Raw genomic sequence first — 72,089 nt, forward strand, 5'->3', positions numbered from 1 at the left:
AATATATACTCCCTCCTTTTTTTAGTCAAAACTTTTACCAATATTTTAAAATGTGTATCTTTATCAAATTGAAAAAAAGAAAAATTGTACTCCCTCCATTCACTCTTAATTGTAACTATTTTTTTTATTTGATTTTCATTTTTCACGTCATTTTGACAAATCAATTTTTTTTTTATATTTTACCCTTAACATTAATTACTTATTTTCTAAATCAATTTCTAATACCTATTACAAAACATCAACTAATAGGGGTAATATGATAAAGTCACTGCACCAATTATTATTTTCTTAATAAGTGTGTCATGTCGAAAAGTGACAAGTAAAAAAAATGAGGGGAGTCATTTATAGTACTTTTTATGCAGTTTTTGATTATATAAATTTTAATTTTAAAAAAATTAATCTAATATAATATAATTTTGAAATTTAGTCAAATTAACTCTTGAAAACGAAGAAAAAATATAAAAAGAAATTAAGAGAACGATAAAATACTTTTAATTTCATAAATTGAATAATTAAATTAAAATAGTTTTTAAAAATATTGTCAAATAAACGAACAGGTGGAGCGATATCAAAGTGGGTATTCCAAAATTACTATAATTTAAAAAACAAAAGATATTTCTTCCGTTTAAAAAAGAATGATCTAATTTGACTTGACACGAATTTTAAGAAAATAAAAAAAAAATTTGAATCTTGTGATCTTAAATTTAAGATATGTCAAATATACCAAAATGTCCTTCAATTTTATCGTCTTAAATATATCATGCAAAAATTTTAAATTAAAAAATTACTAAAAAAAAAAATGGATCATTATTTGTTTTTAAACGTAACTTTACTGTTCAGCGTGGCACCACCATACGTGTAATATAATTAAGGGATCCCCTCGAACAACTAGGCAAGTGCTTAATCTGATTTCTACGCCAAAAGAGAATTCTGCCTGACAAATTATATGAAGAATATTTTTTTATTCTTACCAAAATTATATTGTATGCCCTATGAATCCATATACAGATCAAAAAATACATAAAGACCACTTCTTTATATGGAAATTACCGGTCGAGTCTTGTGACTGAGAGTGAAATGAATGAGAACAGCAGCAAACATAGAACGGAAAATACCACGCCCCATCTTTCTAAAAGCTGAAACAATTATAAATCAGAAAATACTTAGGACAAGTCAAGAAGACGAAAGCATATATATTAGTGATAAAATAAAAGAAAAAAAATGTGAGCTCTACATTCATTTAGGAGAGAAAAGAAGGAAAAACCTTGGTACGTTTCTGAAGGGTAAATTATTCCATCATTATTGATATCAAAGAACATGACATGCTTTTCCAAAGGAGTGAGCTCATGATTATTTCCAATTTTTTCTGCATGTATGGGACGCAGATATATTATATATATAGTAGTTGTTCTAAATAGGACAAACAGATTCAGAAACTATATGATCATAATTCATAAAGGAGAGAAAATTTGATACGTACCCGCAGCTTGACTACAGCTGGTTGAGCTAGCCATGGCATCTATATCCAACGAAAAGAATATGAGAATTTGTAGAGAAGAATGTGCTATAAATAGAAAATGAAGGAAGAACATAAATTAAGATTACGTAAAATACTTTGTTTCTTATTCGCTGTCATACGTAAACTACTTTGTTTCTTATCCAATGTCAAATATATATTTCGGAGTTCTGATTAATTCAAATTTATCTCATATTAATTTTAATCACTTCTTGAAAAGGAATTCTGATTAATTTAAATTTATCCCATATTAATTTTAAAAGGGAAATCACTCCTTAAAAAAAATATTTTTGTTCTTGAAATTCAAATTCCAAATATTTTATCCATCTCATCACAATTCTCAATAATTATATAAGTATATTAACAAGCTTGTTGATTGAAATCGAGGATGAGATGTCCACTTGTTATGCACTTAATGATATATACTATAATAAGGTCAAAAAAGATAATTCCATTTTGGATCTTCGTTTACAAGTCATTAACTAACTTACGTGTTTAAGTTCTTTGTATCTACCTCTTGCTTCGGTGTCTAATGATAGCCAATAACTTTAATTTTAATTTGGGAAAATTAACTATATAAACTTATTAGATTAGTTATTACAAGTTATAGCAAAAATTTTAAGTTTTCAAATTATAACAACTTTCATTTAAAAAAAATACATAAAACGTTTTTTTTGTTTTGTTGAAAATACAAAAAAGTAATTAATGAAAAAGAAAAATTAAGATTTAATACAATTAATATACAATTTACCATCCTTAAATATAGTTAACCTTAATTACTGATATTTAACCATCTCAAATCCCTCTAATCGTTGTTTTTCCTTCTATTTTAATGCTTACATTAAGAGTTTCTATCTTCATACACTACCTTCCTCTTTGTACACGATGAATTTGTGGCGGTAAACAAAAAATCTTAATTTCAGCGTCTGCAAACAAATTGCTGAGCATTATAATTTCAAAGAAAAGAAAAAACAAGTATTTCATTTGATATCAAATATGAATTTTTGTTAATTTGCATTCAATCATGATAGCTCATGGAGGGACATGAGAGTCATCAGGTTTGTTAAATTTTCGTATGAAAATGGATATTATCCACTCGAAACAAATGTAAAGATTTTTTTTTTTGTGTTTTTCAATTCTCTATTGAAGAGGTTCCATCATCATACACTTTCTTCTTTTACCTACAAGATTATATTATTCCAGTAAATCAATTTCATAATTTCTTTTTATTTTATACAACTTCTAAGAATTTTTTTTGAAAGAAAAACAAACATAAGTTATTGTCGTGTTATAAAAATATGATTTTTGATAATTTGGATTCAATCATGGTACGTCATGAAAGGAGATGTGATTTGTAGGTATGTTAAATTATTTAGCAAATTCATATTTTGCAATCAAACGTATTTAAAGAATTAAATAATTTTTTTACGTGTTTCTTTAATTCTTATTGTTAAAATATTGAATTTTGTATAATATGGTGATGAAATACTCTTGAAAGATTAACTGTATTTGAAGTTGTGTATGTTTATGTGTTGCATGATAAAAGTAAGGATTAGTTGTTAAAATTTCTATAATATGATGAAAGTCCCTTGAAACAGTAACTTTAGATTCAATTGTGCATATCAAAAGTTTGTGTATTAAAGTTCTTGCATACTATATGTTTATATTCAATTACTGAAAGTTCTTGCATATAGTATGTTTAGATTCAATTGATTAAAATTCTTGCATACTGTATGTGTTGCATGTATGTTTATGGGTTGCATGATATGATTAAAATTTAATGTTTTGTGTTTTGTGTATTAAAGTTGATTGTGAATGTAGGTAAAAGCGTCAAAAAAATTGAATACAATTGTGAAGAATTTCAATTGGATGAAATACGATGCTCTCATGCTATGGCTTCTATTACGTATAGAAACCAACATGGCAAGAACTATTGCTCACCTTACTATAGCAATAAAAATTTCAGAGATGCTTATGCCATATCAATTAAACCTCTTCCTTATGAAAGTACATGAAAAATATCACGTAAAGTATCGGATGAAATTGTATTACCTCCGAATTCAAAAAGACCTCCCAAAAGATCATATTATGAAAGATGAAAAGCACCAAATGAAGAAAAGTGTAAATGATCAAAGGTTACGTGTAGTAACTGTCATCAAGAGGAACACAGTAAAAAGACATGCCACAAACATGCATCCTCTGCTTAAGATGGAATCTGTATTTCTTAATTTATTTTGATGTTAGAATATTTCTTGTTTTAAATTATTTATGTTTAATAAATTCTGGTGTTGAAATTTGTCCTATTTTTAATATTTTATGTCCATGAATATTGATTTATTATAATTTTTAATGATCAAATTCTGAAGAGTTAATGTTATTTTTGTTCACTGATAATGACTGTATATTTTGATTGAAATTGTTATATTATTTATTATGTTGGTTGACTTGTAATAAAAGTGTTTCACAATGATTTATGTACATGTTGATGTTGCTTGCTTAATAGCAAATAATAGCAAATGATATATATGAGTAGAAACAGTAAAATATATATGCAAAGACAACTAAAAGTATTTTCTCAGTTACTATATGCAATCCTAGATTATCCATTTGGAATATAACCACACTACCAATTTTTTTCAGAGAACATAAAATCATTTTTTTCATTATTCTTTTTTCAAACCAACAACATATATGAAATCATGTCACAATCTTTTCTTTTCAGGAGTGAGGATGACAAATATAAACAACACCATTTGTTTTCAACTCCAATCAAACATGCCACAACAACAACAACAAACCCAGTGTTTCTCGCAAAGTGAGGTTTGGGGAGGGTAAGATGTACGCAGTCCATATCGCTTGATCTACAACATTTTTTGTCCTTGCATATGCTTCTCCCATAACTCAGTCGAAAAGCAGAACAAACATGAAAGCTACAAACTAATGCCCACATATGGAAGCTTCAACAATTTTATCTTTCTTATTCAAAATAATAACATATAAAATATGTCAGTGTTGATTGTTAATAGAACTACAAAGGAAGGAAGAATGAGTTGAAAACTTTTATTGATAGTTGGTAAAAAGTTAAAAGATATTGCGTATGAATTCACCTAAACAGATACCGTAAAACGTGAAATTCTGTATAATAAAATTAAAATAAGGAAAAAAGAAGTTAAAAAAATAAAGAGATAAAAGACTTCTAATGGTAATTAAAGAAAGTAAAATATGAAAGAGTGTATAATTAAGTTAATTATTCAAGTTAATAAAAAGTATAAAATCAGTTCTTAACTTTAAAAAAATATATTTACCATATATAACTCCTTAAATTGTGAACAAATTTTGATATTTAATTATTAAAAAAATAAAAATATTAATACCTTAACTTGCCATAATTATCCAAGATCCTTAAATTGTAAACAAAATTTGATATTTAATTATTAAAAAAAATATTAATACCTTAACTTGCCATAATTATCCAAGATCTTTAATTAAGAGTGATAAATGTTTAGTGCTAAATATAAGAAAATAATATAAATATTAAATATTATAAATTTTTTGAAAATTTAATTAAAATATGCTTTTTTCCAAAAATTGTTATAGGTTGTAATTATCTCTTAGGTCTAGTAATTAATGAAAAGTTATGCTATAACTTGTAATTAACAATCCAAAAAGTATATTTGGGATAATTTTCACTTTTTTAATATTAATAATGGGCTTTACGACTTTTTAGAAGTTTTAGTTCATTCATTTTACTTTGTCTTCTTACTAAAAGTAGTTGTTTCAATTCATTTATTCAATTCATGAAATCAAGAAAATTAATCATTTTCTTCCAATACTACACCTATTATTAAGTAACTAGTGAAACGGGTCACGCTTTGCGCGATCGGATAATATTCAAATGTAAGAATGTGTTAAAATTCCTTTTAGTTTTTGAAATCTAAGTAGATTTAAATTTAATACATTAATTCATCACATTGTGTATAATACATTATTTACAACAAATTTCGTAATTTATTCCAAAATTCTAATCTTTAAAAAATTTAGGGTCTTCTAAGAATGCTTGATTTTATCCATTTCATTTATCAATACATGTATATCTAGGTACTGAATTGCAACTATCAATAGTTACAGTGAGAAAATAGGAAGTAATTAATAAATAATTGATAATCATAATTGAAGAATTGATTCTTACATTAGTTATATAGAAAATACAGTAAGCAAAAAGGAGGGAGAAAATAAGTTAAGTATACATTATTCTCCTGAACTTGTCGAGTTTTATACATGGTACACCTGAACTTTTACTAGTCCTAAATACCTCCTCCCCCCCCCCCCCCCCCCCCCCCCCCCCCCCCCGAACTTGTTCTTTTAGTACGTCGCGTGACCCCTTTTTGCTGAAAGTCCACTACGAGTAACACATGCACGGACACATGGAAAAAAATGCTGATGTGGCTGTCCACGTGGATAAATATCATCCACTTCCCTTATATTTATTCTATATTAAAAAATAAGCCTCTTTTATCCTTAATAATTCGATTTCTCTCTAAAAAAATTATATTTTTCAGTTTTCCTCTACTCCAAAATAGTGAATGATTGAATTTTCGTTGATCAAGTAAGCTATTATCTAAAGATTTATATTTTTTGGTGTGTGTTAAGAATATGAAATTATTTTTTTCTGGTTAGTGTGTCATAGTAGTTTCTGATTAGTGTTTCGATTAGGATTTTAAGGAGATCCACATGCACAAATACGTTTCTTAGTATAATTAACGGAGTAAGAAATTACAATTTAAGTTAGGGACGTACAAAAATCAAACCGATAAAAATGTTATTGATTTATCGTTATAGGGTTAATAATTTTTTATGATTTTATAAAAAAAATTATTGGGTTATTGATTTGATTTTGATTTTTTTTACTGGGTTATTGGGTAAACCGATAACCCAATAAGTTTATGCGAAGTTATTATTTTACACAATACATACATACATACATACATACATACATACATACATATATATATATATATATATATATATATATATATATATATATATGTAAAAGTAGAATTTTGGTTGCAATTAAGATTCGGTTTCTTTTCATGTTAGTTACTACTTTTTTTTTAATTTATGAGTATTTTCTTATCGGTTAAATTGAAAATCAAATCAATAGAGACTAAAAATCATAATCAATATAACTACATTCTCTTTATTATAAGTATGTGTATTAGTTTCTTTAGTATTTGTTTTGTTATTATCTTTTAAAATATTTGTTTCGATATTTAGTACATTTCTTTAGTTACAATAACTCATATGGTATATATAATTAAGATTACGAAATTGAAGGAGTTTCATAAAAATGAAAACTAAAGTTTTAAACGGATGAAATTTTTTTGTAGATTAATAAATAAAATTTTTACAAAATTAATAAACGGATGAAAGTTTTATTTCATAAACTAATTAAGAGATAAACTGGAGTTTTACAAAATTAATAAATGGATGGAATTTTATTTTTAGATTGGAAGTAATGGAGGAAGAGGGATAATAAATAGTGAGAGGGATAATTGAATATTTTGAAAGAATTAAAGAAAAATATTTTTTTTTCATTTTTTAACCATTAAAAAGGCTAATTTGGCTGAAAAATCACTCCATCACGCGCGTGATGGAGTGTAAAACCCAAACATTTCACCACATCAGCAAAAAGGGCCACGCGACGTACTAAAAGAATAAGTTCGGGGATACTTAGGACTAGTAAAAGTTCAGGTTTGCCATGAATAAAACTCGACAAGTTCAGGGGGTAATGTATACTTCTCTCTAAAATATGAGAGCAAGAGATTGTTGATTTAAAAAATATCCTTTAATTTAAATTTGAATAGTTCATTTCAATTTTATATAAATATAGATTTATACCATTTGTCGTCTTCTTATTTTTTTTTTCTTTTGCGAAAACAACAATACCGCAAATAATAATTTAAGTTTCTTTAGTTTTTCTAGGAATTATACAACTTTATTTTGTTGTCAATTTTTTTTTTCAATTATTGTTTAAATAAAGTCTTTTCTTGAAGTTTTAAGATCTTTGATTTTTTTAAAATACTTCGACTGATAATCTTTTGTACCTTATTATCAATTTTATGAATTAGGATTGTATCTCACCAAAAATCAATAATAGCTCCAAGCATATAATTTTCAGTTTAGACCACTGCAAGAGCTATCACAATAAAAAATTGTAAGAATTCACAACTTAACATTTGAAATATGTGTGTATAATTATAGTCATGCAAAAAAGGATCAAAAAAGTAAAAGAAGACCCCCTTATCGTCTTATTCTAACCTTAATACTTCTTTAAAATACAACTTTAAAAAAAGTAAGAAAGTGTAATTAAAAGGTTTTAAAAATATTTTAATTCTTCAATAGAGCATATAATGAATCTTTTTCTGAATTTGCTCAATATTCTTTACTTTTTTTATCTTTCTTGACTTCCTTCTTCGTCCCTGCAAGCACAAACTAAGTATATATTTAAATGAAACTGTTAGTTACTTTAAACAACTTAAATGAAACTTCCAATCTTAAGCACCTAAAATCAGATTTTGTAACTTTTAAATGGCTATTTTTTAAAAAAATAAAATTAGAAGTATATTTTTTCAACTTATGTAACCTTAACTTGATAGTTATTTAGCACTTACATTTTATTGGTATTGAGTCCATCTAACACGATTTAATTTCAAAGATTAGTCAATTGATTCTCAAAAATAAATAGCATCACATAATTAACACGAAAGGAGTATAATTAAGAAAATTAAATGAAATATTCCTACCCAAGAATTATGTAAGATTTCATCAACCATGGTTCTTACTGCGAAAGCAATCATATATTGTCAATCATGGTTCTTAATTGTGAAAATAATTATATGGTGTGATAATTATCATTTTCTTTCTCACATTTATGTATATATACTCTGGTGAAGGAGAAAAAATCTGATAATCTTGAATAAAATTTATTAAATAAATCATGAATTTGTATAGAAAAATAGAGAAAATTTAGTTTCAAAGATTAGTAAATTGACTTTCAAAAATAAATAGCATCACATAATTAAAATGAAAGGAGTATAATTCAGAAAATGAAAAGAAATATTTTTGCCCAAAGATTATGTAAGACTTTATGAACCATCGTTCTTAGCTGTGAAAGCAATCATATCTTTGTCAACTACGGTTCTTAGCCGTTAAAATAATCATATGGTGTGATGATTATCATTTTCTTTCTCACCCTTATGTATACTATAACACTACAAGAAATACAGTTTTTTTGTGACGACTATCAGTGGCGACACAAACAGTTGCCACAAAAGTTAGGATTTATGTGGCGACATATAAAGGTTGCCACAAAAGGTATAAGATTTAGGGGCGACCGTTAAACTCGTCACTAATAGTGACATATTTAGTGACGATTATGCGTAGGTTGCCACAAATATGTAGTAATTTTTCTAATAAAATTTGGGTTAGTGGCTACCTACGAGTTGTCGCTACTATAAGTCTTTTGTGGCTTTTTAATTGCTGCTAAAGGGAGATTTGTTGTGACCATCTTTTTTGTCACCACTAATACATCTATTTTGTTATTCGTTCCACTTATATAGGTAAATTGAAATTTTTTCAGTGGTTATAATGAGGTGACATTATAGAGGGATCTGATTGGATATGTAGTTCCACAAATGATGTTTGAGAGTGTAAGATGTACGTAGATATTACTTTTATCTTTCCAGGGTAAAAAAGATATTTCTGATAAAACTCTCAGCTCGAGATATTTACAAGGTTAGTTACAAATAAAAATTATTTAAGCTAATAATAAAATATAAAATAATTAATGATATAAATTAAAAGCCCAAAAAGTTTAAAAAGTAAACCAAATCAAAAGTTAAAATTTTTATTTTGCGTTGTTTTTTCTTTAAAAAAATAAATTAAGTTATTTGTAAATATATTTTGGATATATATTTTATATATAGACAATCTAGAACCCCTTAAGCCCAATCTAGGGTTCCAAATTAAGAGCTCTAATTGAGACTCCAAAAATATCGAGAGACAGTTTTGTGGCGATGCCTCTGCCTATTGGAGTCGCGTCGGTTGCTGCTGCTCGTCTGTTTTTCTCTTTTTTAAGTAAAGTCCATTATTGTACTTTTATTTATTTTTCAAATAGACATAGAAAAAATTTAAATATTTTAAAAAATTTTGTGAAAGAATCTCAACTATGCACATCATAAATGAACCAAGATTAATTCAAAGCTTGATTTTTTGCTGGTTCAAGATATTGTTGATTCCCAATTTTGACCACCCGATACTCCTCTTAGGCTGCTATTTTTGTCAAAATTATTTAACTTTTAATATTAATATTCTTTGCGCATTATTTTAGTATCAAATAATTTCCGACAAGCCATGTTCATGATTTAAAAATGTACAAATTATTCTATTACTTTTTAGTATCATTTTTTACAATTTAGTAATTCAAATACGACATTTTACATAATTTTATCAATATTTATTAAATTATTTTTTTCACGTAAATGTGCGCACTCACAGTTTATAAATATATTGTCTGTTATTATTCTATTTACTATTATTGTTATTGTTGTTGTTATTATTATCGATAATTTTTATAATAATTTTGACGTAACATTAATTTATTTTAATAGAACGTTTCATTATTATTATGATTATTATTGTTATCATTATTATTACATTTATTAAACTAGCAGATACTTTAATTCAATTTTTCTTTCTTGTATTTAATTTTTAGCCAATATTTATTTCAATTGATATCAATTTTAGCCAAGATTAAATATCAACTTGGGTTCCTATTTAAATTTCAATTGGCATATTTTTAAATGCCTTAATCTCAATCGTTGATCAAAGTTGATCCAACGACTGAGTCTGAGATCAATTCAGCCATTTCTTTCCTTTTAAACAATAGTCAAAACCCTAAAATTATTTTTCCCACAATCAGCCGCATGAGCTCTCACTTTCTCTCTCATTGCCATCTCCGGTTGCCTGACGGATGGAGCACCACCAGTCCGCCTCCTCCCCTTCACCTCGTGTTGCCTCTGTTACTCCATTCTTCTTCTTCACTCGCAGATCCAAGCCAGGGCAGCTCAATCGAGCAAACCATCTGGCGGCCCCCGGCTGTTTCCTTCACCGCTCCATTCCAGATCAATAACCATCCCCCTTATTGAAGCCGACTCCGCCACTGCTTCATCCGAGCACGCCGCCGCCGCCCAATGCCAGAAGCAGCCGGCGGGAAAGCCATAGCTGCCACCGCTGCTCTGTTCTCTTCCCCACGCCGGAGAACACCATCCCACCAGCGAGATCTGGCCAGCGCTTTCATTTTCCCGCTACCCAATGAGAACAACACCAACAGCCGCTCCAGCCGGTGCAGGCGACCACCACTACGTCACCTGTTTTCTTCCTCTCCTTCTTTACACTGTCCAAGCGCCGCCGCTAATGGAATCCGCCGCCACCACCGCCGTTTCTGGCAATATCACCGGAAAATTCTAAAGTACATGATGGATTCACATTTTCAGGTTTGCTTGTGTGTTTAAATTTTTTTCAAGATCTCTTCTATTTCTTAAAATTATTGATAGATTCTTTGATTCGAAATTGATGAAATTGATCGCGAATTTTGAATTAATTCGTTCAATCTTGTTTGTGTTTATGTGTTTAGGTCGATATATGTGAAAATGCTCAGTTTTTATGAACATGCATTTAACCCTAGGTAGAAAGTTTGAATACTGATCTGTGTAAATTTTTGAGATATGTTTCTGTTTGCATGGACTGATAATCATGTTTGCAATTTGATTTGGACTCATATAGTGTTTGACAACCATTTGCCTTGCTTAATTTCAGCATTGACATATATCTTTACTCATATTTTGACAAATTATGCATTTTTGGGGATGTTTAGTGGTTTTCTTTCCTTCTTTATAACTGATTTGACCATAAAAGGTTAAATCAAATTTCAGCATTTATATATCTTTGTCTATTTTTCAGGTTAAGAAAAAATGGTATTGTTTATGTTAATTTGAAACGTTAAAGGAGTTGTTGCACAAAAATATTTAAAGAGTTTTTGCACAATATTAGTGACGATTTATTGTGTATTTGTCCTGTTTCTCTTGGCTAATTATCCACTTACTCTAGAAATATACTTCACACAACATAGCTGGTGAATTTCTAAAGAATAACATTTGCTTCTTCTTAGGTAGCAATTTCTTGTTGATTTCTTTCCTCATGTGGTGTTCTAGTTTTTCTAAAAAAAATACTAGACGACTTAAAACTATTCTAGCTGCTTCACTTTTTTATATGTTCCTATCCTAGCGTATTCAGATTTGGTTGTTTAACTGCTCCACTTTGAACTACAAGGAAATAGTTTGACAATTTTGTCTTTTGAGCTTAGTATTATGATTTGATGAAACTAGTTTGTGCATTCTGGAATTTTTAATGTATTCCGCAATATTTTAATTCAAAGACATTGTGGTCATCTCTTTTACAATCAACATTAAGATTTCTCAAATCATTTCCTGCATCTTAACAAGTTAGAATTGAAACTTCGCTTTATTTTTTATTTCGCTTTATTTTTTATTTCAGGGACTAGTAATTTCATGATGGGAGTTGTTAGCCATTAGAAGTTTGAAGATATTTTGTGATTTTTTTCTCATTTGTATATCACACTGATTTGTTACCCATTAAAAACTATATAATTCTCTTGTGGAGAAATATATTTTAATATTGTCTTTGTACCTTTAAGTACTATAGTTATATTATTGACAACGAATTCTCTTGTGGAGAAATATATTTTAATATTGTCTTTGTACCTTTAAGTACTATAGTTATATTATTGACAATGAAGCAGATAATATATAATTTATATCCCAAGATCGATTTTTTGAACTTTCTTTTGTGGCGCATTTGCTTGCTTTTTTGTGGCAAGTTTTGTCGCCACAGAATGTATGTTTTGTGGTGACTTACAGATGTCGTCACAAAAACTTTTAGCTACGGAAGTTTCCGTAATTGTTACATTGCTTATGTTGTCACTAAAAATAATTAGTGGCGATTTTTCAGACTTTAGCAGCGACATTAGTCGCCACAAAAAGTTATGTTGTAGTGTATATATGGTGACGGAGAAAAAATGTGTTAAGAGAAATATCATAAGATGTATATAGCCGAAGTGAAGGAATATCATAAGACGTCATAATTTACAAATTAATTTTTAAGGATTATGAAGATTAAAGAATAGGAGTTATAGATATTATTTAAATCATAAATTGAAGAGGTGTGAGTTATGAGTATTTATTTTTATCGAACACATTAAATATAAAAAGGAGAAAAAACTTAAATATTAGACGAAATCATCATTTTATATAATAATGATGATGTTAAAAAAGAAAAAAATAAATAGTATTCTTATTAATAGAAAGCTGTCCTATCATTTTCTTATGAGTTTGTTGTTACTGTTATTATATTAATAATATTGTAATTGTATTAACGTTATAATTGTTGAAATTCAAGGTGGGTTAATGGAATGAGAACGTGGAAATTCATTAAGACATTTAGTACTTAAGTAATTATTTAATCACATGAAAAAAATCTTAAAGTAGTCCGATAGTCACATATTAACCTCTCTTTTTTACTAACTTGTACATTAAAAAATGAATAATAATGTGAAATTAATATCATTAAAGGAAATAACATTAACATGTATAGTGATTTACTACAAGGAATATGAAAGATGTGTATAGGGGCTGATTATGACAGAAATGACTTGAGTTTTATTGCAAAAGGTTGAATGCTATATTTATTATAGAGGATTTAATTAATTTATAGGTAATTAGTAGTAGAAATTAATTAAAAATACAATAAAATCAAGGAAAATGCTCAAAAAAAAGGAGAAAAAGGATAAATTTAAATTGAGGTCATTGAGAGGTGCCACAACAGCCTCTAATGTCTCCTTTATTATTATATATAGATTACATAAAATAATAGTAGTAGCCAAATTTAGATTTTCAAAGTATAATTAATAAGGTTAGTTTAGTTCTCCATCTGCCCTACAATACTTGTTCATTATATTGACAGTAGATGTCCAACAAAACTTATACAGTTTGAAAAATCAATGAATAATTTACTTTTTTTCTACCAAATATATGTCATTTTATCATTTTGATACAATAAAAACTTGGAAACACTAAAAACGCTCCAAAACAGTCCACAATTTTAAAGCAAATTTGAGAACCCATTGAGAGCAACTTTCGGCCAACAATAACAACACAAAGATTGCAAGATACAAGATGTATTTTAACACCAAAACAGCAACAACACAACAAGAACAAGATGACGTGAGATGATAACAATAATATAAGAACAACACACGGTTTTACTGATACAAAATAGAAACGATTACAAGAGCACAACTACAACAAGATTACAATGAAAGAAAAATGATAGATAGATAGACTACACGAAGGTATAATCTTAAAAACTCAAGAGCCTATTTCACTCTTGGACCTTTAACAATATACACAATGATTCACCTATCTCTTTTGTGACACAAGATTGGAGTCCACCTCTCTAGCGCCAACGTTTTCAAGCAATCACACAATCACTAGTGATTCCACACTAGATCTTGTCCTAGTTTTGGTTTTGTGCTTCCAAAGGGAGAAGACTTGTGTTCTTTGTGTTCCAAGACTTACAACATCATCCAAAATCTAATCAAAGAAATCCTACATTGTTCGATTTATATCCTATTACAAATAAAAGGCAAAAGGACCAAAAGTCCCCTTAGAGACTTAGGCGCCCATCAAGTGTAGTATGTTGGCTGATTTTTAGCGCATTTAGGTCACCTTTTGTACTTCAATTGCACACACCAAGTCTCAAACCCAACATGCACTCTCATAAGTCTATATTCGTGATTATTCCCATATCATCCTCTCCATCTTGAGAGGAATTTGTCCATAAATTCACGGCTTCACCTTGTTTAATCGGCCACTTCAAAAGAAACCACTCAAAACAGCCTGCAAAACATGAGATGACACAAAAACAATCCACAAAATCATGAGATGGCATAAAAACAGCCCGTAAAATCATGAGGACCCTGAGAGCACATTAACATAAGTCTCGGCCAATATCTTCATTTTGAACCTCGGCTTCCTCTCCATCTTGAGCCTTGTCTTCAATCTCATCCGAAACAAGTCTTCTACCATCAGACAAGCATCGTCATTGACTCTATATCCGTCATGTTCCTTTCTACCATTCTCCTCTACATGGACATGTCGGTTTTGGTGAAGTGGAGTTTCGATTGAGAGGATTGATTTGGTAAAGTGGAGCTTTGGTTGTGGAGCTTGGACGGGAGAAATTTGGCTTCCAAGTCCTTTTTGTTGGACTTGATCGAATGGAGGAGGGATTGACCTATGTAGGTATCGGGTTGGAAGACATTTGGTGTCTTGGCTTATGTCTATATCAATCGGGGGTGGTCTTGGAGGATTGATTGTTTGAGGTAAAGCTTCGGAAGTAGAATCACGAGAATTCCTTCGACTCTCCACTCGATCCAACCTCTCAAGTATAATCAACATATCCGAGCCCAATTTTTCAAGACCCACATTTGCCTTAGCCATTTCTCAGAAAATAGCATCAAAGTGGGCCAAAATAGTGTCCATTATTGCAAAGGAGTTACCTACAAAACAGAAAACACGTTAGTTGTACAAAACATCCTCAATCTCTCTTTTATTTAGTGTCCCTTGGATCCCTCACACTTAATCTCTAAAGTATTGTAAGCTTGCTTGTACTCCGAGAGGTGTTGAGAGGTGAATCCAACGTTGACAATGACTCCAAAGAGTAAGAAAAAAATAAAAGCACGTATTATGATGACTCAAAAAAATTAAGACACACAAAGAAAAGTTAACACAAACAACGGTTTCAAAACTAACTCATAATCTAGTACTAGCTTGTAAGTTAGATTTGGAATCAACAAATGAAACTAAAAGATCAAAATTTGAGCTTAAAATATGTTGCGTGAACAGTAAAGTGATGACATGGCAGCTTGCAATTTGTCACTATTTTGGCGCCATTTTATTCACCAATTTGAAGTCTTGATCACTTTGCAATTTGAAATGGTGAATTTTGGTTAATGGAGGGAAGACTACAAATCTTGGAACTCTTTTCAATTTTCAAACACAAGTCTTAACTTGACTATTACTATTCCCACAAAACAAGGCCCTTTAAACAAGGAAAAGTGGTTGAAAAAGTTGATGTCAAGTCTAGAAAGTGATGGGTTCAAGTCCTTTCACCAACAAGCTTTACAACTTTTATCTTCGACTTCTTGAATCTATTTTACACTTTTTGTTGATTAAGTTATAAGACTAGGTGAAGTACAAGATGAACACAACAATAATCTTCAAGAACTACAACAACAACACCTTTAACGCCCACTCCAATTCTTCACAACAACACCACAACACACGACCACCTTTTAAGTTCACAACAAAACTTCAACAAGTTTAAGCTCAAATATAGTTCTAGACACCCTTAGTGTTAGTGAATCAAGAAACTAACACAAGAAACACATTAGACTAACAAAATGATTAATAGATCTAGACACAGAAACAAATTTTCGACCAAGACAACAACAAGATACAACTTTCGTCCAAGAACAAAATCTCAAGAACATAACTTTTTTTTTTTTTTTTGTATTTTTTTCAACTACCAAGTCCAAGATTGATTTTGTTGGAACAAAATCAACCACAAGATCTGATACCAAATGATACAATAAAAACTTGGAAACACCAAAAACACCCCAAAACAGTCCATAATTTTAAAGCAAATCCGAGAACCCTTTGAGAGCAACTTTCGGCCAATAATAACAACACAAATATTGCAAGATACAAGGTGTATTTTAACACCAAAACAGCAACAACACAGCAAGAACAAGATGACACGAGATGATAACAATAATATAAGAACAACATACAGTTTTACTAACACAAAATAGAAATGGTTACAAGAACACAACTACTACAAGATTATAGTAAAAGAAAAGGGATAGATAGATAGACTACACAAAGATATAATCTTTTAAATCCAAAAGCCTATTCCACTCTTGAACCTTTAACAATACACACAACGATTCACCTATCTCTTACGTGACACAAGATTGGAGTCCATCTCTCTAGCGCCAACATTTTCAAGCAATCACACAATCACTAATGATTCCACACTAGATCTTGTCTTAGTGGCGGTTTTGTGCCTCCAAAGGGAGAGGACTTGTGTTCTTTGTGTTTCAAGACTTACAACATCATCCAAAATCTAATCAAGGAAACCCTACATTATTCTATTTATATCCTATTACAAATAAAAGGCAAAAAGACCAAAAGGCCCCTGCGAGACTTACGCGCCCATCAACTGTAGTATGTTGGCTGATTTTTAGTGCATTTAAGTTTCCTTTTGCACTTCAATTGCACACACCAAGTCTCGGACCCAACATGCACTCCCATAAGTTCATATCCGTGATTATTTCCGTATCACCTTTTCTACTCATTTTACCCATCCTAGTAAATACTATTTATTGATTAATACATTGCTCAAAACATTAAATTTATTATATTTAAAAGATACTATAGTAAAATTTTCCTACTATTATTTATTGTTTGACAGCCTGAATATCAAGTTAATAGTGGATAAATATTGTTGGACGAAGAAAGTAAAATATATTTCAAATACCCTTCCATTTCATTTTACTTCACAATATTAACTTGGCAGATCCTAAAGAAATCTTTAACTACAGTAACATGCATTTCGGAATACTATGAAATTTATTTTAAACACTTGAACAAGAACTTAAGCTTTGAGAAACGTGGATAATATTGTAACTTTCGTAAAGATGTGTGTCTTTCAATGAGTTTTAACCAAATTATTTACTCTTTATAACCAATTTTTGTTATTGTTAGACATGTTCTGGCGTTCTGCTGTAATTCTAATTTAATGCAAGTGGCAATAGGAGAAGAGTGTTGCTCCCTCCATTTCATAGGAGCAAGCCGTATGAAGGCAGCGCAGATTGAAAATCCATAAGGGTATTACTAACAAACAGAATATGTTTGCTTCTTTATTAAAGAAAGCTTACTCTTTCCATTCATCTTTACTATCGAAATTACTAAAAGTTGATGTCCAATAATACTTATTTAATTTGAAAAATCAATGAATTATTTATCCATTTTAGCCTTGCTTATTAAATATTATTATTATTCACTGCATTTCCCAAAGCATTGTTTTTATTATATTCAAAGGATGATAGAGTAAAATTATTTATATTATTTATTATTTTTTCAAATGTCTATCAAGTCAGCAGTGGATAAATATTATTAGATGGAGGGAGTAAAATTTAAATAGTTATAATAACAAGAATTAATAATCATGCAATAATCCAGATGCAACTATAATTGGACGACCAAATCGATACTAAACAAGCTAAGATAGCTAAAGGCAGAATCTTGATAGCACACGTCGAAATTTCAACACATATCATCGAGCCAAACCGCAACGAAAAATTGATTAGACATATCACCAAGTCAAAATTGTTTACCATGAATTTTGTACAATCGGATTTGTAGTTGAATTAAGAGCACGTTACGATTCAACCTTGTTTTAGATTAAATTTATTAGTAATTAGACTTCAAAGTGATTAAAAGAAACAATTACGAACAAAGTAGAACAAGTAAGTAAAACAAATAAATCTAAGAACGCCAAGAATGTCCACGAGTGCAATTGAGAGCTAAATCTAAACTATCGAAGACGTCTCACAACTAAGTGTATATTCAAGAGCAAAGAAAAAAAAGTTTGGAGAAAGTAACAATTGTTGTGTTGATTGAGAAAGTGAGAGAGCAGATCATAAGGACAACAATTTTTTAGTTTACAATTTTAGGCTCTGGCTAATTTGACAACATTGACCTATAGGACTAAGACCTATGGGGGTGCGTCATCTATCCGTTTCATTAGAGAGCTAACTAATATTCTTCTGATGCTCTTCTTCAAATGCACTCGTTTGCGTTTCTAAAGAATCTGACATTCTTGTTCCTTATTTGTCTTCTTGGCCATGTAGAATTGAACAGTCAGTTTTTATCCTTTACTAGAGGATGCATTTATTGTTATGTCCCGAAAGAGATAGCGATAGAGAGAGAATCTATGTAATTGTAGCTCACATTGTTGCATCACATGCTTGAGCTAGCTATCCTGATCATGTCATGTGTCTTTGCACTGATTTTATCTTATGTACATAGTCCCTTCAACTTTTGGGAGTGTCAACTAGCCAAAAATTGAGTTCATGATAGCAACTATCTTGACCCAACCTTAGTAGATAAGCCAAAATCCAAAATTAAAGAAAAATTAATATACGAAGAAAAATGAGTAAATGTGAGACTTCTAGAACGAAGTCAGGTCATATATGTAAATAACAAAAAGTATCCGAATAAAATACATAAATTCTTAAGATACTGGTGTATGTCATAAGTATAAAGAGCATCTAGTCCAAATCTGAAATACATGAATCTATCTCTAAATGTAAATAAAAACAAGACGAGATAAGAGGAGATCTGAAATCTTCCTCGAATAGGAGTGTGCAAAAATTAATTCAACCGATAAATTGAATCGATAAAAATATTATTGATTTATCGGTATTAGGTTATTGGGTTACTGATTTTTTAACGATTTTGTAATCTTTTTTATTGGACTATCATTTCGATTTTAGATTTTAGTTAATGGTTAAACCGATAACCCAATATGATTATATTAAAAATTATCTTTTTATTCACACTTATACAATGCTGGCTTTAGCTTCCATATACATAACTTGTTGTCTTTTGTATTTTATCATTGTTGTCTTAGTTCTTTTAATTTGTGTAGACTTTATATATAAAGATAGTATAGAACAAATAAAAATAAGAGAAATAAAGAAAAATTACGAGATTATTTTCTGATCGGTTAAATTGAAAATTCAATCGATAAAGAACAAAAATCAATTAATCAAAAATCGATAACAAATATCTTATTGATTCAATTGTTGATTTAACGTGTTTACAAATTGAAAATCGATAAATCAAACTGATAATGCACAAAACCAAACTAAATCGACCTATACACATCCTTAGCCTCGAACTCTGGAGCTCACCAGTACCATGAATATTAACACCAAACAACACAAGATCATCCGCCACAAATCGTATTCATACAGGGGTCTACACCAAAAGAACACAAAAGTAGGAGTGAGTACGATCCATTTGTACTCAGTAGGCATTATATACCGACTGAGTAAAGTAGAAAACTAAACAACTAAAATATACTATGAGCACGTTCCACCTTCAAATGAAAAAAGTTCCCAAATGATAGCTCACACTATCTTCATTAATAGTTCTACAATATAAAGATAAAAATGGAAGACTGCACATGAAATATATAGAGAAACTAATTACAGAGGAACAAAACACATAAAGAAAAAACAAATGATACAATGCAATGTAAATGCAATACAAATAGTGGGATAATGGTGAATAAAAGTCATCACATGAGTTTCTGTGTATACCTTCTTAGCCTTAGCGCTTCAAGACATGACCCATGGAGATTTGCAACCCACATACTTTCTCAAATCACAATTAATCTTGATGATAAATGACCTTGATTAAAGATTTTTCAAAAGTGTTCCACTTTTTTTTTTTTTTAGAAAAAATCAGTGTTTCTAAGTAGTATCAATATTTCATAAATATAATATTGATTAAATGAGAATGTACTGCACACAACTAATCAGTATGAAGATGATAAGCAATTCAATACAGAAAAATGAGCTGAAAACCAACTCAATATATCAATAATTCATGATATAAGTCCTTGCTCGGCACCACTAGGATAAATTGTCATGTAATCCATTAATAATATCATTTCGAAATTCCTCACTCGGATATCACTATCATGGTAGAAGCAAAATAGTGCTCAACTAAGGCCTATAGTATTAATTCTATCTCCAGGGTGAGCATTACAACAATAATAATGGTATTTTGTGTACGCATAAGGCCTGCAATGTCATATAAATCCCCTACTTAGACATCACCACAAATATATCTCTCAAGTCAACACTAATATGCAAATAAGCCCTCACACGGACAATACGATAACAATAATAGTCTTGATTTATTATTTTCCTGTCTAATTCCCAACTCATCACATGTTTTACAAGAATTTTTAAATATCTAGCCAGTTTGAAGAAATTAAGTAATAATCTAACCTTCAATGCAGAGTCTTTCCTTTATGAGCAATCTCAGAACAAACTAAAACTATCAAAAATATTATCTACACATCAAAAGGAAACTAATGATTCCTATATTGACCATATTAAAATTAAATTCAAATTAGCTCAAAAGATAGGTTGAAAATTAAAAGGGGCAAATCTGAAATTTTATTTTAGAAATATGTTTCTCGTATCAAATGGAGTCCATATTTGAAAAAACATATAACAATGAGTTAATAACAAATCTCAAATTACAAAAATCAATTTAAGGTTAACTAGGTAAAACTCCCAAAAAAATTCAATATGAAATCAAGTTTCTAAAGCTATTTAGGAGATGAAATCAACAAAAAATTATGAAAATAGAAGTTTAGAGGTTACACAAGCAAAAGTGGTGATGAAACCCTTTTGAAATCGTCTCTCCCAAAACCCTCAAGTTCAATAATAGTGAGAAATCATAAAAATAAAAATATATATTATTCAGGTAAAAAATACCTTGCAACCGTGGTCCCCACCTCACAATCATGAGGATCAACATTGGACCAGACATTTAATTTTTCTTCGTGATTGTGACTCCATTCTAAAAAATGTGAAGGCTGATGATCCAAACCAATCGTGAATGCATTGACCATTTTACAAATGTGTAGAAAGAGAAACCCGACCTGATCACTAATTACCCTTCGCGATCACGATATACAAAACACTCCTTCACCATGAATATGACTACTCCCCTACATATATGATGAAGGACTCCACATACACCAGCTATCAGCAATTTAACTGGAGTTGCATGTTTTCAAAACCTTCGATCGGACCCTCAAAATTTATTTGGGACCCCAAAAAATTAAATTATATATGCTACTAGGTTGTTTTCAATATTTCGAACTCAGTGGCAATACATTTTAAAAAGGAGTCTTGAGCTTTTCAATGAAACCAATGCTTAGTATACTGAAAGATCTTTTTTGATGTAGAGTAAGATAGTTTGTCGATCTAGTATAAGTGATAGAGATTTGAACATAAGCATAATGCCATAAGTACATGAATAATTTCAGTCCAAATAAAATATGTCGTAATGTGTAGTGGCATAGCCACATGTAACTTAGGGTGGTCACTTATATTATGTAGATTGAGAATTATACAAAATTATTTTCATACCTATATATTAAATCTTGAACACCTCAAACAAAATTTCTAGTTTCACCACTGGCAAAGTCCTTACCATGTACTTTTATGAAAGACATTATCTGACATGACTGTAATCTCAAACAACCTTGTGGTAGTGTCCACTCTTCAATTCTCTCAGCTTTCCACAATAAAGAACAATCATGTAATCAAAGTTCCTACAAGCATCACGGTCAAGTTCTAAAGAATTTGCAGAATTTAATTTAGTTAATTGGATGATATCAAGCACCAAACGTAAGTATCAATATATGTGTTTTACTAAATAACATACCATCAATGGAACGGAGAAGGTTTTTGCTGGCAGCATCGATCGGTTTCTTCAAGAGTAGATGACATACCAGACAAAAACTTTGCATGCAATGTTGCATTGGCATTCATACATATTCTAGGCAAACTCAACTACCTACTATCTATTTATCATAATCAACGACCTCCATAATCTATTTAATCACCTCTCTCAACTACTTCTTTGGCCTACTTCTACTTATTCTCATACCACTATATTCAATATGTCACACCTTCTTACAGGGATATCTGCACACATAACTATATTCAACAATGGATATTATCATCTTTCAAATTTAAGAAAAGACAAACAGAGATTAGAATATATGGATTGGCACCCTCTTATTGAGATGATATCTAAAGGAGTTAGAACCAATCATTGCCAACTTATACCTGTAATCTATAACAGCTAGAATTAGAAAACAATGCATATAGCAAAAATTGGACAGAAACGTGTTTTCATATGCTGTTAATATGCATGGAGATTGAGACATCTATTTTAGTATCATGTTTTTCCATCAAAGAGATCATCTCACTTTCACTGAGGTAATACAGAGGCGAAGTGTTACCCTAAAAGTTTCAAAGAAAACCAACCCAAGTAAAAGGAAGCTGAATTGGAAAACCTCAAACCAAATGCACATACCAATCTTAAAAACATAGGACAGTTTGTACATTCTAAATTTAAATACTAAAGCTATAAGAGGATTCATTACAAACAAAAGGATATGCTTATGTGAACAGGAGACTCTTAGTCAAATCTAGTAAGCATTAGAACTGAAAAAAACTTATAGAATGTAATGTTTGAATCACCTACTATAGACCCTCAATTTGTACGTTCATCTCAAATAAAAGCTCCACGTTTTCTTACTAACAACTCAATATCCAAAACACCTTTTGTATAGATTTTTCTTTTCTCTCTAAGAAGGTATACTTTATTTTTGCTTTGAATCACTGTCATACCCTATTTTTACCTAAGGTCAAAATGAGCACGACATTATGGACCCTAAAAGAATAAATTATGTACAGAGTCGCCACCTAATTTTTAAGGAAAATAAGGAAACCTATTTATTTATTAACATATATGACTTGTGTTTTAATCTACGAACCACTTTAGATTTTAGGTAAGAGTTCAAATTATTTAGAAGGAAAGGGTTTAGGCACCCTTCAGAATTCACAAATGTGGTTTCCTGCCAGACTTAGGTTTATTAAAAGATAGAGAAGAAATTAATGTGTATACATACAAATATAAAGTGTGTAAAAATAATGTAAATAATTTATATGTAAAGAATGTATAAATTACATATATTATTGTAAAAATATGTATAAAAGTATATGAAGATATGTAAATAAAAATATATATAGGAATGTATATGAAAAGAAAATTAAAGATTGAATAAAGAAAAATTTATTTTAAAGAAAAAAGATTACGTATTATTTTTAGTGTAAAAAGTATGAATTATTTTTATTAATTATCTAAATTGATTTAACATATATATTAAGAGCCTAGATTCACCTAACTCTTGATGTAGATTGCGTAAATAAAGAATATCCCGCCCAATACCCTAAAAATAAAGTTTTCACTATGATAATATTTGTACAAGTCTAAGAATGTAAAATACAATATAAAAATTTAACGTCTTCTTTGAATGTCATTCCTGACGAGTATTGTCAATAACCTGTATAAACACTTAAGATAAAGAGATTAGTGACAAATGAAAATAAATTAAAAAATATATGCGCATATATGTATATAAAAATAAATTTTTTGTTATAGCGTGAGCTCAGATAAAGTTTTAAATATGATAAGGATTTTTTCATTGCCCAAATTTATTTATTTTATTGCGTATTTGTACACGTAATATTTATTTTTTTATTTGTGAAGGCCTCGAAAATCAATGAAGAATTTCTTCATCGGCCAATGTGTAGCATTTGTTCACTCTCAATTTAATAAAAATGTAAAATGTAGTAAAAGAGCAAAAGTGAGAGGAAAATCAGTCTACAAGCAGTAAAACAGTGGCTAAACGATAACAAAACTACAAAAAACGAGCCACTTAGTAGCAGCTTACAATGAGTTACAAGGAGCATGCCCGAAAATTCAAAGCCACCAAAAATTGTTGAAAGGCAACCCAAAACCAGTACAAGCATCGTTAGAGCACAAGAAATGAACAGATCTATTTTAAGAAAATAAAGCATAATAACCAAATTAATCATGAAATCAAAGACAACAAAGATTGTTGGTGGCGTTGCTTCAACGACTTTCGTCGGAGCAAAGCCGAAATCACAAAACCAGCCAGATCAACCCTATTTTTCGATAGACAGTAGCAGTAGTAGTGCATTGAATCTCACCGGTCATCCATTCCGATGAGTTAATGGCGGTGATGAGCGGGGGGAGAATAGAGAGATGGGGGTTATGGTGGTGTGGCTGGAGTCTTGAACCTCGCCAATTACTACCTCTGGCGAGGCAACGACGAGAGACGGTAGAGAAAGGGAGAGAGAAGAATGGTGTGGTGGCTATGGTGGTGGCCGAAGTTGGTTCACCAGAGCTCCGGCAGTCAACAGTGGCGTGAGAGAGGAGAGGGAGGAGAGAATCTGATATATTTTTTTGTGTGTGGGTGTATTTGTGCTTGTGTGAATATATGTTAAAGTATGTGTATGTTATTTGTTAAAGAAAAACAAATTGTCCCTCATATATTTATAATAAAAGAAAACTTCTTTTTTACCCAAAAAAATATAAATAAAAACCTTTTTGTCTCATTGAAGCACTTTTCAATCCTTGTTTTCAGTGAAATTCGATTAGAAAATTAGTGACAAGCAAAAGTGAACGGAGGGAATATTGTTTTCAGTGATGTCATTGCTGACATCGATAGGGACAAAGTTTTCCTATAAAAGGAGCTCTTTAGCTTATTTGTTATACACACCAAACACAGAGAGAAAAATAATATAGAGAGCAGTGAGGTATTCCATAAATTGTGATAAAAATAGTCTATGAAGGAAAAATTAGAGTGAACTATATTTTTAGTAAGGTGAGAGTCAAAAGAGGGTTATTTCTTTCAAGTTTATAGTAGTCACTTTGAGTATTGTACTTGTGACAATGGTGTAAAGTTTCTTACTATAGTAATATCAGTTGTTCCTCTTGGTTCGTGGTTTTTTCTTTGTTTAGGGAGTTTCCACATGAAATTCTTTGTGTCATTATTTTAATTTTTTTCCTATTATTTTATCACAAATACTTTTACTGTTATTTCGCATTTATCCAATAAACTAATATCAGAGCCCATGGTTTGCAATATCTGTATTTTTGCTAAACGGTGAAAGCCAACACAAGTAGAATGTTTACTTTGAATGGTGTTAATTATGTCATTTGAAAGAGAAAATGGAATATCTACTCTATGTCAAGAATTTTTATCAATCAGTCTTTGGCACTATAAAACCTGAAAATAAAATCGATGAAGAGTGGAATCTGTTACATAGACAGATTTTTGGTTTTATTAGGCAATGGGTTGATAATAATGTATTGAACCATATTTTTTAGGAGACACATGCTCGATCCCTATGAGAGCATCTTGAGAGTTTGTATTCTTAAAAGACTGGAAATAATAAGATATTCTTGATAAAATAAATATTGGGGTTAAAATATCATGATGGTTCTCTGATGACAGATCAACTAAATAATTTTCAGGAGATCACGAACCCGTTATTTGATGGGCATTAAGTTTGATGAAGAAATTCAAGGTTTGCCTCTACTTGGTTCCCTACCATACTCTTGGGAAACATTTAGAACTTCATTGTCAAATTCTACTCCTGATGGTATGATCTCCATGGATTTTTCCAAGAGCAGCATTCTTAATAAAGAGATGAGACGAAAGTCTCAAGGTTCCTTTTCGTCTGATTTTTGGTAACTGACACTAGGGGGAGAAGTAAGAATCGTGGTTCTCAAAATAGAGAATATTACAAAAGCAAATCTAGAGTCAAATTTAAGGATATTGAGTGCTATTATTATGGGTTAAAAGAGTACACCGATTTTTTTTTACCAAAAGTTGAAGAAGGATATCAGAGACAAAGAGGAAAACAAAGAAGACGATAATGAAAATTGCATAGCCACTGTCACCACTGAAAATTTTGTTACTGTCCTTGATGTAATTCTAATAAATATTGCTTGTGAGTAGTCAAGCTGTGTTATGGATTTTGGTGCCACATCTCACATAATATCAAGGAAGGATTTCTTCTTATCTTATATTCTGGGTGACTTTGGAACTTTGAGTATGGGCAATAAGATTGTATTTGAGGTGGTTGGTATTGGTACAATTTGTTTAGAAACTAGTACTGGATCTAAACTATTTTTTAACAATAAAAAGAATGCACTTGATGTTCATTTGCACTTAATTTCTGTTGGCGTGTTGGGTGATGAGGGATATGTTAGTACCAATGGTGGTGGAAAATTGAAACACCCTAGTTTCTGAGCCTTAGAAAATTTTCTAGAAATTCGTTATCTGGACCCAATATGACTTATAGGTATAAGCCGTATGCTGGGGTACGAGTGGTATAGTCCTATCTTATGCTGACCAGTATAAGTTGGTGGGATGGTTTTGGTCACTGGAATGGGTATGACTTAGGGGTATGAGTCATAAGGCTTGGTACAATTCGTATCGGGGACTCGTAAGGTAGTTAGTGTTTGATCCTCCTGGTATTTCATTCTGCTAGGGATACGGGTCATGGGTACGGATCATAAGCTGTGGTTACGACTTGGTTGGATGAGTTGTATACTATATAGTGTTTGATACAAGGGTTGAGGCTTGGATACGCGTGGTAGATATCGATCGTATGGGAGGGTACGACTCATATTGGTTGGTCGTATCCTTGTGATGAAGTTTTAAGTGATTTAAGTAGGGGTATTCTGGACATTTTTCTACTTACCTTAATTAGGAACCATAACTTCTAATACACTTAGGAGGTTATTTACCATATTATTCTATTCATTAACACTTAAAAACTATTCCAAAACACTCCATAATTCTCTCGAAAGCTTTGGGGAAAGGAAGAGCTAGAGTTTCATCTTGGGGATTGCCTTGGGGCTTGCTTTGGTGAATTCTTTCCGTTAATTCTTTGGTATAAGACATGATTCGCTTCCCTCATTGTAATTCAACTAAAAAAAGGTTTATATGTTGGTTTCATTGTGTTTACTATTTCATGATTATGGTTTTTAACTGTTATTTGAGGGCTTTGATATTGAATGCTTGGTTATGTTTTCACATCATTTTGATTATGCTTTTTCTATGCATTAATGGTGGTTTTGGGCAATTGGATTTCATGGTAATTGTTTAATGGTCTTTGGAATTAGTTTTGATTATATTATGCCTCCAAGGTGTTTGATGAAATGTTTATAAAAATATGTTCATTGCATTGACTTCTTTTAATGGAACTCTTGCATGTTTTAAACTTGATAAAGGATTTATGCATGGTTTAAATGGTTTGAAAAGGCTAAAGGCTATATGGTTAATCTTGTGGAGAACATGTAAGTCTCCCAAATGGATTTAATTTGAAAATTAGAAGGGCACCTAAGGTTCCCTTAACCTAAATGGTTTGACTATGGATATTACTTGCAAGTAATGGGGTTGTATGACGATACCACTAATATTGGCTTTGGTTAAGAAATGGTTAATGGATTGTTTGGACATGGTTTTAATTGGGCATTAATAGCGGGGTGTGTAGCTAAGCCATGGAAGGTGGCGGTCCCGGGGGACCAAAACTAAAAACTCATATTTGTCAATATGAGGGGTCTTCGATGGTCACGTGCGAGTGTTACATTTTATATTAGAGGGATGTACTAGTAATCCCATGGGAGATTCCCTGGTCATGCGGCTACACGCACTGAAGCCCTTCAGCAGGGGGAGCTGAACCCATATAGGACGACAAAGCTACAAAGCCCAGGTAAAGGTTTTAAATATATGCTAAACTCAGTTTTATTTCCCGAAACTTATATATGTATGGTTGTATGCATTATGGATAGTTTTACTAGGTTTTATGAATGACATTATTTTATCCTTATCTTGAGTTTTATGCTAGCGGTCACTCGCTAACCCCGTCTACTGCCAATTATATACCCACGCTATGCAGGAACTGGCCGTTTGACTCCTCCTACATAGTGATTGACTCGAGGACAATATTTGGACTGAAGTAGTGAGGTTTCATCTTTTTGGAAGGCATCGTTTCATATTATGGATGTATTTAGACACTTATTTTTTATTTTGGATATTGGTTTTGGCCATGGTTGGGGGCATGTCCCAACCAAATTTGTTTATTCTTTTGGATAGTGGCTTTGTGGTACTTGTGAGGGTTGGTATGGGCGGGATCGGTATTGGTGTAGGCCTTGGCATTGGAATAAGCTAGTAGGCTAACATCATTAGACGATATTGGTGAGGTACAGTTAGACTTGGTTGGGTCGATCACGGTTGTAATCCTATCCCAGATTCTAAATGAGAACATTGACTCTATCTTATTAAATATTCGGAATTCATCCTATGCAGGGCTGGCGGCTGTGAGTTGGCTTAGGTAATAGGGGTCGTATCCGGTCTGGTTCAAACTTAAGATGCCCATTACGACATAACCCAGGAGCCCAGTTGTGTCAAAAATGGAAACTCATTAAGTTTTTTTTATTGTGGCTCGTAGAGACAAGATTTGTGGTCTATACTGGACTACAACTTCTACTTATGCTAATATAGTGAATGCAGTTGAAAGTACTAACTGTTCAACATTATGGCATAAGAGTCTTAGCCACATTACCAGGAAAGAACTTAATGTTCTGGTCAAGAAGAAATTACTGTCAGAGTTTGAAAGTTCTAAATTAGAAAAATGTGAGCATTTTTTGGCGGGAAAATAAAATAGAGTTTCTTTTAAGTTACATCCCCCTTCAAGAAAAACAAAGTTGCTTGAGCTGGTGCATTCAGATTTATGTGGTTCAATAAAGACAAGGACTTTGGATGGTGCATTTTACTTTGTTACTTTTATTAATGATTGCTCAAGGAAACTTTGAGTCTATCTTTTGAAGACTAAAGATCAAGTGTTGGGTGTCTTTAAGAAGTTTCAATCTTTCATTGAAAGTGTATTTGTACCGATAATGGTGGTGAATATTGTGGACCGTTTGATGAATACTACAAGCAATAAGGTATTAGACATTAGAAGACTTCTCTCAAAACTCCTCAGCTTAATAGGTTAGTATGAAGGATGAATAGGACCTTGATGGAAAGAGTTAGGTGTTTGCTTTTTGAAGTAAAGTTGCTGAACTCCTTTTGGGGTGAGGTTTTATTGACCACTCAACATATTATTAACCTACCTCTTGCTATTTCTTTGTAAAGTGATGTACCAAATAAAATTTAGTATGAAAAATATGTTTTCTATGATCATTTGAGAGTATTTGGTTGCAAAGCCTTTGTATATGTGCCTGAAGATGAAAGGTCATAGATGTCAATACAAGGTAGTGTATCTTCATTGGTTATGGATTTGATGAGTTTGGTTACAAATAGTATGATCCAGTTAAGAAGATGCTTTTAAGAAGTCGTGACATTTTCTTCATGGAGAATCAAACCATTAAAGATATTGACAAAGCAGAATCTTCAAGTTCTGATGGTGTGGTTAATCTTGATCAAGTTCCCCATACAAGTGCACAAGATGTTGGTGGGCTTGATAATCTTGGTGATGCCCATAACCATGTTCCAAAATCAGCATGTTGATATTGATAATGATAACGAAGTTGTTGTTGTTGATGATGCTCCAATTCAAAAAGTTGTGGACGAGTAAAATGTCATACTTAGAAGGTCTAAAAGACAACATATTCCTTCTTCTCATTATTCTCCTAATGAGTATATATTACTCATTGACGAGAGAGAACCTGAATTTTATAAGGAGGCCATGGAAGATGAGCATAAGGATTGAAGCCATGCAAGATGAGATGAAATCTATGCATGAAAATCACACTTATGAGTTTGTGAAATTGCCTAAGGCACGAAAGCTTTAAAGAATAAGTGGGTGTTCAAAGTAAAATTGAAAGAACTATAACGTCCTAAAAATTTGATGAAATATGTGAAATATGTGAAATATGTGTTTTGCATGATTTGACTATTTTACCCCTCTCAATAGTTGCATTGTGGTATTTCTGGATTGTGGGGGTGATTATCACGGTTTTTGATGTATTTCAATACTGTTTTTTTGATATTGTGATTTTTGGTGGCTTTGAGAGCCTCATTTTAGACCTTTGTTGTTATATTTTAATTCGTGTGATGGATAGATGAATGAAATATGCCAGCAGTTTCAGAACGTCAATTTTAGAGTGATAACATATTTGGTGTGATTTCGTGGCTTTTAAATCTCATTTTGACCCTTGATTTGGAAAACTATGATTTTGAGTTTCGGAGGCCAATATGACTGACAATTTTTCAAAATTCTGATATAGCCATTGAGTCCTAAGTGTCAAATTTAATGTTGTTGTATAGTTTATTTGTGTATATCAGATTCTAAATGAATCTCTAACATCCCGTCGAAATTCATTTGGACTTAAAAAAATCTGGTGCACCAGGTTGCTGGTGCAACCTAAAAAACCAAGGGTAAAACTCATTTGAGGAGCCTGATTTATGCTTTAAATACCTGGTAACCTGGTGTGATGTATAAATAGCACTTTCTGCCCCATTTTAGATCATTTTTTACTTTGGCTCTTAGTAGTTAAATCTTAAAATAGTGTGAGAACTTAAAAGTGAAGTTTATGGGTGGTTGAGAAGCTAGATTAACATCTATTTCTTGATTCTTTTATGGATTTAAGGTGAAATTTCATCCTTTTCTTACTTTAATTCTTGATTTAATTGTTCAAAATTCTAAAAATCTTATTACTTGATTTATCTCCAAATTTCACTCCTTTTCACTTGAATAATGTTTTTAATCCTATAATTACTAGTTTCTCATTGATTTAGCGTTCAAAACAACTTTGATTCTTGATTTTAACACGAATTTTAAATATTTTACCCGATAAAATTTAACAATGATTTTTGTTCAGTTTGAACCTCGTTTTTACTCAATTTGGGTTTTCAAGTGTAAATTCCTAAAAGTATGGGGAACACATTTTTGAAGTAAAGTCACAATTTTGCTCTTCTTTTTTGAAAACCCATTTTGGTGATTCGTTTTGACCCTAAACCAAAAGTAGGAAATATGAGTATCATTAGCTTTATTTGATGCATAGATTCTATATTTCTTGGTTTTAGTTGATTTCGGGGTTGTTCATGAGAAGTGGAGCTTTATGGATGAAGTTTTGTAGACCGGTTTTGCCTTCGGGGTAGGTTATAGCTTAACTCTTCAGACTGGGAGGTAGTTACTTTCCCAAAATGCATATTAAGGATGAGAACTAATAATGAAATATGGCTATCTATATGTTGTGCTCGTGGGGGAGCCTAAATATGATATAATTATTAATTCTAATATATCATGTAATATATGTGACCGTATAGGGTCTTACGTGATGTTGATAGCTTAGAATATATGCTAGTAATTGTATTGTGTTGTTAGAAATATCTATTATGGTGCATGTGACGTATTGTGATATATTCATAATTTGTGGGCATATAAATCATGTGGAAAATTCATGAATATTGGAAATAGTGAGTGGATATTGGCTTACATGATTGTGGAATTGTAACATTGTGGTTGGTTGTAGAAATACATTATATGGATTGTTTGTGGAAATACACCATACAAATTATTTGTGGAAATACTCATTTTGTATGATTGTGAACATTGCATCGTTATTCTCATGTCATCATATACATCATTTCACTTATTTATTTTATTTTCTTATATTTACTTGTTGTCATGTATGTTTACTTGATTTGTGTATTATGTCATGTATGTATTCTGAAAATAATGAATATTGGTATCGAATATTATGTATTCTGAAAATAATGAATATTGGTATCGAATATTAGATATTATGAACCTTCTCCAAAGGATTGTGTCGAAGAAACTTAAGGTTGTGTGCCAAACTTAAGGCTGCATGTCAAACTTAAGGTTGTGTGTCAAACTCAAGACTATGTACCAAACTCAAGGTTGGATGCCAACCTCAAGGCTGTGTGCCAAACTCAAGGTTATGTTCCAACCTCAAGCCTATGTACCAACCTCATGCATCATCATCATCAGCAGCAACAACAATAACATCATCATCTTATACATTGCATTTTCTTTATTGGGTTAATATTATGATTGGATTTACATATTTTCTTATTATATGTCTACTTGCTCTATATCCTGTTACTTATACTTGACCCTACTGTATATCATGTTCTTCTCTGTTTCTACATGCACGTGATATAATGTATACTTGTGTTATACTTGTTGTATTATTATTGTATTTGATATATATATATATATATATATATATATATTATAACTATTAGAGTAAGCTGTGTGGGCAACCATTGTGGGATATTTTATGATTGCAGGTAATGTTCCCTTAGTGTGTATTTTTTATACCTTATCTTTTACTTTGCTCGGTCAACCAATTATACCTAGTAAAAGTGGACCGTACTCAGTCCTACTGTACCCTTCTAGTGTAGACCAAGGTTCGGGTGCAACCCATGTTGCTTGATTTGGGTGATTTGTTGGAGCTTTAAAGGTAGTTGATGATTTTTAGGTGTTTAGATGTTTTCTACTACCTTTTTGTATCAACTATTTCTTTATTTTCCTTTCAGAGATAAAATTTCTTTTGTATTTTGATATCTTGTGTATTTATTTTGGGTTTGGGTTGTACTAGATACTCTTATACTATTGACACCTAGTTTTGGGAGTTATGACTGCATTGTTATGTTTGTTTTCGTATTTACTATACTTGTATAGTTTGTCTTCATTCTAGAAGCCTTACCTTAGGGATATTTTGTTTTTTCTACCTTTTTGTATCGGTTAGGGTGATAGGCTTACTTGTTAAGGTTCGCCGCGACAGGTGACATCATGACCCTTTGGATTTTGGATCATGACAAATTAGTATCAGAGTAGCTAGGTTTTATTGATCTCGATGGTATAAGAATAGGAGGTGTAATAGAGTCTTGCAGATCGGTACATAGACATCTGTATCTGTCTTCAAGAGGCCGTAGAATGTAATTAGGAAACTTCTCTTATTTTATTCCTTATCGTGCAAAGTTCCTTCATACCTTGTGTTTAGAGTTGTTTTTCACTTTTTCTTTACAAATAGTGTTGACTTGGTTCTGCAAGGTTAGAGATACAGATCTTTCTTCTAGAGAGAGTTTAGTCGAGAGGGTAAGCCTCATGTCGTGGATGAACTCGATAGAGGGGACGGGCTCGTGGTTCATCCCCATCTATGAGGAGTGCTAGGGAACTCTCCCCTAAGCCTCATGTTGAGTAGGTTTGAGGTGTGGGTTCTAGTCCAGTTCTTCAGAGTTCATCGTCCCAGTGTTGGATGGATTATTGATGTATTTGCTGACCCATTTAGAGGGTTCTCCTTTGGTTATGTCGTGCGTTATTCTAGTTCAGAGTGTGGTTCCTCCTATTGCACCTACTTCTAATTTAGGTACTCCTTAGACCCTGAGTCCTATTCCTATTTCAGCATTAACATCTAAGCATGGTGTTCTGAGATCAAGAGTTTAGCCTTCGACTATGTTACCTCCTTAGATGGGATCACAGCCTGCTAGATTCACTATGCCTCTTCTATTGTGAGTACTGTGATGTCTTCTGATGATCAGAATAGGTTGGAGAGATTTACTCATTTGGGTCCTCTAAGATTTAGTGGTGTTGTGGCAAAGATACTTATGAGTTTTTGATTGATTGCTGAGAGAAGTTATATAATTTGGGTTTATTAGAGTCACATGGGGTTGCTTATACTACCTATCATTTGAGATATGTGGCTAGAGATTGATGGAGATTGGTTATTAGTTATAGATATATTGATTCTTCTAAGATATCATCGGATCATTTTGTTGATACCATTTTTGAGAAATTTGTGCCTTACATCTGAAGAATTGGATGCGTGATGAGTTTTACCGACTGGAGTAGGGTTCCATGACTGTAGCAGAGTATGAGGCACACTTTCATGGCTTGTCGAGATATTCTTATACTAGTATTTCCATTGAGTCTGAGAAGATTTAGAAGTTCATAAAGGGTCTGGATGTGTTCCTTCAGTTGGCTACATCTTAGATGGTTGTATTTGTGGCATCTTTTCAGAGTATTATAGAACATGCCAAGATGACAAAGGGTATTCTTCGAGTATCTCAGGGTGGCGCTAAAAAGGTAAGCTATTTTGGTGAGTTCAAAGTTCACTCTTCTCATGGTAGGATTTTAGAGGTTCTCATAGATATTAAGGAGGTTAATACAGGTGTTCTTACAAAGTTATGGTAGTGGATCGTTTGGTCCAGTAGTTCAGGGTGGTTATTTAGGCCTAACTGCATCTTTTCTTATTGAGGCGGGTTGTAGAGATTGTTGTGTTTGTAATGTTATTAGCCATTTAGCCAGGGACTATCCCCGTTGTGTCATTAGGGCTAATCATATTTTAACAGTGAGATATAGAGGTGCTACCAGAGGTGCGAGGGGAAGAGATAGTAGAGCTCGTGGGGGGTCATGGGGCCACTCAGGCAGTTGGTGGTCATGGGCAGTGCTATGCTATACCATCCAAACCTGAGGCAGAGGCTTTAGATGTTATGATCATAGGTATTATCTCCATTTATTTTAGACCTGGATATGTGTTATTTGATCCCAGATTGACTTTTTCCTATGTGTCCATGTATTTTGCTTTGGGTTTTGATTCTATTAGTGAGTCTCTTTCCATGCCTATTGGTGTATCTACTCTAGTAGGTAATTCTATAATAGTGGATCGGGTCTACTAATCTTGTGTGTTACTTTTGCCCGGCGTGATACCTTGGTAGATTTTCTTATGTTAGAAATTAGATATTTTGATGTTATTTTGGGTATGGATTGGTTTGCTCCTTATCATAAAGTCCTAGATTATTTTGCTAAGATCGTGACTTTAGCTTTGCCAGGTGTACCAAGGATAGCTTGGAAGGTTGCGCTTCATTCGAGTCCTAAGATGGTTATATCTTATATTCAGGCTCGTATATTAGTTGAGAGGGGATGTTTAGCTTATTTGGCTTATATTCAAGATACTAGTGTTGTTTCACCTCTTTTTTTAGATTCTGTCCATGTTGTTCGTGAGTTTATGGATGTGTTTCCTATGGATTTGCCTGGTAGGCCTCCGGATCGTGATATTTATTTTGCTGCTGATGTTAAGCTGTGCACCAAGCCCATTTCTATTCCTTCTTATAAGATAGCCCAACCTAGTTGAATGAATTAAAGAATCAGTTATAGGAGTTATTGGATAAAGGATTTATCTGACCTAGTATGTGAAAAAAAAGGATGGATCTATTCATATGTGTATTGATTTTTGGCAGTTGAACAAGGTGATGATTAAGTATCCTCTTTCTCACTTTGATGATTTATTTGATTAGTTTTAGTATTTTGTGATGTTTTCGGAGATTGATTTAAGGCCCAATTATCACTAATTGAGAATTATAGCTTTGAATATTTCTAAGACAACTTTTTGGACTCGTCCTCTGGGTTGACGAATAACCCTATCGCATTCATGGAGTTGATGAACCAAGTGTTTCGATAGTATCTTAACTTCTTTGTTATTGTATTTATAGATGATATCTTGGATTAATCCAAGAGTGAAGCTGATCATGAGGAGCATTTATGGATTGTGCTTCAGAGATTGAGGGATGAGAAGTTCTATGCTAAGTTCTCTTAGTGCAAGTTTTGGTTAGAGTCTATTTATTTCTTGGGTCATTTGGTGACTAAGGAGGTTATTATAGTTAATCCAGCCTAAGTTGCAGCAGTTTGTGATTGGATTAGACCTATTCACTCATCGAAATTCAAAGTTTTATTGGCTTGGAAGGTATTATATGTATTTTGTTGAGGGTTTCTCTTCTATTGCATCTCCTTTGACTAAGTTCACTTAGACGAAGGTCTCTTCTCGGTGGTCTGATACTTATGAGGCTAGCTTAAGGATTTGTTGTCTTTATCTCCTATATTGACTTTGCCCAAGGAAGACATGGGCTTTACCATTTTTATGATGCTTCAAGTGTTGAAGGTGCTGTGTTGATACAGGAGACAAGGTGATTGCTTATGTCTCTCGTCAGTTGAATCCCTTATGAGAGGAATTATCCTACCCATGATTTGGAGTTGTGCATGGTTGTGTTTGCTTTAAAGTTATGGAGGCACTACTTGTATGGAGTCCATTGTGAGATCTTCTCAGATTATCATAGCCTTTAATACTTCTTCACCCAGTGAGAACTTAATATGAGGCAGCATATTTACATTCGTTGTGCGTTTGTATAGTATGCTGGTGTTCATTATTTCAGATTGAGGTTTTGTTCTCACATCTCACTTTTGGAAGATTTTTAGGATGAGTTGGGTACTTAGGTTGATCTCAGCACAATATTTTACCCCTAGACTAACGGTCAGTCCGAGCAGACTATTCATGTTTTAAAGAATACGGTTTGCACTTGTGTGATGGATTTTTATGACTCGTGGGAGCGATATTTGGCTTTAGCAGAGTTTCCATATGATAATAGCTACCATTATAGTATTGATATGACTCCTTTTGATGTGTTGTCACTCGCTAGTGGGTTGGTTTAATGTTTCAGAGGTGAGACCTCGAGGTATGGACTTGCTTTGTGAGTCTTTGGACAGTGTCCATATCATTTTGCATAGACTTCAAGTAGCTCAGAGTAGGCAAAAGTGTTATACAGATCATAGGCTTCATGCCTTGAGATTTGGTATTGGTGATCGTGTTTTTCTTCGAGTTTCGCCCATAAGAAGTATGATGAGTTTTGGGAAGAGGGGCAAGCTTAGCCAGGTATATTGATCCATTTGAGATTCTTCAGACTATTGGTGATGTGTCCTATGAGTTGGCTTTGCCCTCAAATTTGTAAGTTGTTTTTCCAACTTTTCATGTTTTTATGCTTTGCTGCTATATTCCTGATGAGTCTCATGTAATTTTCTAGGAGTTGATTAAGTTAGATGAGCGATTGTCCTTTATTGAGGAGATGATCTCCATTTTGGCTAGGGATGATAGGCAGTTGCGCTTTAAAGTATTCCTGTGAAGAAGGTTCAATGGAGACATGGACCGGTTGATGAGGCTACATGGTAGGTCGAGTCTGATATGCGTAGTTCTTATCCCCAGCTCTTCGTTGTTTCAGGTATTTATTTACCTTAGTTTGAGGATGAACTAGATTTTTAGTGGTGGATGATCTAACGATGTGAAAATTTGATAAAATGTGTAAAATATTTGTTTTGTGTGATTTGATTATTTTATCCCTCTCCATAGTTGCACTGTGGTATTTTTGGGGTGTGGGAGTGATTGACACAATTTTTGAAGCATTTTGGTACCAGTTATGTGATATTGTGGGTTTTGGTGGCTTCAAGAGCCATATTTTGGACTTCTGTGGTTATTTTTTGATTCGTGTGATTTATGGATGAACGAACTGTGCTAGCAGATCCGAAATATCAATTTTACGATGGTAACATGTTTGGTGTAGTTTTGTGGCTTTTAAATCTCATTTCGACCCTCGATTTGGAAAATTGTGATTTCAGGTTTCGGGGGTCACCTTTGTGAAAGTAATATTTTTTTTCAAAATTATGATATAGCCATTGAGTCCGGAGCATCGAATTTAGTGTGGTTGCATAGTTTGTTTGCGTATATCAGACTTCAAAAGAATCCCGAACATTCCCTCAAAGTCCGTTTGGATTTAAAAAAATCCGGTGCAACTTGGAAAACCAAGGGAAAAACTCATTTGAGGAACCCATTTTATGCTTTAAATACCTGGTAACCTGGTGTGATGTATAAATAGCCCCTTTTGCCGGACTTAAGTTCATTTTCATATAGCCTCTTGAGAGTTAGACCTTAAAATAGTAAGAGAGCCTAAAAGTGAAGCTTGTGGGTGCTTGAGAAGCTAGATTAACATCTATGTCTTGATTTATTTACGGATTTAAGGTGAGATTTCATCCTTTTCTTACTTTAATTCTTGATTTAATTGTTCGAAATTCCCAAAACCTTATTTGATCCATCCCCAAATTTCACTCCTTTTCACTTGAATAATGTTCCTAATTACTCCCTCTGTCTCATTTTATGTGTCATCATTTTATTTTTAGGTCATCCTAAAGAAGTCATCTTTCATTATTTGATAGCTATTTGATGACAACATCACCATTTTGTCCTTACTAGGTCCCACTTAATAAGAAAAAATAACTAAAAGGTAAACTTTAAGAGGGGCAATTTTGTAAACTTTACAAAATCATCACTCATTTCTTAAACTCCATGCCTGGTCAAAAGGCGACACATAAAATAGAACGGAGGGAGTACTGGTTGTTCATCAGTTTAACTTTCAAAATAACTTTGATTCATGATTTTAACACGGATTTCAAAGATTTTATATGATAAAAGCTTAAAAATGATTTTCTTTTGATTTGAACCTTATTTTTTACTTGATTTGACTTGGGTTTTTAGCTGTAGATTAGATTCCTAAAAGTATGGGTAACACATTTTTGAAGTGAAACTATGATTTTGCCCTTCTTTTGTGAAAACCCATTTCGAGGGTCCATTTTAACCCAAACCAAAAGTAGGCAATATGAGTATCGTTATATTTATTTTGATGCATAGATTCTATATTTCTTAATTTTATTTGATTTTAGAGCCGTTCGTGAGAAGCATGGCTTTGTGATTGAAGTGTTGTAGACTGGTTTCGACCTTCGAGGTACGTTATGGCATAACTCTTTAGATTGGTCTAGGTGGTTAATTTGTATTCCAAAATGCATGTTAAAGGTGGTAAGTGATCATGAAATATGGCTATCTATATGTTGTGTTTGTGTGGGGCTCTAAATGTGATGTAATTATTAAATCTGAGATATCATGTGATATGTGTGACCGTGCGGGGTCTTATGTGATGTTGAAAGCCTGGAATACATGCAAATAATTGTATTGTGTTTTTAGAAATGTCTATTGTTGTGCCTTTGGTGTATTGTGATACATTCATACTTTGTGGGCATATTAATCATGTGAAAAATTCATGGATAGTAGAAACAATGAGTTAATATTGGCTCACGTGGTTGTGGAATTGTAACATTGTGGTTTGTTATGGAAATACATCATATAATTGGTAATGGAAAAACAACATGTAGATTGTTTTTGGAAATACTTATTTTGTATGGTTGTGAACATTGCATCATCATTCTCATTTCATCATATGCATCATTTCACTTGTTTGTTTTATTGCTTTATATTTACTTGTTGTCATGTATGTGTACTTATTTGTTCTTATGTCATGTATGTGCTTTGTAAATACAGAATATTGGTATCGAATATTGGATATTATGGACCTTCTCTGAAGGATTGTGCTGGAGAAACTTAAGGTTGTGTGCCAAACTCAAGGATATGTATTAAACTAAAGGTTATGTACCAACCTCGTGCATCATCATCGTCATCATCATCTTATACATTGCATTTACCTTATTGGGTTGATGTTGTGATTGAATTTACTTGTTGACTTGTTTTATGTTTACTTGCTCTATATCTCATTACTTATACTTGACCATACTGTATATACATGTTCTTCTCTGTTTACACTTGCATGTGATATAATGCATACTTGTGTAATACTTGTTGTATTGTTGTTGTATTTGTGATATATATATTAGAACTATTAGTGCAAGCGGTGTAGACTATCATTATGAGACGTTTTCTGATTATAGGTGACGTGCCCTTAGTGTGCATTTTGTGTACCTTATTTACTATTTTTCTCGATCAGCCTATGATACCTATTGAGTACAAGTAAACCGTACTCACTCCTACTTTACCATTCTGGGGAAGATCCATGTTCGAGTGCGCCCTACATTGCTTGATTTGGGCGATTGTTAGAGCTTTTAAGGTAGTTGGTGATTTTAGGCGTTCAGATGTATTCTACTACCTTTCCTTATAGACTATATCTTTATTTTCCTTTTAGACACAGAGTTTCTCTTGTATTTGAATATCTTGTTTATTTTTTTGGATTCGAGTTGTACTATTTACGTTCTTATATAGTTGACACCTAGTTTTGGGAGTTATGATTGCAGTATTATGTTTCTTTCCGCATTTATTATACTTGTATGGTTCAGCTTCATTCTAGAAGTGTCACGACCTAAACTAGGGACTAGTCGTGAGGGGTATCTCAAGTCTGCCAAGGATTGGAGACCACCCCTATTAGCCTTGTCAACCCGAACACAATATAACTAGTAGCGGATGAGTTCCAAACATATAACAAGATAGATAAATCAACTGAAAAGGATCTAAGAATCCACAATACTAAATACAACCATATCATGTCCACAAAAGTCTCTAAGAAACTAAATATCAATCAAAGTTGGGACAAGCCCCCGACCATAGCCAAAAACCCACAGAAATAGTCTAAGACATAAGTAAAGACAAGACCATGAAATGAGGGCCTTCCGGAGAATGAAAGCTCACCAATTTAAAGCTGACTCTCAGACAATCTAGAAATCACCTACCACTTGATAACGCTCAAATTACACTCTTGAATGGGTGTAAGCAATCATTGTCAATATAAAACCCAACTAGGTTGGGGTTGAATCCCACAGGGAATAGGGTGTGAACTTCGATTTGTTTACAAAAGACTTTACTGGTAGTTTACTATTTCTGAAAGATGGGGGTTTAAGTTCTCAGTGTGTTAAATATCACTTTCAATAATTCAGTGTTTGTAATCAAGATAAATGGGAAACCAGAGCTATGTTCACCAAGGGTTTTGGGAATTGACAGATACTAGGTAATGCTAGAGATTTTTGGAATGAGTAGAACAATAGAATATCCCTGACGATTATACTATCTGACTTATCTCTCGACCTCACCAGACAATTTATTATCTAATTCTCTCGAACTAAGATAACTTATCTATTTCCAATAGGATGTTATCTTAGGTAGATTAATCCAGTTACGACATTAATCATTAAACAGAAGCTTGGTAGCTTCCGAGTCCCTGTGATAATTCACGTTCCCTAGTCTATTTCTCCGTTAGAAGCAAATAAAACCTAAGCATAATCTAATGTTTGCAACCACTAGATTTCAGTTCAAACAATAGAATTTCAAGATGTTCTACTACTCTTTGAATCCGTTAATCACCTAGCATCATATCAAACCCTAATCCATGGATCCCACAACCCTGGCTAATGGAATTAGCCGCTCATGATTTGATGAACCAACTCACAAGTTGAATTCATAATGATAAAGATAACTTACAATCAGATGAAAAACAACAAGTAGTTTCTTCGATTAAATCACCAGGTAGAAACCCAAAAATAGTTGATAAAAACAAAAATAATTGATGTAAGAGAGCAATGTTATGTACCTCTCTTCCCTAGGTTAATGTCTGATAGCTCACAAAAAATCCTCCTCACAGGTCTTTTTATAGTCAACCCTAAATAAGGAAATAAGATTAATATTTAAGATTTTCTGCGGGATAGGTGACGGCATTCTTGACGGCGCATCATACATATGACGGCGTGTGCAGTCTGCCGTCAAGGTTTCCAGTGAATTACTATCTTCTAATCTTTATGACGGCGAATCTGAAGACGTGTCAAATATGTGATGGCCTATGAAAAATGTCATCACATCTTCACTGGGAATCAGCATAATCTGCCTCAGTTGACGGCCACTTTGATGGCCTATCCCATTGTTGACGGCGCGTTCCAAACGTCGTCACATTTTATCCCAATTTTTCAAGTTCTGTCTAACTTGACGGTGACTTCGACAGTCTGTCATATGTTCTGACAGCGCATCAAAAAGGGCGTCAACTTCACTATAGATCATTTGCACCAAATTTCAGCTAATTTCTTCTTCCTTTCTTTGGCTTCCTCCCTGATCACTTGTGTCTGCATTACAACAGTAAAAGCAATCAAAAACAACAAAAGTTGCTTAAGACTTCACAATTACTCTGGGTTAAAGGCCTTAAATGTGTTTGCCACTGCGCAGACATCAACACCCTCAACTTAAAGCAATTGCTTGTCCTCAAGCAACTTAATCTAAGTAAGAAAGCACATGGCACATTCAGCACCCATAACTCAAAACAAATTTATTCTTTCAAAGCCAAACCACTGGGCATATCATTGAAAACAGTACTGTAACACAAAGAAATCAAGTGGTATCATCAATTTTTGGCTATGATAACCATTCATACATCAATACCACATTTTCTAAACAAGCAAGTAGTTAGTGACGATACTCGTGTGCCCTCATAACAATGAAATCCCCCTCTCCTCATACGAGATGTCTATCCATACAAATTGGGGTTTATCATAAGTCTTTCACTCTCATAAGAAAGTTCCATTCAAAGTATGCCAAGTACCATAGGCTTGCCCTTATTTTCATTACCAGACCTCAGATAGGCCATTCAAGATCACTATAGGGCTTCTTGTAGGCTTGTACTATGGTTTGGGGCTGGTATGGTACTCAAGGTTATTTAGAGTGACTATGCTTCCTTGTCACTATACTTCATTCTTGGACTCACTAATGATCTTCTTTCGTTTCTCCTCTTTTTTTGACTATCCACATTCAAGTTGGGTGCTGTAACAACCCTTTTTTTTTTATTTTTTTTACTTTATTAGCATTAATAGCACCCTGCTCTAGTTTATTCTCTTTTAATCCACCATTCTTCATGATCCTCATTTTACACCATGCACCTCTATGGTAGCCACCCTCAACTTAGGTTGTTTGCCTAAATCAAGGTGCTCAGTGTCCAAGGAAGCCCAGGGGTAAATATGTCTATTACGATATCAATGGGAAGGTGAAAGGTGTCATACAAAATAAATGGTCAAACTAAGCTCTAAACAGGGATCAAAAGGGCGTTATACATACAGGGAAGAATATTTAGGCTAAAAGTGAGTTAATGAACGACAACCTATGATTCTATCCTGACTCCTATCTCAAGATCATAGCAAGACTAACCGGGAAAGTTCTGGCTTTGGCATCCAGAGGGAAATAAGTAATAGCTCACACACCTGGCACACAAGTATATCACATATTACCACTTATCTAGTTTATGCCATTATTCAGTAATGATCATCAAACAGCTATAATTAATGCGACAACAAGAGTAACAATGGTCACAAGTAAATGTAATCTGCACAGTTTATCAAGCAAGGCATTGGAAGGATGGTTAAGTGGTGAGCAAAACATGTCATAGCCTTTTGTGCCCTCCCTTTTTTTGAACTATTTTACAACAATAGAATACCAGTCACCCTCAACTTAGAACTAAGGCAAAAGACTAGATTAAGAGTTAGAGTATACATGAACTAGTTTATTTTCAGGGATCATGGGTTGCCTCCCATGCAACGCTTGATTTAATGTTGCGGCATGACTCACGTGTCTCGATTACCTCAGACTTTATCAAGATAGCTGATGGTGATGCTTTTCACTGATTCTTCCAGGCCAATGTAAAGCTTGACCCGTTGCCCATTTACCTTGAATGTACTGCCATCTCCATTTTCAAGTTCCACCACTCTGGATGAGTGTAATTGATTTACCTTAAAAGGACCTGACCACTTAGATTTCAGCTTTCCTGGGAATAATTTAAGCCTAGAATTAAACAGAAGCACCAAGTCCCCTTTATTGAACTCTCATTTCTCTATTTTCTAGTCATGGTACTTTTTTATCTTTTCTTTATACAAATCTACTCGTTCATATGCCCTGAGATGGAATTCATCCATTTCATTCAGTTGCCCCAGTCGCATCTCTGCTGCTTCCTTCCAATTCAAATTCAACCTCTTGAACGCCCACAAAGCCTTGTGTTCCAGCTCTATTGGCAAATGACACACTTTTGCATAGACCAGCTGAAATGGTGACATGCCAATGGGTGTCTTAAAAGCAGTTCGGTACGCCCACAAGGCATCATCAAGTTTTTGGGACCAGTCTTTTTGGCTAGCATTAACTGTCTTAGCTAGGATGGCATTAACTTCACGATTCGACACCTCCACTTGCCAACTGGTTTGCGGGTGGTATGGAGTAGCCAGTTTGTGTTGTTTCACTCCATATTTTGCTAGGGCTTCTCGATTTATTGCAAAAGTGAGATCCTCCATCGCTTATGATAGTACGTGGTACTCCGAAGCGAGAGAAGATATTATTTTTGAGAAAAGAAATGACTCTCTTTCCCTTATTGTCAGCCAAAGTAACATCTTCAACTCATTTAGACACATAGTCAACAACAACCAGAATATACTCTATTCTATAAGAACTTATAAACGGCCCCATGAAGTCAATGCCTCAGACATCAAATAATTCCACTTCAAGCATCTTAGTCAATGGCATTTCATGTCTTTTAGATATTGATCCCTGCCTTTGACATTGATCACATTTTTGCACAAACTCGTGGGCATCTTTAAATAATGTTAGCCAATAATAGCTACTCTGCAACACCTTTTTAGTCCCAGTTGGGGGTCACCTGTAGGGTGACCCCCAACTGGGGAAGCATGGCATGCTTTCAGTATGGACAGTACATCTACTTCGGGTACGCATCTCCGTATGGTGCTTTTTGCACACTGCTAAAAAAGATAAGGCTCATTTGCGAAGTAGTGTGTTACATCATGCAAAAACTTCTTCTTTTGGTGAAATGAAAGATTGTCTGGGATGATCTCACTCACAACATAGTTTGCATAGTCCTCGTACCAGGGCAGTGATCCCACAGTAGTTGTCAGGATCTCCTCATCAGGAAATACATCATCTATCTTGGTTTCATCATTGACTTCCTGTTCACCTTCCATTCTAGATAAATGATCTGCAACCTGATTTTCACAACCTTTCATATCTTTGACTTCGAAGTCAAACTCTTGCTATAGCAACACCCATCTAATAAGCCTCGATTTAGCATTATTCTTGGCCATTAAGTATCGCAATACGACATGGTCAGTATGGACTACCGCTTTAGTCCTGAGCAGATAGGATCTGAATTTCTCGAAAGTATACACTACAACTAGCAGTTCCTGTTTAGTTACTATGTAATTCTTTTATGCTTCATTCCGGGCTTTGCTGGGATAATATATCGGGTGAAATAACTTATCCCTCTTTTGTCCCAATACAGCTCCCAGTGCAACCCCACTTGCATCACACATTATTTCAAATAGTTTTTTCCAATCAAGCACAATAATAAGGGGGGCTTCAATCAGCTTCTTTTTAAGGCACTCAAATGCCTTCAGGCATTCATCATCAAAGAGAAATTTCACTTCCTTCTCCAACAGCCTGCAAAGTGGATTTGCAACTTTTGAGAAGTCTTTTATGAATCTCTAATAGAACCTTGCATGATCAAGATAACTACGCACTCCCTTTATTGAAATGGGGGCGGTAATTTCTCAATAACTTCCACCTTTGCTTGATCAATTTCAATCCCTTTTTCATAAATTTTATGGCCCAGCACAATACCCTCCTTTACCATAAAATGACATTTTTCCCTGTTAAGCACTAGATTAAATTCAGCACATCTTTGCAAGGCCACATTTAGATTCTCCAGACACATTTCAAATGAATTACCTACCACAGAGAAATCATCCATGAATACCTCTATGGTGTCTTCTACCATGTCAGAGAAGATGGACATCATGCACCATTGAAAAGTGGCGGGTGCATTGCATAGCCCAAATGGCATCCTCTTAAATGTAAAGGTGCCATATGGGCATGTGAACGTCATCTTCTCTTTATCTTTCGGAGCAATGCAGATTTGGTTATATCCAGAATAACCATCCAGGAAGCAATACCACCCCCAACAGCCAATCGATCTAGTATTTGGTCCATAAAAGACATTGGAAAATATCCCTTTAGCGTCCAAGAGTTTAACTTACGGTAGTCCATACAGACTCTCCACCCGGTCACTGGTCTGAGTGGAATCAGCTCATTCTTATCATTAGCAACCACCGTCATTCCTCTTTTCTTGGGCACACATTAAACTGGACTCACCCACTTGCTGTTAGAAATACGGTAAACCACTCCTACATCCAACTACTTAATAGTCTCTTTTTTAACCACCTCTTACATTGGTGGGTTAAGACGGTCCTGATGCTTAATGGTAGGATTTCAATCTTCTTCTAGTTGGATTTTATGCGTACAAATGCCCGGGGGAATGCCAATAATGTCTGCGATGGTCCATCCGATTGCTCCCTTGTGCCTCTAAAGTACTGAAATAAGTGCATTTACCCGTTGTTCTTCCAAATCAGCTGCAATAATAACAAGTAACGTGTTCCCCTTTCCCAAAAACACATGCCGTAAGTGACCAGGTAGCTCCTTCAATTCCAATACCTGAGGTGCTTCAATAGATGGATTGGCTGGTGGTGTTGGTCGATTTGCTAGATCAAGGTTGAGCATTTTAGGGGCATAGAATACGAGCCCAAGATAGTCAGGGCACAAACTGTCTCTTCATACCCCTCAATTCCTTCATTATTATAGTTTATCACAACCGCGGCTAGGGGTTCAATAACAAGCTGTTTAGTTCTGACCATATCCTGTTCGTCCGTAAAATACACATCAACTACTGAGAACACACTTATTTCCTCATGTTTCTTTATTAATTTTCCCATATCAAATCGTACCTCTTCATCGTTTACCCTGAACATGAGATCATTTGCTCTCAAATAGATCAACACACTTCCAGTTGTAAGGAAAGGTCGACCCAAGATTATAGGTACCTCGAAGTCTACCTCACAGTCTAGAATGACGAAGTCTGCAGGAAATATGAAATTTGAGACCTTAACCAATACATCATACAGATAGGTTATTTTATTGATTTGTCGGCCATCACCAACCTCATATTAGTAGGTGTGGGATTCCCCAGGCCCAATTTTTCATAAATAGTCAAAGGCATCAGGCTGACGCTTGCTCCCAAATCACATAGTGCTTTAGTGAATTCCATGGTTCCAATTGTGCAGGGAATAGTGACTGCACCTAGATTCGAATTTTTTTGCATCAAGTTCCTTGTGGAAATAGCACTGCAATGATGGATTTCTGCTTTTAGTTCGCAACTCACCACTCGTTTCTTGGTAATAATGTCTTTCATGAATTTTGTAAATCCTGGCATTTTCGCAAGTGCTTTGATCAAAGGCACATTTATAGTCAATTGCTTGAGCATTGCTAGGAACTTGCTAAATTTTGCATCATCTGCCTTCTTTCTCAGCCGTTGAGGAAAGGGAGGTGGTGGCCTTGGGATGGTTTTTTAACACCACTTCCTCTTCCTTCTCTTCGTCCAACATATCAATAGAACTATCCAGCTTCTCAGACTCCTCTAGATGTTGTTCTGCTGGTTCCTCTACAACTTTCTCAATGTTCACAGATTTGCCCACAGAAGGACCAGATAACATCTTACCACTCCTAGTGGTAATCATCAGACATGAACTGTCTGCCTTCTGATCCTAAACCGTTTGTGTAAGTGAAGTACCACTTATTCCCTTTTTAGTGTTGATGAAATTTAACTTATCTGTTGCTCTAACTGCCGAATCAAAGTTAAATGTAAACTAACCAACTGACTCATAGTAGAAAATTCACTCCTCATACTGGTTAATCCTGCGTTGGTAGCCTTTACTCCTTTTAACAGTTCTTTCATTATATCCTCCATAGACCACTTTCCCGAACTAATTACAGCCGCTTTTTGATCTCCAACACGAACATACAACCCACTTCTGTGATTTCTGCTTCTCTAGTTTTCATGCTCCCTGTCTCTATGATTAGGATTGTCATACCCGTTCCGACCTTGATTCCCTTGGCTAACGCCTCGAAACCCCCCATCCCCCCGATTAGTAACATAGTTAGCTTTTTTTTCAGGTTTTAGATTGACACAGTCTTGAATCATTACAACTTTTACCTTTTCTATCCTTCCTGACTCTAAATTCTTGGTGAGCAGGTCCATTTGAGTCTTTAGATGGTTTATATCTTGATCCTTCTCCTCATCTCTTCTGCGTTGTTCATCATTCATTTCAATAGGAATAGTTGGACTTGCAACCACTGAATCGCTGGTATAGCAAGCCTGACTTAGTTTGGTCATCCTATTTAGCATATTAGCAGCATCTTGAAATGACAGAGCAAAAAATTACCCACCAACAGCGTTATCTACCATTGGCTTTGTCACAGAGTTAAAAGCTCTGTACAAAGTCTCCATCAAGTGTATGTCCGTCATGTTATGGTTCGGACACTATGTCAGCTTCTTCTTGAACCTTTCCCAAGTTTCATGTAAAGCCTTATTTGGGAGCTGTCTAAAATTGTTGATATCATCCCTTAATTATACCTTTTTGGATGGTGGAAAGAACCTTTCTAGGAAAGCTTCTCTCAACTGCCTCTAGTTGGTTATAGAGTCAGGCGTCAACTCATTTAACCACAATGTTACCTCTCCGAACAGAGACAGCGAAAACAGCCTCAACTGGATAGTGCTTTGGCTCACTCCTGGGTTATCAAAGGATTTGCAAATGGTGATAAAGTTCACCAGATGCAGGTTGGGGTCATCCCCAGGAAGGCCTCCAAACAACCCCTTCAGATTTAAGAGCTGGATCATTGTGCTTGTGATATTGAACTTTTCTCCAGGTGCTAACGGAGGAGGAATGATCGCACCCATTGCACCTGCTCCATCCACATCGTCATCATCAGCAACCTCATACCGCAGCGGTTGGTTGCCATTCTGCTTATGTGGTGGGGTTCAGTATTGAGTAGTGCTTGGCATAACCTATAAAATACTACAAACAAACAAAAACAACAACCGAACATAAATCTAGAAAACTTAACTATCAGCAAATTTTTGCACACAAACTTTTAGTCTACAACCGTATTCCCTGGCAACAGCGCTATTTTTTATAACGCTCAAATTACACTCTTGAATGGGTGTAAGCGATCGGTGTCAATATAAAACCCAACTAAGTTGGGGTCGAATCCCATAGGGATTAGGGTGTGAACTTCAATTTGTTTACGAAAGACTTTACTGGTAGTTTATTGTTTTCAAAAGATGGGGATTTAAGTTCTCAGTGTGTTAAATATCACTTTCAATAATTCAGTGTTTGTAATCAAGATAAATAGGAAACCAGAGCTATGTTCACCAAGGGTTTTAGGATTTGACAGATACTAGGTAATGCTAGAGATTTTTGGAATGAGTAGAACAATAGAATATCCCTGACGATTATACTATCTGAATTATCTCTCGACCTCACCAGACAATTTATTATCTAATTCTCTCGAACTTAGATAACTTATCTATTTCCAATAGGATGTTATCTCAGGTAGATTAATCCAGCTATGGCATTAATCATTAAACAAAAGGTTGGTAGCTTCCGAGTCCCTGTTGATAATTCACGTCCCCTAGTCTATTTCTCCATTAGAAGCAAATAAAACCTAAAGCATAATCTAATGTTTGCAACCACTAGATTTCAGTTCAAACAACAGAATTTTAAGATATTCTACTACTCTTTGAATCCATCAATCGCGTAGAATCATATCAAACCCTAATCCATGGATCCCACAACCCCGGCTAATGGAATTAGCCACTCATGATTTGATGAACGAATTCATAAGTTGAATTCATAATGATAAGGATAACTTACAATTAGATGGAAAACAACAATTAGTTTCTTCGATTGAATCACCGGGTAGAAGCCCAAAAATAGTTGATAAAAACAAGAAGAATAATTGATGTAAGAGAGCAATGTTACGTGACTCTCTTCCCTAGGTTAATGTATAATAGCTCACAACAAATCCTCCTCACAGGTCCTTTTATAGTCAACCCTAAATAAGGAAATAAGATTAATATTTAAGATTTTCTACGGGATAGGTGATGACATTCTTGACGGCGCGTCATATGTATGATGGCGTTTGTAGTCTGTCGTCAAGGTTTCCAGTGAATTACTATCTTCTGATCTTTATGATGGCGAATCTGATGACGTGTCAAATATCTGATGGCCTGTGAAAAATGTCATCACATCTTCACTGGAAATCAGCATAATTTGTCACAGTTGACGGCTATTTTGACGTCTTATCCCATTATTGACGGCTCGTTCCAAACGTCGTCATATTTTATCCCAATTTTTCAGGTTCTGTCTAACTAGACGGAAACTTTGACAGTCTGTCATATGTTCTGACGGCACGTCAAAAAGGCCGTCAACTTTACTATAGCTCATTTACACCAGATTTCAGCTGATTTCTACTTCCTTTCTTTGGCTTCCTCCCCGATCACTTGTGTTTGCATTACAACAGTAAAAGCAATCAAAAACATCAAAAGTTGCTTAAGACTTCGCAATTACTCTGGGTTAAAGGCCTTAAATGTGTTTGCTATTGCGCACACATCACCACTGCATAAGGAAGTTGAAGTGTCTTCGAGCCCTGTATCTCGTGGGGAAACAACGTTCGGGATGATTAGCAGGGTGAATGATAGCATGTACCTCAAGGAAGGGATAAAATAATGCCATGATCAATCATTCTAAAACCATATGCTCACAATCATATACATATACATATAATATGCCGGTATAAGGGACACGGTTTAGCATGAGGTTTAATATATTAGCCTTGACTGTGTAGCTACCATGTTATCTAGGCACCCACGGGCTATATGGGTTTAACTCACTCTGCTGAAAGGGCCCTAGTGCATGTTACCCGCATGAACCAGAGATATTCAAGGAAGACTAGGGAATACCCCGACCCCCGTTATTCCAGGATACACTCATAGACACACATATATATAAGTATGAACTATGCACACGGTCATCAAGACCTCCATGCTGGCAAACATGGTTTCTAGTGTTCGTCCTCCCTGGGAGTTACACCTTCACGGTAAGCTACACAACCCCCATTAATCCCAATTAAAATAGTTTGCACATTCCCATTCATTAACCAAGAATAATCCATTATGACATATACCACCGTTATCGTCATACTATTTATGCTTGCAAGATAATATCATTATGCCATTTCAATTATTCATCACTTTGGGCAAATGCACCAATCCTCGTGATTTATCAAGTCAAATTTGACGGAATGCCTCGACCCTCGTAGTTTATAAAAATCAACTTGAGGTAATGCCTCGACCTTTATAGTTTATAATTAATTCAACACATGACCAAGAAGGCCTTCCAAAACCATTTTATCAGTTTAACTATTTATGAAATGCAATAGTTTATGAGAGTAAGCTAAATCATGTGATTATCAATGTTTCAAAGATAATTATGCAAGTGGATTAAGGGCAACACGATTTCCAAAAGCCATTCCAAACCAAAATCATCAATTTGGGGGAATACCACAACCCCCATCCCATATTACCATACCCATTCACCCAATCAGTTCTAAAACCATCAATAAATCATAAAAAATGCATATAAAATCATGGGATCACCATTCAAACAACAATCATCCAAAACCATCAACACAAGCTCTAAAACCAACATTTAAAATCATATGAATATCAACATTGCATGCCATGAACAAAACATAAGTTTGTAGGAAACAGATACATGCTTGAAAATATCAAGAATTTGGAGAAGAACCCACACAAACTGACCCGAGGAATCTCAATTCCTTGAAAACCCTAGTTTTTATTGATTAAGGAATTAGAGAGAGTTTAAGAGTAGTTTATGATGTTCTAAGTGATGAAAATAAGCCCGTTAGATGTTTTATGGTTGTGGGTCATGATTGGGGAAAGAGAAAAATGACCAAAGTGCCCCCAATTAAAACACAAGAAACATTGTCACCAGTCACTACGGGACACCTTACGACTCGTAGGCATTTATTACAAGTAGTCTCCATGACTCGTGGTCTGGAGAATAACTCCAGGTACCTTTACTAGTTTGGTCATGAGTCACACCCCACGACTCGTGATCAGACATTATGACTCTTAAGGGTCCAGTCGTGACATCAATAAAAAACTAGGGCATTCCTTACTGGTTTGCCTACGACTTGATCCCTATAGCTCGTAATGAGTCTTCACCACTCGTGAGGTCTTTGTCATACTCAGGACATAAACTTTAGGCAACCTAGTAGTCAAAAAACGACTGGCACACTAGGACTCCTAAGAAGTCTTCACAGCTCATCACCTAAGTCGTACCCTGGACAGTGAGCTTAAAACTCAGAAATTTTCAGAGGCAAAATATCTGAAGTGTTACATTGCCCCCCAAGGATCATTCGTCCCCAAATTAGGAGTCATGAAATCCATTAGCACGAATGCAATAAAATTGCAATCACAAAACTATTAACAAAGTCAAAAAATAAAAAGAGTAGGAAGACGCATACCTTAATCATGATTATCCAAACCGGGGAACAGGAACGATTATTTGGACTTCATGTCCTCTTCAAATTCCTAAGTAGCTTCTTCCACCTTTTTGTTCCTCTAAAGGACTTTCACTGAAGCCATATCCTTAGTCCTCAAACAATGGACCTATCAAAAATCTCAATTGGAAACTCCTCATAAGACAAAGAATCTGAAATACCGACACAGTCAATAGGAACAACAAAAGAAAGATCACCCATGTACTTCTTCAACATCGATACATGGAAAATTAGGTGAATGAAACCCAAAATCAAAGGCAAATCCAATTCATAAGCGACATTACCCACTCTTCTCAAAATTAGGTACAGACCTACATAGCAGGGACTGAGCTTTCCCTTCTTCACAAACCTCATCACTTTCTTTGTGGGAGATACCTTCAGGAACACCCAATCACCAACCTTAAACTCTAACGCTCTTCACCTCACATCCACGAAGGACTTTTGGCAACTCTGAGAATTATTAAGTATATTTTAAATAACATTAACCTTCTCCATGTCTTGGTGAACCAAGTCAGGACCAAATAATCAAGTCTCACTAACCTCAAACCACCCAATCGAAGATCTACACCTCCTACCATAAAGAGCCTCAAAAGAGTCATCCTAACACTAGAGTGATAATTATTATTGTAATTGAACCCTATGAAAGGAAAATGATCCTCCCAACTACCTCCAAGATCAATTACACAGGCTTTTAGCATATCTTCTAAAGTTTAAATGGTCCTCTCCACTTGTACATCTATCTTAGGGTGGAACGTCGTTCTAAGGTTCACCCGTGTGCTCAAGCCTTTCTGAAATAAACACCAAAAGTGAGAAGAGAACTGCATATATTGATTCAAAATAATAAAAATTGGAGCACCATGCAATTTGAAAATCTCTAGAATAAACAACCTAGAATAATACTTTCAAGAATAAGTAGTCCTCACAGGCAAAAAGTAAGCAGGTTTAGTCATCCTATCCACGATGACCTAAATGGAATCATGCTAATTCTAAGTCTGTGGAAGACTAATAGTAAAATCCATGTGGATTATCTTCCATTTCCACATGGGAAACTCAATCTCTTGAGACATACCGCCAGGCCTCAAGTGCTCAACCTTCACTTGCTGACACACCATACACTTAGCCACAAAGATAGCCATATGTCTCTTTATCTTATTTCACTAATAAATCTCCTCAAGTCATGGTACATCTTCATTGAACCAGGATGAACTATATGCCTTGACTCATGAGCCTCAGTCAAAATCCTTTTTCGCAACCCATCCACATCACAAATACATAGTCTGCCTTGGTATCTCAAGATACCATCACCATTAATCTCAAAAGCCATAACCTTTTACTGACCCATATCAGCCTTAATCTGCATAAGAATAGGATCCAAACCCTGCTTCTCCTTCACTCAACACCAAGAGATGATTTAACCATTTCTTGAACAATCACAACCCCATCTTTAGAATTGAAAAGACAAGCTCCAAGATTATTCAACCGATGAATATCCTTCACCGATCCTTGCTTCTCCTCATCCATATGAGACAAGCTACCCATAGAAAACCTGCTAAGAGCATCAACAACCATATTAGCTTTACCTGGATAATAATGAAGACTCATATCATAGTCCTTAAGAAACTCAAGCCATCTCCTTTGCCTGAGATTTAACTCCTTCTAGGTGAACACATACTGCAAGCACTTATGATCTGAATAAATGTCAACATGCACCCCATACATATAATGGTGCCAAATCTTCAAAGCAAACACCATAGCTTCCAACTCTAGATCTTGAGTCAGATAATTCTTTTCATGGAGCTTCAGTTTCCTGGAAGTATAAGCCACCACCTTACCATGTTGCGTCATCACATCACCAAGTCCTACACGAATGTCATTACAATAAACAACAAAGCCATCATTACTCCAGGCAGGTTTAAAACTAGCGTAAAAGTTAACTTATCTTTTATCTTCTCAAAACTACCCTTACAAGCATCAGATTACGAGAACATCACTTTTTTCTAAGTCAACTTAGTCAACGGGCCAATAATAAAAAAGAAGCTCTCTACAAACCTCCTATAATACCTGGTTAAACCCAAGAAGCTCCAAATATCAGGTGGAGTCATGGGTCTAGGACACTTCTTAACCGCCTTAACTTTCTGTGGGTCTACCATGATCCCCTTGTGGGAAACAACATGACCCAAAAAGGTCACATCATTCAACTAAAACTCACACTTCAAAAACTTGGCATACAATCGCTGATCCTTAAGAGTTTGCAACATTACTCAGAGGTGATTGACATGATCCTTCTCACTCTTAATATATACCACGATATCTTAAATAAACAGTATGACTAACAAATCTAAAAAATGTCTAAATAACCAATTCATGAGATCCATAAATGCAGTCGGGGCATTAGTTTACCTAAAAGACCTAACCAAAAACTCATAAATCTATATTCGGTTAAAAACTAGTCTTAGGGATATCCGCCTCCCTATCTTCAACTGATGATAACTCGATCAAAGATCAATCTTAGAGAAATATCTAGCATCTTGAACCTGTCCAAAAAGGTCATTAATCCTTGGGAGAAGGTACTTATTCTTCATAGTTACCTTATTCAACTATTGATAGTCTATACACATCTGAAGTTACCCATCCTACTTACACATAAAAATCATAAGAGAACCCCATGGAGAGACAATTGATGGATGAAACCATTATCAAGAAGATCCTTTAACTACTCCTTAAGTTTTTTCAACTCAGTCGAACCCATTTTATATGAAGGGAAAAAGATAGGATGGGTATCTGATAGAAGATTAATCCCAAAGTTTGTTTTTCTATCGAGAAGAATACTAGGAAGGTCATCGGTAAAAATCTCAAGGAACTCATTAACCACAAGGAGGACTTTCAAAACTAGAATCCTTAACCCGAACTAAATTGTATAGGCACCCTTTGGAAATCAACTTCTGGGCTCTACGATATGAAATAAACCTTTTCTTAGGAACTAAAGAACTTACCTCCAACTCTATTAATGTTCATTAGGGAATTGGAAATTGACCTTACAGGTCAGACAATCCAAGGAAGCATAGCACAATGAAGCCAATCCATCCCCAATATAACATCAAAATCTACCATATCTAACTCTAAAAAATCAACCAATGTCTCTCTATGAATGATGGACACCACACAACCCCTATAGACTTTTCCAGCCATGACATAATCACCCACTGGGGTATACGTAGAGAAAGGCTCAATAATACTCTCGGGACTAAAACCAAAATAAACAACCATATAATAGGTCATATAAAAAAGGGTAGACCCCAGATAAAGTAAAAAATACACATCACGAGAGAATAATTTTAACATACCATTGTTAACATCAGGAGATGCCTCAGATTCTTGATGAGTGGCAAGAGCATAAAGACAGTTTTGGCCAGTGTCAGTACCAAAAGTAGCAAACTTTGGTGTAGAAACTAATGAAGTGGCAATCAAAACTTTATTAGCCCCAGTGGCTACCTTAGCTGAAGGAAAATTCCTTTGAATATGACTAGGATAGCCACATTTGAAACATATGTTCCTCTCCTCATCAAAATAACCACGATGCATTTGTCTAAAGAATCTGCAGGGAGGATAAGGTGGGGCTGACTAGTCATCTTGTGCCTTAAACCCACTGTTAGTTTGAAAGTGAGGATCACCAAACAACTTAGGATAAGGAGCACTAGTCATAGAATATGAACCCAAGTTTTCCTAAGTCCTCTTCTTGCCCCAATGCCTACCATCTCTACCAATATTCTGCTGGCCTCCACCCTATTCTAAATATCTGATCTTCTTTTTCCGTCTCTTTCTTATTTCTTTCTATCTCTTTTTTTCATCATCAACCTGCTACATATATAACACAAGTCTAGAAATATCCATGCCATTATTTAACATCACACTTTACACTCTAGTACCAACTTCTGAGATAATCTCAAAGCAAACTTCCTTATTTTTACCGTCACACAAAATATAATCTCCGAGGCATAATAAGACAGCTGGTGGAATTTCAAAGCATACTCCTTCACAGTCAGCCTTTCCTACTTCAAGTTCACAAGTTCCTTAGTTTTAGCCTCACTTATCTCTTGAGGAAATAGATAAATAAAGGCACTCAAAAACTTATCCCATAGATTAGAATCTACATCATCACCCCTTAAATGCTTTCACTCCTTTTACCACTAATAATCTACCTCCTTTATTTGGTATGAAACAAATTCCACACCTTCAGAATCAGAAGTATGAATCACCCAAAAGATGTTTTCTATTTCTTCCACAAAACCTTGAGGATCCTCATCAACCTTAGAGTTTGTAAAGGTTAGAGGATTCAACCTCATAAATTGGACAATTGTAGTGACCTTAGAAGATGGAGCAACAAAGCAAACACAATTAGGCTGATGAGACTGAGAAATCACCAACTAAGTCAGCGATGAATAGATCGACAAAACTCAAGATAGAAATATCTCCTGAGGTAGTGGGGCGTAATCATCATCAGCTCGAGAAGCTCAAGGAGGATTGGTAGGGATGGGTAAAACTCCATGAGAGGCAATGTAATCAGGAGCAAGGATTTTAGACCATGGTTTAAACTCCATAAAATAAAGAAAATTTCATCCACATTATTCCCAAATGGGACAGAGGGGTTTTCACAATCATTAGATCTTCAAGAAGGTATGATCTGAAATGCGAGAAAATGGAGATTGGAGGAGTTTTCAAGACCTTAGACTCTATAGCCCCAAAAATAGATCATAAGAAAGGAAAACATTCCTAAATGCCTCATAACCTCTCCCTTATGATTGTGGCATGCTACATACCCATAAAAGAGACTTTACTTGACATGACTTTATGGACACCCAATGAACATAAATCTAGGATTTGATATCAAGCTTGTCATGGCCCGAACCAGGCCTAGTCGTGATGGGTATCTCAAGTCTGGTAAGAAATAGAGATTGCCCCCATTAGCCTAGCCACATAGAACATAATATAACTAGTCGTGGATGAGTTTCGAACATATAAAAAGATAGATAAATCAACTGAAAAGGATCTAAGAATCCATAATACGAAACCCACTCATATCCTATCCACAAAAGCCTCTAAGAAACAAATATAAATCAATGTAATTATATGCCCCCAACCATAGCCAAAAACCCACCGAAATAGTCTAAGACATAAGTAAAGACAAGACCATGAAATAAGGGCCTTTCGGAGAATGAAAGCTTACCACTTTAAAGCTGACTCTCAGATAATCCCGAAATCACATACCAATGTGCAAAGAAGCAAAAGTGTCTTTGAACCCTGCATTATCTGGGGATACTATATTCGGGGATGATTAGTAGGATGAGTGCAAACATATAACTCAAGGAAAGGATAAAATAATGCCATGATCAATTAATCCAAAAATCATTCTAAAACCATATACACACAATTATATATATATATAATATGCTAGGATAAGGGGTAAGGTTTAACATGAGGTTTAAAATATTAGCCTGGACTGTGTAGCTATCCGATCATCTAGGCGCTCGTTTATCAAGTTATATTTGAGGGAATACCTCAAGCCCCATAGTTTATAAAAATAAACTTGGGGAATGTCTCGACCCCCATAGTTTATAATTAATTCAATGCATGACCAACAAGACCTTTCAAAACCATTTTTATCTGTTTAACCATTTATACAATGCAATATTTTAGGGAAGTAAGCCAAATTATGTGATATATCCATATTTAAAAGCCAATTATGCAAATAGATTTAGGGCAACAGAATTTTCAAAACTAATTCCAGACTAAAATCATCAATTTGGGGGAATGCCATGACCCTTATACCATATTACCATACCTATGCACTCAATCAGTTCAAAAACTATCAATAAAGCATAAACAATACATATAAAATCATGAGAACACCATTCAAACAACAATCATTCAAAACCCTCAACCTAAGTTCCAAAACCAACATTAAAACCATATGAATATGAAAATTGCATGCCATGAATGAAATATAAGTTTGTAGGGATGAGACACATGCCTAAGAATATAAATTGACCCCTAGATGCTTAATCCCTTGGAAACCCTAGTTGTTCTTGCTTTGAGAATTAGAGAGAGTTTAAGAGTAGTTTATAATGTTTTAAGAGATAAAAAAAACCCCCTTTAGATGTTTTATGGTCGTGGGTCATGATTGAAGAAAGAGGAAAATGACCAAAGTGCTCCCAATTAAAACACAGGAAAAACTGTTGCTAGTGACTATGATTACCTTGCGACTCATAGAAATTTGTTATGAGTCATCACCATGACTTGTGGTAAAGATAGTAACTCAGGGTACCTTTACTGGTTTGGTCACGAGTCCCACCCTACAACTCGTGACCAGACCTTATGACTCGTAAGAGTCCAATCATGACATCAACAGAAACTTGGTCATTGCTTACTAGTTTGCCTATGACTTGATCCCTATGGCTCGTAATGAGTCTTCATAATTTGTGAGGTCCTTGTCGTACTTAGGATAGAAACTTTGGGAAACCTATTGGTCAGACAATGATTGGCACCCTACGACTCACGAAGAGTCTTCACGACTCTTCACCTAAGTCAACTCTATATAGTGAGCTCAAAACTCAAAAATTTTTAGAGGCAAAAAAATTAGGGTGTTACAAAAAGCCTTAACTTGGGGGTAGTCCTTTCCCTCTTTGTGTATCGATTAGGGTGATAGGCTTACTTGTCAAGGTTCGTCATGATAAGTGCCATCATGACCCTTTGGATTTGGGTCAGGATAAGAACACAACTTGAAAACCAGAAACAAAGCTAGATTTGTTGTCAAAGGATTTGGTAAAATAAAGGGTATTGACTTTGATAAAATATTTTCTCCCATCGTTAAAATGACCTTTATTTGTATAATTCTTGGTTTGTCTACTAGTATTTATTTAGAGATTGAGCATATGGATGTGAAGACAACTTTCCTTCATAGTAACCTTGAAGAAGAGATTTATATAGTACAACCTGAGGGCTTCAAGGTATAAGTAAAGAAAATTACATACACAAACTTAAGAAGAGTATCTATGGCTTGAAGCAAGCTCCTAAACAGTGGTATAAGAAGTTTGAATCTGTCATGGGGAAGCAAGGCTGCAAGAAGACTTCTTCAAATCACTATGTATTTGCATAAAGTTTTTCTGATGATGATTTTATCATCCTCTGGCTATATGTGGATGATATATTAATTGTTTTCAAGAATGCTTCCAGGATTGACAAATTGAAAAAAAGTTATGTAAGTCTTTTATATGAAAGACTTGTTTAATGCTCAATAGATTTTAGGCATGAGGATTACTCGTCTTAAAGATGAGAAAAAGCTTTACTTGTCACAGGAGAAGTATATTGAATGTGTACTGGAGCGCTTCAACATGAAGAATGCTATGGTTGTTAACATACCTCTGGTCATATAAAGTTGAGCAAGAAAATGTGTCCTACAACTAAAGAGGAGAAAAAGAGCATCACTAAAGTTCAATATTCCTGTGTTTCAGAAGTTTAATATACTCAATAGTGTGTACAAGATTTGATATTGCTCCCACGGTTGGTGTTGTTAGTAGGTTTGTTAAAAATCCAGGCTAGAAGAATTGGGAAGTAGTCAAATGGATAGCCAAATGGATACTGAAGGATATAATCTTGAAAGGCTATAGAAATGTTGATATGGCAGGTGACCTTGATAATAGAAAATACACTACTAGTTTTTCCTTTACATTTTCAAGGGAGCCTATATTGACAGTCAAATTTGTAGAAGTGTATCACATTGTGTACAACTGAAGCAGGCAAAGAAATGATATGGGTCAAGAGATTTCTTTAAGAACTTGGACTGAAGCAAATGGAGTACGTTGTCTATTGTGACAACCAAAGTGCAATAGATTTGAGCAAGAACTCCATGTACCATGCAAGAACAAACACATTGATGTGAGGTATTATTGGATTTATAAATAAGTGGAGAACAATCGTTCCATATCAAACAATTCATACGACTAAAAATTCTGCAGATAAGCTGATAAAGGTGGTGCCAAAATACAAATTTGAATTGTGCAAAGAACTTGTTGGAATGAGTTTTCTCTAAGAAGACGGGGATACCTCTTTCAGATGCATGGATTGGAGCCTGGGGGGGAGATTTGTGGGGCCCATCCCATGTCTAAATTATCCTCATTGGCTACAAGGGTGGAATAATTGTCAAGATAAAATGTCAAACAACAATTTTTTTAGTTGGTAGAAATGGGTCATTAAATGTGTTCACTATGAATACTTTGAAATATTGTTTTTAGTGATGTCAATGCTGACATCGATAAGGAAGGTGTTTTTCTATAAAAGGAGCTTGTCATCTCATTTGTTATACATACCAAACACAAAGAGAAAAATAATATAGAGAGCAATGAGGTATTTCATAGACTGTGATAAAAATAATCTGTGAAGAAAAAATTAGAGTGAGCGATATTTTTAGTAAGGTGGGAGTCAAAAGACGGTTATTTCTTTTGAGTGTGCAGTAGTCACTTTGAGTATTATACTTGTGACTCCACTGTAAAATTCTTTAGTATAGTAATATCAGTTGCTCCTCTTGGTCCTTGATATTTTTATTTAGGGGGTTTCCAAGTGAAATTCTTGGCATCATTATTTTTATTTTTTCCTATTATTTTTTCACAAATACTTTTGTTGTTATTCTGCGTTTACCCAACAAAATAAGGAAAAGAGATCCAAAAAAAATTAGAGGGATCATGGTTGTACCAATCGAACACCAAAATCTTGGCTTAAATAGAATTAGTTGTAGAGTAGTTCTTTTAATTAAAGTAAAATTTTAAATGATTTAGAAGTGTTAAACATTATATTTCAGGAGTCCTTAATTTTATCGGATTTTAATTCCATTAAATGATGATTGGAGAGTAAGAAGATAATTTTATCTATTACAAAATATTTTAATGAAGGGTAACAAACGTGCAACGTATGTTCTCATTGACTAATTAGGAAACGAGGAATTCTGAATGAAAAAGACCATGTATACGACCTACACCCAAGGAAAAGTACTGTCATACCTTATCAGAATATTGACTCTTCAGAAAAAGATATTGATGGTCTCTACTGTTATAAAAATTACTTGACGAATCCTCATCGTCTTAGTATTCATATCACTCTATTTAAGCTCTGCTCCCTCTAATATTATAAAAACTAATTTTACTAGCACCAAAAGTTTTCTACATTTTTTATCGGCTCTTGAATATTTCCAAATAAATTTTGGACCTATAGTACGTACTACCATGATTTATTTTTTGTCCCTACTAATTTATGTTTGGTTTATAGTATATGAAAGAAGTGTGAATGGAAAAATAGAGAATAAAATGGTGGAGGGGAAGGAGACACTAAAATAGAAAGTGTACTCCCAAATTAGAAAGTTTACTCTTTCTCCCACATTGGTGGAAGAAGAAAACTTGAAAGTGTTTATAATCAAGAACACTTACTCCACATGAAAAGTGAGGCAAGAAATAATAGATGCCTCATGCCTTTGTCTTCGTCGCTCGCTCGGCTTCGGCTTCGAATTTGGATTTGGATTTGGATTTAGATTTGGCAAATGATCGATCGATGAGATCTATATTTTTGGACAAACTTTATTTGAATTCCGAAGAATGCCAAGGAAAAATGCATTAAAATTTTTTCTGTAGTTTTGGACCTCCATTTATATATACATGCAATAACAGTTGCACTGTTTCAAGTGAACTGATGCATTGTTTTCAAACTAGTGCTTCAGAAATGATACATTGTTCTGAAATGAGGCTACAAAAGGTTGCAATTATTCAAAATGATGCTTCAGAAGGATGTAATCCTTCAATGAAGTGACACACTAATTCATGAAATGAGATGACTATTCAGGAAAAGATGCAATCTTTGATGAACAGACATAAACTTACAGCAAAGGTGTAACCTTTGGAGTGAACCATTGCCTCTTTTCAGAAGAGGCATGTTATGGCTATATAAACCTAGTTTACAAAATTTTCAGATTAAAAACTCTCTTCTTGTCTCAAAAATATTCTGTGTGATCACTTAAAATGTTCTATGAGTTCGAAGATATTCCAACTGTTTGAGGTACCGCTACTGTTGGTCTCTTAACCATTTTATCTTGGGAGGAAAAATTACATAACCTCGGGTACAGTGAGGGGAATTATTTCCTTAAGGAAAATCCATGAATTCGGACAACTTGGCTATTTTCTGTTTCATCTTAATTTCTACAAAATAAAATACACCTCTTGAAAAAGTCATTTTGATCTTGTGTTGAGGGTATTTGATAAACTTCATTGTGTCCTTGTTTATAATTGAACTCAAGTTGAAGTAGGTGTTGTAATATACAGATTCTGTGTACCCAAAGTACAAACAAAATAACAATCTTAAGAAAATAAATAATTTTATAGAATTTGTATAACTTGTTTTTGGAGATTAAAGCTTTAAGCTTTCTACTCCGCTTGAATTTAAATAGTGATTAGAAGACATAAAATCTTCATAACAAGTTAAAGTTCACTCGGTTTACGATTTGAAGTTATAAAAACTTCATTGTTAATTAGAAACAAGAAGAAAAGTTGAAAAGTTATTTAACTTTATAAGTAGTATTCTGAAAATACTAAATTTTTCAGTCTTGTGTTGACAGGAAAGATGACTAACGAAAGTCAAATGATGGATGAGACGTCTGTGGGGGAAACTAGTATTGCCACTTCAAGTCGCACAAATGCTCCGCCAATAATGGCACCGGTTGAGAAGCCCGAAAAATTTTTGGGCATTGACTTCAAGCGGTGGCAGCAAAAGATGTTCTTTTACCTCACCACTTTATTTCTACAATGGTTCACTAGCGAAGACGCTCCTGAGGTATCCGAGGGAACCTCGGACAAAGACCGCTTCGTTATTGTAAAAGCTTGAAAACATTCGAACTTCCTTTGTAGGAATTATATTCTGACTGGTCTCCAAGATGACCTCTACAATATTTATAGTGGAACCAAGACATCAAAGGAACTGTGGGGGGCACTTGAACGAAAATATAAGACGGAGGATGCAGGAATTAAGAAATTCCTTGTTACACGGTTCCTGGACTTCAAAATGATAGATAGCAAATCTGTTGTCTCTCTAGTACAAGAGTTACAAGTCATCATACATGATCTCCTAGCAGAAGGTTTAATTATGAATTATATTTTTCAAGTAGCAGCGATAATTGAGAAGCTACCACCTTTGTGGAAAGACTTCAAAAACTACTTAAAGCATAAATGCAAGGAGATGACTGTTGAAGATCTTATTGTCTGACTTCATATTGAAGAGGATAATAAAGATGCCGAAAGAAGGTCAAAGGGGAATTCTACAATTAATGGAGCACATATTGTAGAAGATGACCAAAACAATTCCAAGAAAAGGAAGAAAGCTGAACAAGAAAGCAATCAACCCAAGAAAAAGTTCAAGGGAAAATGCTTCAACTGTGGCAAGATTGGCCACAAGTCCACAGATTGTCGTGACCCAAAGAAAGGCAAGAAGAAGAATCAAGCAAATATGATTGAATCCAACAAAGAATGCGATGATCTGTGTGCTATGTTCTCAGAATACAACTTGACGGGGAATCCTCGCGAATGATGGATGGTTCTGGGGCCACCCGCCATCTATGTGCCAACAAGGAGTTGTTTTCATTATTTGCTCCGACTCAAGAAAAAGAAATGATCTACATGGCTAATTCCGCTACTGCTAAGGTGGAGGGAACAAGAAAAATTTACTTAAAGATGACTTCCGGTGAGGTATTGACACTGAACAATGTGTTATATATTCCGGAGTTATGTAGGAACTTAATTTCTATTTCACTCTTAGCTAAGAACGGATTCAAATGTGTAACCGTTTCTAGAAAAATTATAATTAGCAAAGGAGAAATGTATGTAGAAAAAGGTTATCTGACCGAAGACCTTTATAAGATGAATGTAATGACTGTTGAAATAAATAAAAGTTCGAATTCTTCTTATTTGCTTGAGTTTTATGATTTATGGCATGAACGTTTAGGCCATGTTAATTACAAAACATTACGAAAATTGATTAACTTAGATGTTTTGCTAAACTTTGAGTGCAATAAATCAAAGTGTCAAATGTGTGTGGAATCGAAGTATGCAAAGCATCCTTATAAGTCCGTTGAAAGGAATTCTAATCCCTTAGACTTAATACACACTGGCATTTGTGATATGAGGCCAACACCATCACGTGGTGGGAAAAAGTATTACATAAATTTTATTGATGATTGCACTAGATATTGATATGTCTACTAGCTAAATAGTAAAGATGAAGTAATAGATACGTTTAGGCAATATAAAACTGAAGCTGAAAATCAGTTAGATAAAAAGATCAAAATGATAAGAAGTGATAGGGGCGGAGAATATAAATCTCCCTTTGTAAAAATATGTGTAGAGAATGGAATAATCCATCAAACTACGGCCCCATATTCACCTTAATCTAATGGAATTGTAGAAAGGAAAAACCAAACTTTGAAGAAAGTGATGAATGACTTACTTATAAGTTTTAGTTTACCACAAAACTTATGGGGGGAAGCTATCCTTACGACCAATCGTATACTCAACAGAGTTCCCCATAGTAAGACACAATCAATTTCTTACGAAAAATGGAAAGGAAGAAAACCGAACTTGAAATATTTCAAAGTGTGGGGGTGTCTAGCGAAGGTTCAAGTTCCTATACCTAAAAAGGTTAAGATAGGACCTAAAATGGTGGACTGTGTGTTCATAGGATATGCTAAAAGTATTAAAGCATGTTGATTTTTTGTTCATAAACTTGAACATCTGGATATTAATAAAAATACGGTAAGTGAATCAGACAATGCTGAATTCTTTGAAAACATTTACCCGTATAAATTAGACATGAGCAGTTTGGAGGAGGATCTAAACGACCTCGAGATGAACCAAGTGAGAATGTACATAATGAAGAAAATTCAAGACGTAGTACACGTCAAAGAATGTCAACTTCATTTGTATTGGATTTTGTAATATTTCTCTTAGAAAATAAGCCTCAAATATTTAAAGAAGCGATGTCGTCGTCAGACTCATCCTTTTAGAAAGAGGTAGTCAATAGTGAGATAGATTCAATCTTAAGCATCCATACATGGAAATTGGTTGACCTTCCTTCCGAAAATAAACCGTTAGGTTCTAAATGGATCTTCAAAAAGAAAATGAAGGCGGATGATACTATTGACAAATACAAGGTAAGACTTGTAGTTAAAGGCTTCAAATAGAAGGAAGGCCTTGATTAGTTTGATACATACTCGCCAGTAACAAGGATAACCTTGATTCAAATGTTAATTGCATTGGCGGCGGTATATGATCTTCAAATCCATCAAATGGATGTGAAGATCATATTCCTAAATGAAGATTTGGAGGAAGAAATATACATGGAACAACCTGAGGGTTTTGTGGTTCCAGAAAAAAAAATCAGGTGTGTAAACTTGTTAAGTCACTTTATGGACTAAAACAAGCACCTAAGTAATGGCATGCAAAGTTTGACCAAACCATGTTGGAAAACGGATTCAAGATAAATGAATGTGAAAAATGTGTATATATTAAAGACACACTAAATCACCAAGTCATTGTTTGTTTATATGTGGATGATATGTTGATCATCAATAGAGATATTTGTGACATAAATGCAACCAAATGAATGCTCGAGAGAAAGTTTGATATGAAAGACCTTGGAGTGGCAGATGTGATCTTTGGTATAACAATCCATTGAACTCCACAAGGTTTAGCATTGTCACAGTCTCATTATATCAAAAAAGTACTTGAAAAGTTCAAGGATATGGAATTTGGTATTGCCAAGACTCCATTAGATGTGAACTTTGTACTTCGAAAGAATGAAGGTGAAAGTGACTCACAATTGGAGTACGCAAGAGTATTAGGATGTTTAATGTATATAATGAACTGTACACGACTAGACATAGCATGTGTAATTATTAAATTGAGTCGGTACACGAGTAATCCCAACAAAACTCATTGGATGGCAATGAAAAGAGTTTTGGGATATCTTAAATACACTCAAAACTATGCTTTGCATTAAATAAATATCCTACGGTACTTGAAAGATATAGTGATGCAAATTAGATCACCGGATCGAACAAATTAAAATCCACAAATGGATATGTATTTACTATTAGTGGAAGAGCAGTTTCTTGGAAATCATCCAAACAGACTTGTATCGCTCGCTCTACAATGGAATTTGAATTTATTGCATTAGATAAAGCCGGTGAAGAAGCAGAATGGCTCCAAAATTTCTTGGAAGATATTTTGTATTGGCCCAAGCCAGTTGCACCAGTATGTATACACTATGATAGCCAAGAGGCAATAGGTAGGGTAGGACGCATGATGTACAAGGGTAAATCTTGTCACATATGACGGAGACATAATATCGTTAGGGAACTTCTCTCTAGTGGAATTATCACTATTGACTATGTAAAGTCAAAGGATAATGTGTCGGATCCACTTACAAAAGGCCTATCTAGAGAAGGAGTAGAAAGAACATCCAAGGGAATGGGTTTAAGGCCTAGGACGAGTCAGCATTGTGGTAACTCTACCTAACAGACTGGAGATCCCAAGATCTAGGTTCATGGAGATCAAAAAAACTTGTGTCTGACAGGTTCAACATTGTCAATTCCCAACCCATTCTCATGATGTAGACAATGTGTAGTAAACTAGGATAAGACTTAAGGTGAAAAGTCTTTTAATGATTATCTAAATTTGGTAGATTTGACCAAATTGTTTAATCTACAGGATTGAACATTTAGAAATCACCTATGCAAGGGTGAAGTGGAAGCTACTTCAAAGAGAATGTTAGTAAAGACCTATTCTCTAAGCTCTCATGAAACCGGGACGTGTTCATGGCTGAAAAGAACAAAACCATGAGAACCATAAATGTTAAAAGACTGGTTGTGTGACATGTATTGTCTAGGTGTACATTAAAGCTCGACGGTTCAAAGATATCAAATCTACCAATTGACCGAGTACATCCGATATATGTTCACTATGGAAAGTTCAAAGGGAAACCCACTTATCCAGATGCAATCAGTCTTTGATTGATGATCACATACTTATTCGTAAAAATTTTATGAAAATAGACATTCTCCATTCATGTGGGGGATTGTTGGGTACATAGTATATGAAAGAAGTGTGAATGTAAAAATGAAGAATAAAATAGTGGAGGGGAAGGAGACACTAAAATGGAAAGTGTACTCCCAAATTAGAAAGTTTACTCTTTCTGCCACATTGGTGGAAGAAGAGAACTTGAAAGTGTTTATAATCAAGAACACTTACTCCACAAGACAAGTGAGGCAAGAAATAATATATGCCTCACACCGTCGTCATCGTCGCTCGCTCGGCTCAGCTTTGGCTTCAGATTTGGATTTGGATTTAGAAAATGATCGATCAATGAGATCTATATTTTTGGACAAACTTTATTTGAATTCCGAAGAATGCCAAGAAAAAATGTAGTCAAATTTTTTCTGCAGTTTCGGACCTCCATTTATATATACATGCTGTAACTGTTGCACTGTTTCAAGTAAACTGATGCATTATTTTCGAACTAGTGCTTAAGAAATGATACATTGTTCTGAACTGAGGCTACAGAAGGTTGCAATGGTTCAAAATAATGCTTCAGAAGGATGTAATCCTTCAATGAAGTGACACACTGATTCATGAAATGAGATGACTATTCAGGAAAAGATGCAATCTTTGATGAACAGACATGAACTTACAGCAAAGGTGTAACCTTTGGAGTGAACCATTGACTCTTTTTAGAAGAGGCATGTTATGGCTATATAAACCTGGTTTCTTCCACAGGTTTAGTATGAAATTTTCAGATTTAAATTTCTCTTCTTGTGTCAAAAATATTTTGTGTGATCACTTAAAATGTTCTGTGAGTTCGAAGATATTCCAACCGTTTGAGGTACCGCTACTATTGGCCTGTTAGCCATTTTATCCAGGGAGAAAAAATTTCACAATCTTGGGCATAGTGAGGGGGATTATCTCCTTAAGAAAAATTTGTGAATTCGAACGACTTGGCTATTTTTTATTTCATCTTAATTTTTGAAAAATATAATACACCTCTTGAAAAGGTCATTTTGATATTGTGTTAAGGGTATTTGATATACTTCATTGTGTTCTTGTTTATACTTGAACTCAAGTTGAAGTTGGTGTTGTAATGTACAGATTCTGTGTACCCGAAGTACAAACGAAATAACAATTTATACTATCATTATAGTAGTTCTTTAGTCAAGTCACAAATGTGTGAAGATGTATTTCTCTCATGCGATTTATTTAGGGGTGTGCAAAAATTAATTTAATTGATAAATCAAATTGAAAAAAATATTATTAATTTATCGGTATCTAATTATTGGATTAACGATTTATAATGATTTTGTAGTGTTTTTATTGGGCTATCGGTTTGATTTTTTATTTTAAGATTTTAGTTAATGGTTGAACCGATAACCAATACGAATATATAAAAATTATACTTTTATCCTTAGTTATATAACAGTGGCTTTAGATATTAAATACATATCCTATTTTTTATAATTATTTTAGTGTTGTTTTTTTCTTTTTAAAGTCGTTGGTTTAATGAGACTCTACACATTAGTGTAAATTATATACCGACATTATTTTTCTTTTTGAGAGATTGCTATCATTGATACTGCATTTAAGTTTGCTACTTAACCAAATTAAAAATAAATTTATTTTAATAATAATGTATCTGAATTTGCTTCTACTTCTAATTTTTGTAGACTTTTATGAATGGAGGTAGTGTATGCATGTGTGTGTGTGTGTGTATATATATATATATATGTATAAATGTAAACAAGAAAAGAAAGCAAAAAAAATAAAATAAGAGGAGCATCTTCTTATGGGTTAAACTAAAAATCGAATCATGAAGGATCAAAAATCGATAAATTGGAAATCTATAACAAATATTTTATTAATTTGGTTATTCGTTTAGTGTGTTTGCAAATCAAAAATCAATTAACCAAACCGATAATGTCCAAAGCTGAACCGAATTGGCCGATTCACACCCCTAGCTTTATTAACAAGAGTCATCTAAATTCAACTTAAATTCCTTTTTTTTTTATCTAATCCTCAAAATCTTGATCATAGATGGCCTATGTAAGCAAATCATTATTACAAATTCTGTTAGTTTCATTTTCATTGGTATTGTGGCATTAGCCCTGATGCTTTGTTGGGCCTTAATAATGTTATGTCTTTTGGGCTGAATCTACAGATCAAAATCCAATCTATACATTGGACCAATTCAAGACATATTGTTGATTGACTAATTGAAGGAAAACAAACACTTACTTCTACACGGGTAAACTACATAAATAGCCTCTATAGTAGGTGACTTTGCTTTTTGTCCCTCATAAAAAAATCCTATAAAATTAATTTTTCCTTTTTTTTTTTGTGTGTAGGACTTTTACCTATTTTCCCATTTATACCTCAAATAACTTTAAACAACCACATACGCTTATTTATCTTTCAGTTTCTAATTTTTTATTTATTTTTTACTTTGATTTTATTTTTTCTTTCCTCTTTTTTTCTTCTTAAAAAAAATACAACCTTTACTATTTTTCCCTCTTCTCAACTTCTATTTATTTTTTTATTTTTTATTTTTGTTTGATTTTTATTTTTTCTTTTCTCTTTTGTCTTTCTCTACCTTAATTTTTGTTTTGTTTTTTTTTCTTTTTTCTCAACCTATTTTCTTTTAGTTTTTTTCTTTTCTCCTCTAAACTTCTATCTTTTTCTTTTATATTTTTTTTCTTTGATTCTTCTTTTACAAATATTTTTTCTTCAACTTTTATTATTTTTATTTTGTTTTCTTTAATTCCTTCCAAAAACAAGTTATGCCCCGTGAAAAAAAATTAACATTATACCATATTTTATTTTAATTTATGAGATATTTTATAAATCTTGTGTTAGAGGTATGACTTAACCCAAGGACTTTCAAACAACAAGTTACGTTTCATGGGCAAGAGTTGACACCACCAAATTGTGATTTGATTTATGATATGTTCAATAATTATTGTCTTATAGGCAAGACTTAGCCCTAGGACTTTCAAACAATAATTTTTCTCCTATGGAAAAGAGTTGATACTACCACATTGTGTTTTGATTTATGAGATGCTTTATAATTTTTGCCTTAGAGGAAAGATTTTGCCACAGGACCATCAAACAACAAGTTATGCCCCATGGACAAAAGTTGACACTACCATATTGTGTATTGATTATGATATGTTCTACAACTCTTGTTTTAGAGGCAGGACTTAGACCAAGGGCTTTGAAATAAAAAGTTACGCTGCCATAAGCAAGAACTGGCACCACCACATTGTGTTTTGATTTCTGAGATGCGCTATAACTCTTGCCTAGAGGAAAGACTTACGCTAACGATCTTCAAACAATAATTTATGCTGTGGGCAATAGTTGAAGCTACCACATTGTGTCTTAATTTATGAGATACTCTATAACTCTTGACTTAGAGGCAAGACTTAGACCAAAGGCTTTCAAACAAAAAGTTACACCCCATGGTTGATGCTACCACATTGTATTTTGATTTGTGAAATGACTATAACTCTTTCCCCTTAAAAGAAAGACTTAGCCAATAGACTTTCAAACAACAATTTATGCCCCATGGATAAGAATTGATACAACCAGATTGTATTTTGATTTATGAGATGCTCTAAAACATTTACTTTAGAGCCAAGACTTAGCACAAGGGCTTTCAAACAATAAGTTATGCTTATGGGCAAGAGTTGAGGCTATCATATTGTGTCTTGATTTATGAGATACTCTATACTCTTGTATTAGAGGAAAGACTTAGCCCAAAGACTTTTAAATAATAAGTTATGCCCCATGGACAAGAGTTGGTATTACTATATTATATCTTAATTTATGAGATGTTATATAATTCTTATCTTAGAGGAAAGAATTAGCCCGCCAAAAGAACATATTATGCCCCACGGGCAACAATTGTCACTATTACATTGTGTCTTAATTTATGAAGTGTTCTACAGCTCTTGCCTTAGAGGTAAGAATTAACACAGAGAATTTAAAATAAGAAGTTACACTCTATGGGAAAGAGTTGACACTACCACACTGTGTCTTGATTTTATTCTATAACTCTTTTCTTAGAGGCAAAACTCGGTCCAAGAAGTTTTAAACAACAAGTTGCGCCTTATGAGCAAGAGTTGACACTATCACATTGTTTCTTCATTTATGAGATGCTCTATAACTCTTACCTTAAAGGAAAAATTAGTCCAAGGATTTTCAAACAACAAGTTACGCATTGTGGGCAAGAGTTGATACTACCACATTATATCTAAACTTATGTGTAAGACCCCGCCAAATTCTAAGCTTAACTTAGTCCATTAAAGCTTGAAAAGAGGTCCCAGACTTAGAAATTTCAGCTAAGTGTTT

The 72,089-nt window shown here is 34.0% G+C and overlaps 3 protein-coding genes across 3 annotated transcripts in view; 1 reads left to right on the forward strand and 2 right to left on the reverse strand.

Annotated features, from left to right (window-relative positions):
• LOC124895731 (probable peroxygenase 5) overlaps positions 1–1,618 on the reverse strand; it is a 9,260-nt gene extending 7,642 nt beyond the window's left edge. The window contains exons 1-3 of the mRNA XM_047406162.1: positions 1,481–1,618; positions 1,265–1,366; positions 1,051–1,136 (exon numbers count right to left, since the gene is read on the reverse strand). Coding sequence (XP_047262118.1) covers positions 1,051–1,136; positions 1,265–1,366; positions 1,481–1,592 — 300 coding nt within the window. The 5' untranslated portion in view covers positions 1,593–1,618. The remainder of the gene's footprint in view (positions 1–1,050; positions 1,137–1,264; positions 1,367–1,480) is intronic.
• An 8,850-nt stretch (positions 1,619–10,468) lies between these two features.
• On the forward strand, positions 10,469–12,317 carry LOC107871078. Its single transcript, XM_016717873.2, has 2 exons — positions 10,469–11,070; positions 12,131–12,317. The coding sequence occupies exons 1-2, from the start codon at positions 10,768–10,770 to the stop codon at positions 12,146–12,148; spliced, it is 321 nt and encodes a 106-aa protein (XP_016573359.1). The 5' UTR covers positions 10,469–10,767; the 3' UTR covers positions 12,149–12,317.
• Positions 12,318–42,149: 29,832 nt separating this feature from the next.
• On the reverse strand, positions 42,150–44,417 carry LOC107872022. The gene is made up of 3 exons (XM_047406192.1): positions 44,062–44,417; positions 43,803–43,917; positions 42,150–42,215 (listed from the first exon to the last, which is right to left on the reverse strand). The coding sequence occupies exons 1-3, from the start codon at positions 44,415–44,417 to the stop codon at positions 42,150–42,152; spliced, it is 537 nt and encodes a 178-aa protein (XP_047262148.1).
• Positions 44,418–72,089: the final 27,672 nt, after the last annotated feature.

This window comes from Capsicum annuum, unplaced genomic scaffold, assembly GCF_002878395.1.
Source record: "Capsicum annuum cultivar UCD-10X-F1 unplaced genomic scaffold, UCD10Xv1.1 ctg995, whole genome shotgun sequence".
Lineage (NCBI taxonomy): Eukaryota > Viridiplantae > Streptophyta > Magnoliopsida > Solanales > Solanaceae > Capsicum > Capsicum annuum.

Bases quoted from the DNA above. Each gene is read 5' to 3' on its own strand.
- LOC107871078 (XM_016717873.2), top strand. From the start codon at position 10,768: ATGCCAGAAGCAGCCGGCGGGAAAGCCATAGCTGCCACCGCTGCTCTG.
- LOC107872022 (XM_047406192.1), bottom strand. From the start codon at position 44,417: ATGGAGGATCTCACTTTTGCAATAAATCGAGAAGCCCTAGCAAAATAT. The intron at 43,918-44,061 runs GCAACTGAATGA...GTTTAATTCTAG, and splicing joins GCAGCAGAGATGCGACTGGG to GCTTAAATTATTCCCAGGAA. The intron at 42,216-43,802 runs GTAAATGGGCAA...GTTGTAATGCAG, and splicing joins GAGATGGCAGTACATTCAAG to ACACAAGTGATCAGGGAGGA.